Source organism: Hyperolius riggenbachi, chromosome 8 (assembly GCF_040937935.1).
Source record: "Hyperolius riggenbachi isolate aHypRig1 chromosome 8, aHypRig1.pri, whole genome shotgun sequence".
Classification (NCBI taxonomy): Eukaryota; Metazoa; Chordata; class Amphibia; order Anura; family Hyperoliidae; genus Hyperolius; species Hyperolius riggenbachi.
The window spans coordinates 262,476,871-262,548,959 of NC_090653.1; the positions used below are offsets into that span (position 1 = coordinate 262,476,871).

The 72,089-nt window shown below is 45.3% G+C and overlaps 2 protein-coding genes across 5 annotated transcripts in view; both read right to left on the reverse strand.

The window, feature by feature from the left end:
• Positions 1 to 23,796: 23,796 nt before the first annotated feature.
• Positions 23,797 to 46,784, reverse strand: LOC137527482 (POU domain, class 5, transcription factor 1-like). The gene is made up of 5 exons (XM_068247997.1): positions 46,221 to 46,784; positions 36,261 to 36,372; positions 32,020 to 32,153; positions 26,866 to 27,030; positions 23,797 to 24,327 (listed from the first exon to the last, which is right to left on the reverse strand). The coding sequence occupies exons 1-5, from the start codon at positions 46,782 to 46,784 to the stop codon at positions 23,797 to 23,799; spliced, it is 1,506 nt and encodes a 501-aa protein (XP_068104098.1).
• An 18,161-nt stretch (positions 46,785 to 64,945) lies between these two features.
• LOC137527813 (dual specificity testis-specific protein kinase 1-like) overlaps positions 64,946 to 72,089 on the reverse strand; it is a 105,091-nt gene continuing 97,947 nt past the window's right edge. For all 4 annotated transcript variants that reach the window (XM_068248751.1, XM_068248749.1, XM_068248752.1 and 1 more), the window contains exons 8-9: positions 70,517 to 70,603; positions 64,946 to 69,182 (exon numbers count right to left, since the gene is read on the reverse strand). In XM_068248751.1, coding sequence (XP_068104852.1) covers positions 69,081 to 69,182; positions 70,517 to 70,603 — 189 coding nt within the window. In that variant the 3' untranslated portion in view covers positions 64,946 to 69,080. The remainder of the gene's footprint in view (positions 69,183 to 70,516; positions 70,604 to 72,089) is intronic.

Below are 72,089 nucleotides of genomic sequence, written 5' to 3' on the forward strand. Positions count from 1 at the left end.
GAGAAAACTTACCTCCACACGTGAGAGAGTTATCTTACCTCTTCATTCCTTAAGTTACCTCTCCTGTAGTTAATTTACCTCCTCTCTAGTTAATTTACCTCCTCTGTAGTTAATTTACCTCCTCTGTAGTTATTTTCACATGCAGTTAATTAACAGCCTGTCTTTAACTCTGGAGTTATTTTAAGGATTGGGGAGTTAATTTAACCTCTTGATGACCAGCTAACGCCGATTGGCGTAAACTGGTCGTCTGCGGGTTACCATGGAAACTCTACGTGAACAGCCGGAGAGCCGCCGATCGCGGCTCGCCGGCAAAATGTAAACAGGCGGGGAAGAAATCCCCGCTGTTTACATCATACGGCGCTGCTGCGCAGCAGCGCCGTAAGGCAGATTGGCGATCCCCGGCCTCTGATTGGCCGGGGATCGCCGGCATATGATAGGCTGAAGCCTATCCAATGCGCAGGACGGAAATCCGTCCTGCGCAGCTCACAGGGGGAGGGAGAGGGTGGGAGAGGGACGGAGCGCCGAAAACGTTGCGGAGGGGGGCTTTGAAGAGCCCCCCCTGCAAAGCGCAGCAAGCCGGCGGCGATCAGACCCCCCAGCAGGACATCCCCCTAGTGGGGAAAAAAGGGGGGTAGTCTGATCGCCAAGGCTCACTCCTGATCAGTGCTGCGGGCTGGAGAGCCCACGTAGCACCGATCAGTGCAGAAAGCCCTGGTTGGCAAGTGGTTAAAGACAGAAGAGTTAACTTTAGGTTTGCCTGAGGTAAAATGTTTCCTGAATACTACATGCCTTATCACCATGGTAACAACTCTAGAAGAGTTATTAAAGACAGGAGATAAGTTTAGTGAATTGAGGCCAATGACAGTTGTCTGGCTGTCACACTGAGCTTTTGGCTTGTTTGAGACACACACCTGCAAGAGGAAGAAGCATGCAGCCAGTTGAGTCAGACCACAAAATTTGATCTGCATGCTCATTCTGGGCCAGTGACTAGTATTAGAGGCGGAGCATCAGCACAGGAGTAAGGTAACTGGCACTGTTTACTAAAGAATGAAGATGGCAGCCTCTGTAATCCTCTCACTCAAGGCTGAGCTGAGGCAGGGGCTCAAGAGGCACTGGCCTCTGACGCAGAGCCCTCAGGGTGTGCCTGTGCCCCACAAGTGCCCCTCTCACCCAGCCATATGCATATAACCTCACCCAGCCATATGCATATTATGCGGAGGGAGTTGGAATAGTTATTTGTTTCGGCATTGCCAGGATCCCTCTTTACCCTGTTGCACAGTTGCAGCATCTCTTGTCTATGACCCCCTCTAGTGGCGCCTCTCATTATGTTCAGCACTGTAAGTCAGAGAGGAGATGCTGCAGCAGTGCGACCGGGCAAAGAGGGATACTGGCGGTACTTAGATAGGTAACTATTTCAGCTCTCTCCGCATATTCTGCATACGGGGCAGAGGCTGCCTTATACTCTCACCTTGCAGCGCTGGGTCCCTGGTTTGAATCCCAGCCAGAGCACTATCTGCACGGAGTTTGAATGTTCTCCCCGTGTCTGTGTGGGTTTCCTGCGGGCACTCTGGTTTCTTCCCACATCCCAAAATCAGACCGATAAGTTAATTGGCTTTCTTCTAAATTGGCCCTGGTCTATGATACAATACATACATAGACATATGGCTATGGTAGCTATTAGCTCGTGAGCCCCTCTGAGAGAATACTGTAGGGCAGTGATGGCTAACCTTGGCACTCCAGCTGTGGTAGAACTACAAGTCCCATGAGGCATTGCAATAATCTGACAGCTCTAAGCATAACTCGGGGAGGCAGAGGCATGATGGGATTTGTAGTTTTGTCACAGCTGGAGTGCCAAGGTTAGCCATCACTGCTATAGGGGGTTAGGGGGGAAAAGAGTTGAACTTACCTGGGGCTTCTATAGGTCCCCCGCAGACGTCCTGTGCACACAGCCACTCACCGATGCTCGATCCCCGCCTCCGGTTCACTTCCGGAGTTTGCGACGTTAAAGTCGGAAAACCAACCACTGACTGCGCCTGCGCGGCTGCCTCCTCGCTCCCGCTGACTTCATTGGGAGCGTACTGCGCAGGCGCAGACCGTCCTAGGCCTGCAACGTACACTCCCGGTGACGTCAGCGAGGACGCGGCTGCGCAGGCACTGTGGTTATCCGACTTTAAAATTGCAAATTCCGGAAATGAATTGGAGGCAGGGACCGTAGCATCAGTGAGTGGCTGCACGGGCACAGGACGTCTTCGGGGGACCATTAGAAGCCCCGGGTAAATTCAGCTCTTTTTCCCCCGACCCCTCTACAGTGTCCCTTTAAGTGATAAGACAATAAACTCTGTAAAGTGCTGCGGAATACTAAATGGTAATAACACACTAATAATAACTTCCCTTTTGGTTGGTTCCTTTTACATAATAGTTGTGGTCTGTTCATAATTGATCAGAGGTTTCTCAGTCAGACTTGTGGGAGTCAAACGATCACTGTTAGACTTGATGAAACTGATTGAACTGGCCAGGAAGTTGGCTGTGTTTCGGGTTATTTTTGCGAGAACATTTGTGTCTCCTGTAAAAAATGTGGGGCAGCCAAACCATCCTGCCTAGCCACTTTGACCATTTTCCCATAATCCCCTCCTACAATGAAACCTGAGGCTGTTGCTTGACATATTCACTGTATCTTTTCAAGAGCAGGACAAGACTTCTCCACTATCTTGAGTGGCTTTGTTGTCATCTTTCCCACAATCCCTTTCACCTGTAAAGGTGGAGATGGTGGTATAACTTGACCACTTGATTTAATTTAGCCATGAGCCATGTCCTGAGGGGGAATCCCCTTGTTAACAAGCTTGGTCAATGTACCACCACATACTCTATTGTTTGTCAGCACTTTGAATAGGACTGACCCAGCTTGTTGATTAGTGGAGAATCAAAGGAAACATGTACTTAATTATTCAATTCTATACTAGTAGTAGAGTAGAATTTCCCCACCCCCATTATTTTCTTTCAATAAGCTGAACAGGGCTAGCCCAAAAGGCCCGTACACACTTGTAACTAAAGGTACATAATATCCAATATTGTCAGCTGTAAGCATGCTCACCCAATGCCTTGAGAGACAGCCCTTTGCTATATAGGTGGGTTGCTAGCTTTTAGAGGAGTAACAATGGAAACAGGAAATTTGGGCACCCGCTGGCGGTGGAAATTTGGGGGCTGCCAAAAGCTCCCATTGAATTATGGTTAATAAGGGGAAATTTTGGCACCCGCAGCACCCAATACATATTTGGAGTCGGGGGCCATCCACAATTTGCAGCCATATTTTTTGCTGCAGGCAGGCGGCTCAGAGTCCCAATATTAATCTGCCCAAATTTGCCCACCTTAATAATTATTCAATTGGAATCTATGGCGGCGTTAACGTTAAGGGTTTACCATATCCTAAATGAGTCAAGTTTTGTTAAAGAGAATCAGTAACTGAAAAAACCTCTGAGGAACCGAATCTATAGTACCCACCCACGCTGCCACCCTGGAGCACCCATAGCACCCAGGGTGACAGCGTGGGAGGTCACTATAGATTGGTATGTGCGGGGAGAAGTGTGGAAAGTCGTGCAGGAGGGATGACAGAGCGGCTCTAGCTATACTCTGTATAACTAGAGCTAAAAAGCATCTTTACTTTTTTTAGCTCCAAGGCTCCCCATTGGTCTAATAACAGATGGGTATCAGGAGGAACCCCATTAGTCTGTTAATAGACCAATGGGGCTCCTTTTTAGCTCTCCCTATACTCAGTATAGCTAGAGCGGAGGTGTGTGGCATCGGGTGCGTGTGTCAGCGGAGATCTTCAATCAAGGTCGCAACATGAGCGCATACTGTCGTGGGATCATTTCCGAGGATATGGCGTGGGAACATTTTTTTTTAAAGGTACAGGTAAGTATTTCTGGTTAATTAAGAATAATAAAATACTTGTAATGATCTGCTCTGCTGTCTGCACAGGCGGACAGCTTTTTGATTATTTGTTGGGTCTGAGTGCAGCAGGTCCCTGGAAAAGAGACCTGTCTCCACTCTGCAAGCTGCAGAGTTGCTGTTCTGGGGAGGAATTTGCATCCACTTGTCATGCTTAGCTGCTTCCTCTGATGGCTTGCAGTATAAAAACCATTTCCTCCCAGAATTCCTTGCTGGTCATGATGGTTTGTTCCTGCTAACTTACCTGGAGTCTCAGCCCTTTGCTTACTGTTTGCTAATATTGCTATCTTAGAGTAGTTCCTTGGGAGTGCCCTAGCATTCCTGTTAGCATAGTCAGGTTGTTTATTACCTGTATTGCTTTGTACTGTCTATCTGTTGCGATTGTCTTGTCGCCAGCGGTGGTCGACAAGAGATCGTTCTGTCTCTTGGGATCGCATTTGCCCTAGCGGTAGAGGCGGTGGTTCCTTCTGTACTCTGTCTGGGAGTGTAGCCAGAGCAGCGGTTGCTACTGGCTGCTCTATGTCTGTCTGTCTGTCTGTCTGGAACGAACGCTTGCTGTCGTCTCGGTGAAGTAACCGTTTAGCAAGCGTTCGCGTTCTGTATTGTTTTCGTGCTTCTGTGGTTAGTCAGGGTTGGTACGCTTTGTTGCTATTGCGCTTCTCGTGTGGCGACTGTGCCGTGTACACGCTTTGTCGCTATTGCGCTTAACGTGTGGTGACCGCGTGTAGTTAGTCCTGTCTGCTCCTGTGTGTTGGATTACTGTTTGTTATCAGTTCTGTCTTTATTCTGTTCCTTTGCTCTGTATTACTCAGTCTGGTGTCGCTATTAGCAATTGCCATTCTCGCGATTGCGTTCCCACTTGGTTTTCGTTGTTGTGTGTTCACCGCCGCCGGGTGGCGACTAGATTGGTGGACACATATACATTCTGTCTCTGTCTCTGTGCTCTCTCTCTCTCTCCAAGGGCTTTATTGCCCTATATTGCTTCACCTCGTACAATTCCCATCTGGAATCTGTGGCAGGGCATAGGGTTTATTCCTCTGCACTCCACAGCTCCATCTGCCGCTGGGAATTTCCCTCTACAGGTGCATAGCACGATAGCTGGGTTCTGTTATTTTATACGCTTGTGGAGGATTTCCGCAGTGTCAGCACGCATCTTGTGCGCTGACCGCGGAAATAATTCCCGAATCGTTACAATACTTTTTTTGTTGTGTTTTTATTTCATTTAACCCTTTGTGGAAATGGGTAAGGGGTACTTTGTACCCCTATACTTATTTTGGTACTTATCCGTTAGCCGGGCACATCCGGCAGGTGGCCCTAAACCGTGAGAAATGGAAACATTCCATTTCTAACATTGGCCGCAGCGCAGCAGCCACTTCGCACATTGACCGACCAGAACCCGAAGTGGCCGGCCAGAACGCGAAGTGGCCACACTTCGGGTTCTGGTCGTAACATATACACACGCAAGATGTTTTAGAGCACTTTATGCCTCCAGTTTAAGAATGCAATGTGATTTCTGCCTTTAAAGCCCCATTTCCACTAGCAATCGCTAGCGTTCGCGTTCCGCAAAAGTACAAAATTTCGCGTCAATTTCCCGATGTTTGCGATCACGATTTTGCTATGCTATGCACTGCATAGCAAAATCGCGGCAATAATCGCTCCACCGCGCGTTCACGATCAAGTAAAAAACAAATCGCAGTAGTGGAAATGACCTACCGCAATTCCTATGTTAAAAAAAACGTTGAAAATTTGAAAATCACTAGCGGTTTGCGATTCAGCAATCACACTATAGTGGAAAAGGGCCCTAGGGATTATAACCCTGCTGTGCGTCAAATCCATAATTTTCCCCGGGACTTTTGGCATGTATCCCACTCCGCCATGCCCCCTCCAGGTGTTAGACCCCTTGAAACACTCTGTTTGTAGTTTTGAAAGTTCGCCTGCCCATTGAAGTCTATTGCGGTTTGCGATGATTCGCCGGTTCGAACCAAGAAACGCGGGTTCACGACATCTCTAGTGGTGAAGCAGTAGTGGGTAGGGGTAGTCCCCAGGTCATTTGGGTGCCCGCTCACTGCCGCGCTGCACCATACCTGTAATGTTAATACGTCTATAGCGGTGCAGCAGAAATTTATACCTCGCTATATTGAGGGCACCTATACCTGGCTATACTAGGGGCACCTATACATGGCTATATTGAGGGCACCTATACCTGGCTATACTGGGGATGAGAACCTATACACATACCTCCCAACATTTAACTTTTAGAAAGCAGGACACTTAGGCCACATCCCTGGCCACACCCCCAACCCCCCCCCTAGACACGCCCACCAAAAAGTTTTTCAATATTTTTAATTAATTAATGATATTAATTACTCCCGAAAGGGGAGGCGCGTGAGGGTGCCAGTGGGTGGGCAGAGAGGGGAAAAAAACAATCGAGGCACCAGCCCGGGGATGCGTATGCGGCATGGATGGCTGCCGCCATTAAATTTCTCCCTCCCTCCTAATGTGCCCCCAGTGTCCCCCCCCTCCCCCGCCTGCAGAGTAAAAAATGCGCAGCGGAGCGGGCTGTAACTCTTACCATTGCCTCTCCGCACCGGGATCTCATCTTGTCTTCTCGGCTTCCTGCTTCCTGTGACGTCACAGGAAGCAGGAAGCCGAGAAGCCAAGATGAGATCCCGGTGCGGAGAGGCAATGGTAAGAGTTACAACCCGCTCCGCTGCGCATTTTTTACTCTGCGAGGGGAAGGGGACACTGGGGGCACATTAGGAGGGAGGGAGGGAGAAACTTATTGGCGGCGGCCATCCATGCCGCATACGCATCCCCGGGCTGGTGCCTCGATCGTTTTTTTACCCCTCTCTCCCCAGCGGCCGGAACTAAGGGGGGGGGGGGCAGCGCGGGACAGCGGGAGGGCCCCCCTTAATCGGGACCGTCCCGACGAAAACGGGACGGTTGGGGGCTATGTATACCTGGCTATATTGGAGGCACCTATACCTGGCTATCTGTACTGGGGGCACCAGGCAGTGAGTTCCGTGTGCCGAAACCACCTGTTTCGGCACCTACACCTGGGGTGGGAGGGGGGGGGGGGGCATCCAAATTTTCTCAGGGGGGGGGGGGGGCGAGAGATTTCTAGGTACCCCCCTGCCTGGAGTCATTGGTTTCATAAACTAAGGATTCTGAGTTGGAGTCGGATGATTTTTGTACCGACTCCACAGCCCTAGTGAAATGCTCAAAACCTTATGTGATGCTAATTAATTCTATTGTATTGTCGCATACGGTAAAAAAATGGGATTCTATAGTACGACCGTAAAGGTGCCCATATATCAGACGATGTATGGGCAGATCGACCAAGAGACAGATCTCTCTCTGTTTAAAGACAGTTAACCATTTGCACACTCACATGCACATCGCAGAAATTAAACAGAGGCGCCAACAGGATAAAATATGCTGAAAACTTTAAAATTGCTGAGGAGGCAGTGGTGGACTTACCTCCTCAAAGCAGACATGAAACTGTCAATTTTCAAAGGTTTAGATTTATTAATATACTCCAGAACACAGTTGCAACGCGTTTCAAGACAGAGGCGCTAGGCCGAGACATAGACACTTGTTGCTGTATGCTCTATCCCCTATTGCCTGATGAAGCGGGGCCACACCTACGAAACGCGTTGCAACTGTTTTCTGGAGTATATTAATAAATCTAAACCTTTGAAAATTGACAGTTTCATGTCTGCTTTGAGAAGGTAAGTCCACCACTGCCTCCTCAGCAATTTTAAAGTTTTTAGCATATTTTATCCTGTCTGCGCCTCTGTTCAATTCCTGCGATACCTGTGTCCACCCCTGGTGGAGGGGTGATATACCCCCTTCTTTACGATCTACAGAGAGCGACTTCTTATTCCTTAATGGGGGTACAGGTCTTAAAGAGAATCTGTACTCTAAAATTCTTACAATAAAAAGCATACCATTCTATTCATTATGTTCTCCTGGGCCCCTCTGTGCTGTTTCTGCCACTCCCTGCTGCAATCCTGGCTTGTAATTGCCATTTTTATCCAGTGTTTACAAACAAAAGACATAACAAGTGATAGGCTGAGAGTAGCTCAGTGTGCGAGTCATACAGAGTGTGCAGGGGGCCTGGAGAGGGTGTGTATAGCTTCTATCCAATCACAAGCAGCACAGCACATTCCAGCCTGACTGCCTCAGCCTGACAGAGGAGAGAAGATTAGATCATATAACAGAGATAACACAGCCACTGTGCAACTATGAAAGGCAGCAGTAATCCAGACCACATTAGAACAGCTATAGGAACTTATAGGATAGAAGAAATAAGGATGAAAATTTTGTTACAGAGTCTCTTTAATCTCCCCATCTGCATTTACAGTGGTTGCCTATTAGGTAACCCTGGTTTGTGCGTATCAATTTACTTACTTACGCTATCCATCAAATCCAATACAAACTACACTATATTGGGCTCTCTGTGTTTCTCCTTTTGTACTCACATGCGCATGTTCATACAGATGCATTTACAGAAATCTATCACCCAGGAACCACTGCTATCCCTACAGCTAAGTTAAAAGCCGGGGTCTTAGTTACAAAATAATGCATTCCCTTGCCTAGTCACCTACACTGCGCAGAAGTACCCAGGTGATCATCGGTATCCTGACTCTGGCCCTGTAAAGGTGGCCATACACTTATTGATTTGCAGCAGATTCGACCATCAGATAGATTTCCGTCAGATGCCTGTCAAGTCGAAACTGACAGGAATCTGTGTGTCACACACTAGGAACAAGTTTCCAATAGATTTCATACTGAAATCTATTGGAAATCGATCTAAATGCATTATTGGACCATTAGATCCAATGCAACTCTATGGGCCATCGATCTGCTGTGAGCAGCAGATCGACCGAGATTTTTCATCCTGTCAGATAGATCAAATCGTTCGAAATCGATCAAAATCGGCCGCAAATTGATCAATCGATAGATTTGATAGGATCGATTTCTGATCAATCTATTCCATAGACTCGATCGATGGCTGTAATCAACCAATGTATGGGCCCCTAAATGGGACTCCGAGCACCTCTCATGGGCATGCCTTTAAGACTCCGACCAGTACTGCAAAGAAATTAAAGATGCAATTATGTAGCTTGTGCTCTCCTCTTTCATTTGATGCCTGAATCGCTGTTCTACACCAAATAGTTTTCATTTGATTTCAATTTAAAAATCGTGGCTGCCATCTTGGCTATATTATAACTTCCGGGTCACCCCTGTCTTCTCTGTTAGAGAAGTGCATCACTGAATGAAGCAGGAAGAGGAAGTGACACGCATGGCCATTGCAAGAGGCTCCTCCAGAGGGGTCATAACACGACTTTGTTGGAAGTCGTCTGGCTTAAAGGCATGCCCATGAGAGGGGCTCGGAGTCCCTTTAATATGCATAGTGTAGACATGCAAACAAACATTGCTAAAGATTAGGAGCACATATCCTGACCTCCTCTCCTGGGACAGATAGTGCATCAAACTGATCCTAAAAAGGGAGATAAAAAAATATATCCATATCCACCACACACACCAGCATAAGCTGTGTGTATATGGACAAAGGTTAGTCAGGGGAAGGAGGGAGTGCACTGGATTAAACCCTGGCCACAAGGGTCAGTTACAAGAAAAAACATATATCCAGGCACATCACCTCAAGTTAGGACATTTAAATAAGCTATTAAGGAGATGCAAAAGTGGGTGTGGTCAGCAAAATGGCAAAGACAGCTAACCCTTTGCACACTCTCATGTTCATACAAATGCATTCACATGAATCAATCATCCAGGAACCACTGCTATCCCTACAGCTAAGTTAAAAGCCAGGGTCTTAGTTACAAAAGAATACATTCTCTTGTGTCGTCACCTACGATGCACAGAAGTTCCCAGGTATTCGTAGGTGTCCTAACTCTGGCCCTGTAACATGCATAGTGCAGACATGCAAACATTCATTGCATCAAACCTATCTAAAGATTAGGAGCACATATCCTGAGCATAACTAAGACCGCGAAGTTACTCTTATAGAGACTTTCAGCTCGTGTGTATCAGACTTCTGAAGATAAGCCATTTTGGGGGAAAGGGGGTGGAGTCAGTGGCGTTCCTAGGGCATTTGACACCCGGGGCTGGGTATTATAAGACACCCGCACCCCCCAAAAAAGGAGCGAGTGTGGCAAACTACGCGTGTCACAGCAGGTAATGGCAGGTATAGGTGCTCCCAGTATAGGTAATATAGTTGCCCCAGTATATGTAATAAAGTTGCCCCCAGTATAGATAGCTAGTATAGTTGCCCCCAGTATAGCTGCCCCAGTATAGGTAGTATAGTTGTCCGTAGTATAGTTGCCCCAGTATAGGTAGCTATTATAGTTGCCCCCAGTATAGGTAATATAGTTGCCCTAGTAAAGTTTCAACCCAGTGCAGCTAGTATAGTTGCCCCAGTATATAGTATAGTTGCCCCAGTGTAGCTAGTATAGTTGCCCCCAGTATAGCTTCCCCCAGTGTAGCTAGCGTAGTTGCCTCCAGTGTAGCCAGCGTAGTTGCCCCCAGTGTAGCCAGCGTAGTTGCCCCCAGTGTAGTTGCCCCCAGTGTAGTTGCCCCCAGTGTAGCCAGCACAGTTGCCCCCAGTGTAGTTGCCCCCAGGGTAGCCAGCATAGTTGCCCCCAGTGTAGTTGCCCCAGAAGGGGAAGAAGCACTAGAAGGAGAGGCAGTTGGGACAGCGGTGGGAAGGGAGGACCATAACCCCCCTCACCTGGGTCCCCTCCTTCTGCCTCTCTCCCCCTCCAGAATAGCGGCGGCAAGGAGGCTCAGCAGGCGCGGCGGGTGGGTGGAGGTTTACTTATCTTCTAACTTCCTCGTTCCAAGCGCTGGAGCAGCGTCCCCCTCATCACAGGTCTCCGCCATCAATGTCACCCACTCTGCCTCCACCCACCAGTAGTGTTGTCCGGATCATGAACGATTCGGATCTTTGATCCGAATCTATTTTGTGAGTCGAATCATCCGAATCATCAAAATGAGTGATTCGGATCACAAAAGGGGCGGGGCCAGGAGCGACACGCCCCCTCTCAGCGGGCAGCGGGGTCCTGGAAGCAGAGCAGAGATGGATCGCTCTGTTGGAGGGGACTCAGGGGAGCCAGCCTTGCAGGGAGACAGGTAGAGGGGACATGGGTGCCACTGCCAGATATGTGTAGAGCACACATACTGGCTATAACGTGCTGCTCATTACAGGCTGTCTGTTCCGTAGTTGTGCACAGGGAACACATTGGAAAATTTTGGCTCAGCACAGCTCAGTAACTTTGCAGGCACTGTGATTGCAGCGCAGTATGATCCTCACAGACTCTGCACTAAACAGCTGCACTTCACTTCTGGGAATGCTTTCTTTCACTGTGCGACGTTTCCATTCAAGGTATACAGATGAACATGTAGGTGAAATATATGTAAAGCATGATTGCAGCATTGTGGGTATTGTGTGCAAACATTTCTGCTCTCTGCTCGTCCCTCCTCCCTTCTCTGTCCACTCATTGCCCTCTGTCCATCTTCTCCCCTTCTCTGTGTGTCCAACCCCCTCCCCTTCTCCTGTCCTGCTAGTCATTTCACCCCCGAATGCTTCCCTTGTAAAATGATCCGAGATTCGGATCAAAGATCCGGATCTTTTCAATGATCCGATTCGAATCATCCGGATCATTGAAAAGATCCGAACTTCCCATCTCTACCCACCAGCCGCGCCTCCTTTCCTCCACTATTCTGGAGGGGAAGAGAGCAGAAGGAGGGGACCCAGGTGAGGGAGGGGGGTTATGGCCCCCCTCTCCGCCGCTGTCCCCACTGCCCCTCCTTCTAGTGCTTCTTCCCCTCCTTCCTGCTCTGCCACTGTAGGGGCCGGGGGGCTTGGCAACACCCCCTTGCCTGTCAATCACCCGGTGCACCACGCCCCCCTGCGCCCTATGATAGGAACGCCTCTGGGTGGTGTAGAGGGGGTTTAGGTCTTTCCTATTGGCACAGTCATGAGTGGTGGGTGGGGGAGAGTATAGTTTTGAACACTAAGGGAAATTAAACTATGTTTAGAGGCAGCAAAGTATGAAATGCTGGCAGAGGCTGGCAGACCGTGGACCCTCACACTGCAGATAATACCAAGCACCAATATTGCACTATCAACTTTTTACCACATGCCAAAAACACGATAGAACTGTAAACATACACTGCAAGAACAATAGGTTGTTTACATTTAGTGTGTTTTTCATTCAAACTGAAAGCAGGTTGTTTATTACTGGACACTGCTCACAAAAAGCGTTACATGGCTATGGAGAACGCAAGTGCTTATGCGCTGTGCAGGAACGTAACTAGAAAGCACTGGACCCTCCTATGAAAGTTTGTATGCCTCCCACCCCCACCAAAAAAAGAAATTGGAAAGGCAGGATCTAAAAAAAAAAAAACATACTCCTTACAGTATAGGTAGCAATGCAGAGGTGCACCCAGTATAGGTAGCAAGGCATAGGTGCCCCCAGTATAGGTAGCTTGATATAGTTGCCCCCAGTATAGGTAGACAGGTATAGGTGCCCTCAGTATAGGTAGCCAGGTATAAGTGCCCCCACTATAGGTAGCCAGCTATATTTGCCCCAGTATTGGTAGCCAGGTATAGGTGCCCCCAGCATAGGTAGCCAGGTATAGGTGCCCCCAGTATAGGTAGTCAGGTATAAGTCCCCCCAGTATAGGTAGCCAGCTATAGTTGCCCCCAGTATTAGTAGCCAGCTATAGTTGCCCCCAGTATTGGTAGCCAGGTATAGGTGCCCCCAGTATAGTTAGCCAGGTATACGTGCCCCCAGTATAGGTAGTAAGCTAAAGTTGCCCCCAGTATTGGTAGCCAAGTATACGTGCCCCCAGTATAGGTGCCCCCAGTATAGGAAGCCAGCTATAGTTGCCCCCAGTATTAGTAGCCAGGTATAGGTGCCCCCAGTATAGGTAGCCAGCTATAGTTGCCCCCAGTATTAGTAGCCAGCTATAGTTGCCCCCAGTATTGGTAGCCAGGTATAGGTGGCCCCAGTATAGGTAGCCAGGTATACGTGCCTCCAGTATAGGTAGTAAGCTAAAGTTGCCCCCAGTATTGGTAGCCAAGTATACGTGCCCCCAGTATAGGTGCCCCCAGTATAGGAAGCCAGCTATAGTTGCCCCCAGTATTAGTAGCCAGGTATAGGTGCCCCCAGTATAGGAAGCCAGCTATAGTTGCCCCCAGTATTGGTAGCCAGGTATAGTTGCCCTCAGCATAGGTAGCCAGGTATAGGTGCCCCCAGTATAGGTAGTCAGGTATAAGTCCCCCCAGTATAGGTAGCCAGCTATAGTTGCCCCCAGTATTAGTAGCCAGCTATAGTTGCCCCCAGTATTGGTAGCCAGGTATAGGTGCCCCCAGTATAGGTAGCCAGGTATACGTGCCCCCAGTATAGGTAGTAAGCTAAAGTTGCCCCCAGTATTGGTAGCCAAGTATACGTGCCCCCAGTATAGGTGCCCTCAGTATAGGAAGCCAGCTATAGTTGCCCCCAGTATTAGTAGCCAGGTATAGGTGCCCCCAGTATAGGAAGCCAGCTATAGTTGCCCGCAGTATTGGTAGCCAGCTATAGTTGCCCTCAGCATAGGTAGCCAGGTATAGGTGCCCCAGTATAGGTAGCTAAGTATAAGTGCCCCCAGCATAGGTAGCCAGATATAGGTGCCCCAGTATAGGTAGCCAGATATAGTTGCCCCCAGTATTAGTAGCCAGGTATAGGTGCCCCCAGTATAGGAAGCCAGCTATAGTTGCCCCCAGTATTAGTAGCCAGGTATAGGTGCCCCCAGTATAGGTAGCCAGCTATAGTTGCCCCCAGTATAGGTAGCCAGCTATAGTTGCCCCCAGTATAGGTAGCCAGGTATAGGTGCCCCCAGTATAGGTAGCCAGGTATACGTGCCCCCAGTATAGGTAATATAGTTGCCCTAGTAAAGTTTCAACCCAGTGCAGCTAGTATAGTTGCCCCAGTATATAGTATAGTTGCCCCAGTGTAGCTAGTATAGTTGCCCCCAGTATAGCTTCCCCCAGTGTAGCTAGCGTAGTTGCCTCCAGTGTAGCCAGCGTAGTTGCCCCCAGTGTAGCCAGCGTAGTTGCCCCCAGTGTAGTTGCCCCCAGTGTAGCCAGCACAGTTGCCCCCAGTGTAGTTGCCCCCAGGGTAGCCAGCATAGTTGCCCCCAGTGTAGTTGCCCCAGAAGGGGAAGAAGCACTAGAAGGAGAGGCAGTTGGGACAGCGGTGGGAAGGGAGGACCATAACCCCCCTCACCTGGGTCCCCTCCTTCTGCCTCTCTCCCCCTCCAGAATAGCGGCGGCAAGGAGGCTCAGCAGGCGCGGCGGGTGGGTGGAGGTTTACTTATCTTCTAACTTCCTCGTTCCAAGCGCTGGAGCAGCGTCCCCCTCATCACAGGTCTCCGCCATCAATGCCACCCACTCTGCCTCCACCCACCAGTAGTGTTGTCCGGATCATGAACGATTCGGATCTTTGATCCGAATCTATTTTGTGAGTCGAATCATCCGAATCATCAAAATGAGTGATTCGGATCGCAAAAGGGGCGGGGCCAGGAGCGACACGCCCCCCTCTCAGCGGGCAGCGGGGTCCTGGAAGCAGAGCAGAGATGGATCGCTCTGTTGGAGGGGACTCAGGGGAGCCAGCCTTGCAGGGAGACAGGTAGAGGGGACATGGGTGCCACTGCCAGATATGTGTAGAGCACACATACTGGCTATAACGTGCTGCTCATTACAGGCTGTCTGTTCCGTAGTTGTGCACAGGGAACACATTGGAAAATTTTGGCTCAGCACAGCTCAGTAACTTTGCAGGCACTGTGATTGCAGCGCAGTATGATCCTCACAGACTCTGCACTAAACAGCTGCACTTCACTTCTGGGAATGCTTTCTTTCACTGTGCGACGTTTCCATTCAAGGTATACAGATGAACATGTAGGTGAAATATATGTAAAGCATGATTGCAGCATTGTGGGTATTGTGTGCAAACATTTCTGCTCTCTGCTCGTCCCTCCTCCCTTCTCTGTCCACTCATTGCCCTCTGTCCATCTTCTCCCCTTCTCTGTGTGTCCAACCCCCTCCCCTTCTCCTGTCCTGCTAGTCATTTCACCCCCGAATGCTTCCCTTGTAAAATGATCCGAGATTCGGATCAAAGATCCGGATCTTTTCAATGATCCGATTCGAATCATCCGGATCATTGAAAAGATCCGAACTTCCCATCTCTACCCACCAGCCGCGCCTCCTTTCCTCCACTATTCTGGAGGGGAAGAGAGCAGAAGGAGGGGACCCAGGTGAGGGAGGGGGGTTATGGCCCCCCTCTCCGCCGCTGTCCCCACTGCCCCTCCTTCTAGTGCTTCTTCCCCTCCTTCCTGCTCTGCCACTGTAGGGGCCGGGGGGCTTGGCAACACCCCCTTGCCTGTCAATCACCCGGTGCACCACGCCCCCCTGCGCCCTATGATAGGAACGCCTCTGGGTGGTGTAGAGGGGGTTTAGGTCTTTCCTATTGGCACAGTCATGAGTGGTGGGTGGGGGAGAGTATAGTTTTGAACACTAAGGGAAATTAAACTATGTTTAGAGGCAGCAAAGTATGAAATGCTGGCAGAGGCTGGCAGACCGTGGACCCTCACACTGCAGATAATACCAAGCACCAATATTGCACTATCAACTTTTTACCACATGCCAAAAACACGATAGAACTGTAAACATACACTGCAAAAACAATAGGTTGTTTACATTTAGTGTGTTTTTCATTCAAACTGAAAGCAGGTTGTTTATTACTGGACACTGCTCACAAAAAGCGTTACATGGCTATGGAGAACGCAAGTGCTTATGCGCTGTGCAGGAACGTAACTAGAAAGCACTGGACCCTCCTATGAAAGTTTGTATGCCTCCCACCCCCACCAAAAAAAGAAATTGGAAAGGCAGGATCTAAAAAAAAAAAAAAAAAAAAAAAAAACATACTCCTTACAGTATAGGTAGCAATGCAGAGGTGCACCCAGTATAGGTAGCAAGGCATAGGTGCCCCCAGTATAGGTAGCTTGATATAGTTGCCCCCAGTATAGGTAGACAGGTATAGGTGCCCTCAGTATAGGTAGCCAGGTATAAGTGCCCCCACTATAGGTAGCCAGCTATATTTGCCCCAGTATTGGTAGCCAGGTATAGGTGCCCCCAGCATAGGTAGCCAGATATAGGTGCCCCCAGCATAGGTAGCCAGATATAGGTGCCCCCAGTATAGGTAGTCAGGTATAAGTCCCCCCAGTATAGGTAGCCAGCTATAGTTGCCCCCAGTATTAGTAGCCAGCTATAGTTGCCCCCAGTATTGGTAGCCAGGTATAGGTGCCCCCAGTATAGTTAGCCAGGTATACGTGTCCCCAGTATAGGTAGTAAGCTAAAGTTGCCCCCAGTATTGGTAGCCAAGTATACGTGCCCCCAGTATAGGTGCCCCCAGTATAGGAAGCCAGCTATAGTTGCCCCCAGTATTAGTAGCCAGGTATAGGTGCCCCCAGTATAGGTAGCCAGCTATAGTTGCCCCCAGTATTAGTAGCCAGCTATAGTTGCCCCCAGTATTGGTAGCCAGGTATAGGTGGCCAGGTATACGTGCCTCCAGTATAGATAGTAAGCTAAAGTTGCCCCCAGTATTGGTAGCCAAGTATACGTGCCCCCAGTATAGGTGCCCCCAGTATAGGAAGCCAGCTATAGTTGCCCCCAGTATTAGTAGCCAGGTATAGGTGCCCCCAGTATAGGAAGCCAGCTATAGTTGCCCCCAGTATTGGTAGCCAGGTATAGTTGCCCTCAGCATAGGTAGCCAGGTATAGGTGCCCCCAGTATAGGTAGTCAGGTATAAGTCCCCCCAGTATAGGTAGCCAGCTATAGTTGCCCCCAGTATTAGTAGCCAGCTATAGTTGCCCCCAGTATTGGTAGCCAGGTATAGGTGCCCCCAGTATAGGTAGCCAGGTATACGTGCCCCCAGTATAGGTAGTAAGCTAAAGTTGCCCCCAGTATTGGTAGCCAAGTATACGTGCCCCCAGTATAGGTGCCCTCAGTATAGGAAGCCAGCTATAGTTGCCCCCAGTATTAGTAGCCAGGTATAGGTGCCCCCAGTATAGGAAGCCAGCTATAGTTGCCCGCAGTATTGGTAGCCAGCTATAGTTGCCCTCAGCATAGGTAGCCAGGTATAGGTGCCCCAGTATAGGTAGCTAAGTATAAGTGCCCCCAGCATAGGTAGCCAGATATAGGTGCCCCAGTATAGGTAGCCAGATATAGTTGCCCCCAGTATTAGTAGCCAGGTATAGGTGCCCCCAGTATAGGAAGCCAGCTATAGTTGCCCCCAGTATTAGTAGCCAGGTATAGGTGCCCCCAGTATAGGTAGCCAGCTATAGTTGCCCCCAGTATAGGTAGCCAGCTATAGTTGCCCCCAGTATAGGTAGCCAGGTATAGGTGCCCCCAGTATAGGTAGCCAGGTATACGTGCCCCCAGTATAGGTAGCCAGGTATAGGTGCCCACAGTATTGGTAACCAGGTATAGGTACCCCCAGTATAGGTAGCCAGATATACTGTAGATGCCCGCTGTGATCGGGAAACCATACACAAAAAGGCGCACCTGGAACCGAACGTTTCAAGTGGAAACAGACCCTAAAGGAGTTTACCTGTCTGCATCATTTACTATTAGTAATGGACAAAAACAGGACAGTTCATTTGCAAAAAAAAAAAATCTTTAATATGAAGCCACACTGGACAGTCAGTAAGGAGATAGAAAAAAAAAACTTTAAAAAATTAAAAAAAACATTTTTGCTGTAGTACTATATGGGGACCATCAGCAGTACAAAAATTCAACACAAGGATAATCATCAGGGAGTAAATACAACAAAAAAACAATACAGAGACAATCAGCAAGATAAGGGTACAAAATATAAATGATCATTCCGGAAAAGGTACAATATAAAGATACAAGCAAAGTCTCTTGTCCGATGACTCCATTATAAAAAAAAACAAAATACAAATAGACACACATCTTTAGAGATGGCCCGATCGGTTCGCATGCGAACAGTTCCAGGCGAACATTCGGTGGTTCGCGTTCGACCAGCGAACGTGAACTTTTGCAGAAGTTCGATTCGCCCCCATAGTGCGCCATTAGGGTCAACTTTGACACTCTACATCGCAGCCAGCAGGCACATTGTAGCCAATTAGGCTACACTCTCTCCTGGAGCCACTCCCCCCTTATAAAAGGCAGGCAGCCCCGGGCTTAACACTCACTCGCGTACCTGCATTACTTAGTGAAGGGACAGCTGCTGGCAGACTCTCATAGGGAAAGATTAGTTAGGCTCTTGTAGGCTTGTTAGATTGCTCCTGGCTGATTGTTATTGCTACAACAGCACCCCTAAACAGCTCTTTTGAGAACTAATGTTCTCCTCATGTGGTTTTTTTTTTTTTGTGTTGCCCACTGACACTGGCATTATATAGCCCTGGCTGTTGCAGCTGGACCTTGGAAATAGTTATTACTGTGCCAGCCAGGCCCTGCCTAACTATCTATACTGGGACACCTACCTATGCCTACCTAACTACTGGGGCACCTACTTACCTATACTGGGACACCTACCTACCTACCTATACTAGGGCACCTACCTATGGCTACCTACCTATACTAGGACTTCTACCTATGCCTAGCTAACTACTGGGGCACCTACCTATGCATATCTACCTATACTGGGACACCTACCTATGCCTACCTACCTATACTGGGACTCCTACCTATGCCTAGCTAACTACTGGGGCACCTACCTATGCCTACCTACCTATACTGGGACTCCTACCTATGCCTACCTACCTATACTGGGACTCCTACCTATGCCTAGCTAACTACTGGGGCACCTACCTATGCCTATCTACCTATAATGGGACTCCTACCTGTGCCTACTTACCTTTACCGGGACTCCTACCTATGCCTAGCTAACTGCTGGGGCACCTACCTATGCCTACCTCCCTATACTGGGGCACCTACCTATGCCTACCTACCTATACTGGGGCACCTACCTATGCCTTCCTACATACAAAAAGATAATAAGGTTGTTGCTTCATTGTGGACAGACGAAATTTGATCAGATGGACAGTCACTGTTGTTCTATCATTGAGCTACCACAGCCCGGCGACCATATGGGCTTATAAAACCGCTATCGCCACGGTGCGCACCAGTCCAGCACGGCTGTCACTACGCAAACAGCTGTTTGCGGTGCATTACACAGTGAGTTTGGTGTGTCAGTGTGAAGCAGTACTCTAATTACACTCCCTGATTGATGTATACACATGCAAGATGTTTTAAAGAGAATCTGTACTCTAATATTCTTACAATAAAAAGCATACCATTCTATTCATTATTTTCTCCTGTGCCCCTCTGTGCTGTTTCTGCCACTCTCTGCTGCAATCCTGGCTTGTAATTAACAGTTTTAGGCAGTGTTTACAAACAAACTAACCAGCTTCTAATAGGCTCAGCTAAGCATAGAGTGTGAGTCATTCAGAGTATGCAGGGGGCCTGCAGAGGGTGTGTATCGCTTCTACCAATCACAAGCAGCCCTGCACATTCCACACAATCAAGCTTTAGCCCGACAAACAGGACAGAGGAAAGATACATTGATTTATTACAGAGACAGTGCAGTTAGGAAAGACTGCAGTAAGCCAGAGCAGATTAGAACAGGCATAGGAACTTATAGGATAGAAGAACTAAGGCTGAAAAATGTGTTACAGAGTCTCTTTAATGCACTTTAGTCCTGCAATTTAGCATTCAATGTGATTTAAAACACTGCTTTGCGTCAAATCCAGATTTTTCCCCGGGACTCTATCCCACTCATCCATGCCCCCCTCCAGGTGTTGGACCCCTTGAAACATACTTTCCATAACTTTTGTGGCCAGCATAAATGTTTCTAGTTTTCAAAGTTCGCCGCATCCTCATTGAAGTCTATTGCGGTTCGCGAAAGTTCGCGCAAACCAAACCTTTTGCGGAAGTTCGCGAACCCCGTTTGTGAACCTAAAATCGGAGGTTCGGGCCATCTCTAATCATCTTTTTTTTTTTAAAGTTACATTTTTTTTTTGTCCGCAGCCATCTCTTTTAATAGTATGTTACAGAAGATTCTGATAATTCTTCTTTGTATTTATAGCAACATTCCAATTTTGATGTCCAGGGGGAAAATACTGTATTTTTGGACTAAAGACTAATTTTTTCTCCCCAAAAGTGGGGAAAAAAAGTCACTGCATCTTATAGTCCAAATGCAGGGAGTTCCTGACTTGTGAACGCTGCCAATACGAACCTCCATCCCACCACAATGTCGGGGACTTCCTGTACTGTGCCTATTCAGAGGAGGACACAGGGACAAACGGAGGACAAGGGGACAAACGGAGGACACAAGGGGGGCACAAAGGGGCATAGAGGTGGACACAAGGGGGACAGAGGAGGATATGGGGGGTACAAAGGAGGACACAAGAGGTACAAGGGGGCATAGGAAGAGGTAAGCTTGCGGGGATGTTATCCCCATCACCCTCCCATTCCTAACTCTTCGCTTAAAGTGGGATTGTCAGCCACAAAATCAAATTCAATTTACCTACTGCCCTATATTTATTATGTAGTCTACATCCAGACCTTGCTTTGCAATCATTCCAATATAATCATAAATGTTTCTGCTGTAATAAATCTTATCTCATTCAGCCTGGCTCCTCGTAATGCAAAATTTCAAGAAAAATCATAACTAATTTTGTTTGTAATAGCAAAGTTCCCATACATGCTATTGTCACCAAAATTGCAATGTATATTAAGGAGAAGAGTGGGAACAAGTCAAAAAATTTTTTTCAAAAAGTCCTTGTAGTTTTTGAGAAAATCAGTTTTATAAATGCAAAGGAAACAAATGTTTTTCAAACTCCGAAAAATTACAATTAAACCATTTTTCTTTCACATTTTAAAATCAATAGCAAGTATGGGGGCTTTGTCCGATAGCAAGTACCTCTTAAGTCAGCACGAAGTTAGGAATGGGTTACACAGTCAGTTGAATGTCCAATTGTAATTATGTATGGCCGTAATTGTGAAAATTTACCCAAAATTTTGCGTAATCGTAATTAGGAGATTACAATAAGCACTAGTCGTATATCAGAGACTCACATACCCAGAATTACCATTTCCTCTGTAACAGTGTGGATCAATCGCTAATAACAAGAGATCAGCTGTTTTGACAATTTATATCATTAGCTTTGAATATATATATATTATTTTTTTTGATGAACATTTAATATATTACACGTTTTTATTTCATGCTATATTTAAAAGGTCTTCACAATGTACTGTATAACAACAGATAAAAAAGACACAAGGGTTAAAACCCTCCTGGCAGTCTATTAAAAACCGCCAGGGGGCAGCGCAGCCGTTTTTTTAAAATATTTTTTTTTAAATCATGCAGCAAGCCCAGGGCTCGCTACATGATAGCCGCTGTGCAGCGGCATCCTCCCACCCACTTCAATCGCCTCCGGCGATCTGCGATCAGGAAATCCCGTTCAAAGAACTGGAGGGTTTCCCCCGTCGCCATGGCGGCGGGCGGGATGACGTCATCGACATCGTGATGTCATTGGGAGTCCCGATCCACCCCTCAGCGCTGCCTGGCGCTGATAAGCCAGGCTGCACAAGGGGTCTGAGGGGGGGGGGCGCGCGGCGGGTAGCGGCAAATGGGCGCGGAGCGGCGGCGATCGGTATGCACACGCAGCTAGCAAAGTGCTAGCTCCGTGTAGCAAAAAAAAATTATGCAAATCGGCCCAGCAGGGCCTGAGAAATCTTTCTGCGCAGCTTAGCCCGAACTACGTTCGGGGTTACCGCCAGGAAAGTTAAAAAAAACAGGGACTTCAAAAGCCTTGGGAGAAAAACATTAAACACAACAGCCCGTATGCAATTTACTTTTTCTCCAGAGTTTTCTCCTAAGAGACAATGTTTCCTTTTCTATTTAAAATAACTTTTCATCACTTTGCAATTAAACAAAAATACCAAAAAGTAGGGGAAGAAGTACTATCAAGACTATTTTGAGCATTTTCTGGCTTGCTGGTGGCTTAAAGTGGATCCGAGATAAACTTTTACTCATTGCATAATTGTGTTCCTTTCATATAGTTTATAGGGCATTTCTCAAGCCAAATACTTTTTTGTTGTGTTTTAATACTCATAATTCCCTATAAACTAAACAAGCCTCACCCACAGCTCCTTTTGTGCCTTGGCACTGTAGCAAGGGCTTATGGGAGCTCAGTCTGGGCAGGAGGAGGTGGAGGTTACTAGCCATTGATTTCAGAGGCAGAGGGGAGGAGGGGACTGAATTTACACAGGCAAGCTGATAGCATCTCCAGCCCTCAGCCTGTGACAATGTGACAAACAGAACATGGCTGCCCTCATTATATCACAGGAATCAATTATTATAAACTTTTGAAGCTGTTAGCAGCTAGATATGCTGTCTAAACTTTAGATAAGATATATAGACAAGTTACTTGTTATAGTTAGATTTTCATCTCGGATCCGCTTTAAAGGGCGTTTTATTGATAAGTTTAAAAATATCACCTGGTAGAAAACTCAGGAGAAAAAGTTAATTGCATATGCGCCAAAAAGTTTGTTGCACAGCAGACCGAAGGGGAGGAGCTCTTAAGGTGGCCATACATGGTACAGTTTTTCATTTCTTTTTCGATAATTTAGTTCGATTATTCCTTTAGATCGAATATAAAGATTTTTTCCAGCATGTCCGATTAGATTTTTCTCAAAAAAAAAAAAACGGGATAAAAATTTGCCTTTTTCAAACATAAGGTACTTGTGATGCTATGTAAAGCAGAATAAATCTAAAAATAATCGCTCCATTATGGAGGACAAAAATAAATCATGAAATATAAATGGAACCTTAATTTTGATTCCCGATAGGCCTTCCATTAGGCGTAGTTTGTGGGCACACAACCCCTCGATATTCTTTTGTCAATATTCTTTTTACATTAATTTTCACAAAATTAATGTTAAATTTGTTTTTCGAGTGAAAATGCCATCGAAAAGTAGTTTTATTACTTTTCTCATTTGTCACGCTTCTCGTGAATTTTTTAGCGTTTTTGGGGTAATTTTGTTTTTTGTAATAAAAATATCTTTTTTTTTCCCCACTTTTTTTTTTTTTTTTGCAATTTCACAGTAAAATATTGATTTTTCGCATTTTTGGTTAAATTTTTTTGCAGTAAAAATATATTTTTCTCCTGCGTTTTTGCGGTAAAATATCGATCTTTTGCGTTTTTGCAAAAAACGTAAACACACCAACTATTTTTGCTAACATTTTTTCAAATTTAAAAAAAACAGCATTTTTCGACGCGAAAATGACTGCTGAAAATTTGCACGCAACACTGCTCGATGCCCAAGGGCATTTCCATGAGGCACAGTTTGCTGGTCGGCGCAGCTGTGAGCAAGCGCCCACTCATCACCGGGGACACACCCACCTTGTTCTCACCCCTCTGTGTTGTACGCACTTTGTTTTCCTTCTGCCGTCGACGACGACTTAAAGGTTTTGCGATACAATTTGTAATACTGTAGTGCCGCCTCCATTACATCTGCTTGGAGTTCTACTTCTGATTCAGTTTGTGGCTAAGCACACAGCTGAAGGATTTGCCTGACACTGTCTGTGCATCGATGGACTGCTCTGCTCACCTACCCGGTCCAGTTCTGTCAGTCCACCTATAATAATACCTACCCGGTCCAGTTCTGTCAGTACCTACCTATAATAATAATAATAATAATCGCTCCCTTATGAAGGGAAAAAAAATCTTAAAACAATAAATGGAACCTTATTCTTGATCCCCAATGGGCCTTCCATGAGGCACAGTTTGTGGGTACACAACACCTCGATGTACAAAGGCGTTTCCATGAGGCACAGTGTGCGAGTACAAACCACCTTGATGTACAACAGGTTGCGGATACACACCACTTTGATATACAACGGCACCTCCATGGTACACAGCTTGTGAGTACACATCATCACCTTGGTGTACAAAGGAGCTTCCATGGGGTAGCGCTTGTGGGTACACATCCTCACCCTGATGAACGATGGGGCTTCCATGAGGCAGAGCTTGAGAGTACGCATCATCACCTTGATTTACAATTGGGCTGCTGCCCCTCTGAGTATGTCGATGAGGGAAGTTAGCAGGAACTGCTGCCGCTGTTGGTTGCGAGTATGCTTGAGCCGGCATCTCCTGAGGCACTGGAAAGGCCATGTGAGGATAATCAGGACTTTGAGCTTCACAAGCCCCACCACTGAATCTTCTTCGGAACTCTTTCTTGTCTTTTTGCCTCCGGTTACAAAACCATACCCTGACGACCTGTAGAAGAGAGAGCAAAGAAACCATGAAGACTGAGCGAGAAGACCTGCCACCAGTAGTTCCAAAATTCACAGTCTAACTCAGACACAGAGTAAAAAGGAAACCCACAAGACGGAGGCTTTCAATGTTTTTTAAAGCGTTTTGTACATACTCCTACATGAAAATCTCAAGACTAATCAAAGCCATTACTAAAGCCTAGCACAGCGGTATGTTAGTTTTGCGTCAGCATCCCGCTGGTCGTCTCAAAGAACATGAGTATTCGGAATGTAAAAAAAAAAACCTTGAGCGCTATGATTTTTTGTAAAGCGCTTTTCTAAGCGCTTTTGCTGAGCAATTTGTTTTTTCCACTTCCTGACGCAAGTCAGGAAGTGAACTCTTTGACCCGGAAATGAATAAATACAATGTATTTATTCATGAAAGCGCTGGGGAAATAGCTATACAAAGCGCTTTTTTCAAGCGATTTCCCTATACCTTTCATTGAGGCAAATCGCCCCAAAAATGGTACAGGCAGCGCTTTGGTGAGCGGATAGAACCGCTCATATGTGAACACTCTCATTGGGAATCATTGCACAAGCGCTTTTAGGGCTCTTTTCCACTATGAAATGCGATCGCGATTGCGATCGCGATTCCGATCGCGATCGCAATCGCGTTTCAATTTCCACCATGCGATTGCGATTGAGCTACTATACTCATTATAGTAAAGCTCAATCGCATACAAAACGCGGCAGGACGACGATCGCGTTTTGACTAAAATCGCATCGCAATCGGATCGCACTAATGGAAATTGCCGCTGCAGTTTCCATTAGTTTAATGTACCTTGCGATTTGCGATCAGAAGCAAATCGCAAATCGCAGGGTAGTGGAAAAAGGCCCTTAGGGCGATTTTGAAAATGAACGAGCCCTTACAGGTGTCATGCACTAAAAAATGTAGGGGTGAATGGAACCAAAAAAGTGATAGGCTAGTGAAAGATATTAATATAGTGATGGTCATGTCTAGGAGAACTCATGGAGAAGCATGTGATCAGTTTGGTCAGGTGATGGATTTGCAAAGCCCTGATTTGCTAGTCATGTGCTAAAGCAGGATGTGATCACAGCAAATCAGAGCTTTGTAAATCTCTTAGTTGATCTAACAAATCACATGCTTCTCCATAAGTTCTCTAGACATGACCAGCACGAAAACAAGCAAGTTATTAAAGTGTCCCTGAGATGAACGGATGAAAAACATTTCTACCTGGGGCTTCCTCCGGCCCCATTAAGGCTGCGGGTTCCCTTGCTGTCTCTCAGGGCCGCTCCAGTTGTCCGCTAGCCATCCCGGTACTTCTGCCAGTGGCGCTCCATTGTGCATGCAATCTTAACTTCCTTGGGGCTTCTACCATCCCCGCAGATTTCCTTTGCATTAAAGTCGCAAAACCCGGAAAGTGAGCCTCGGCGGGGACCGGAGGATCGTTGAGGACCGGCGCCGGCACAGGACATATGTGGGGGACTGGTAGAAGCCCTAGGTAAGTTAAACTTGTTTATGGGGGGGGGGGCTTACAGTTCTCCTAAAAGGGCTCTGTTTTTGATATAAGAGACCTGGGTTCAAATCTCGACTCTTCCTATTCAGTATGCACAGAGGCGTATCTAGAGTGGTACAGGCATGGAACGTGCCATGGGCGCCATGCCTGCCCCATGCCTGTCCATCACTCAGACCTCAGATCAGATTAATTCTGTTATATAGGGAACAGGGGGTACTTCGTTTATGTATGTAGGGCACACTTGGCTTAGTGTAAGAAAAGAGAACAGAGAGGAGATAAGAAGAGATATTTCCAAAAAAGAAACTTCAGCAATATCCCAAGCCAAGATACCGCTGAAGTTCATAGGCAAATATAATACATGTAAGTGAGAAAGGATGCTATTTTTAGAGGGAAAGAAGGCTTTGACCGGGGGGGGGGGGGGGGGGAAGGGGAGGGGGCGCTATTTCATTGGTTGCCATAGGCTCTTCATTACCTAGCAGGGCCGGGCCGAGGCAGAGGCTGGAGAGGCTCCAGCCTCAGGCGCAGTGTAGGAGGGGGCGCAGAATTCATTCAGCTGTTATTCCAATTGAGTTTGAAGCAGAAATAAATAAGAAAAGAGGATACATGACAGTGACTGCAAGCCAGATAACTAGAGATTAAGGTGTTGGGGAGGTTGGGGCCTTGGGGCACCTATTAGTCTAATAGCAATCAGTGTGTGACGGCTGGGGTGGGAGGGCGCACTTTGGTGTCTCAGCCTTGGGTGCTGAAGGACCTTGTCCCGCCTCTGTTACCTAGATATGCCCCTGGTATGCCAGCACCTATTCAGTAAGGAGTTCTTGAACGAGGCTACCTAACACCGCTACTGCCTACAGTGTGCGCTCTAGTGGCTGAGTCCGACAGGAGAACAGCGCTATACAAATGCTGGAATTACTATTATTTTTAAATAAAGGACCCCAATAGAGAAGGAATGTCTTGGGTGGGTCATTGCAGTGAAGGGGACAGAAGGCACACACTGACAAACTGAGGTCGTGAAATCTGATGCCTACCTCCACTGATAGGTGCAGTTCTTTTGAAAGCATCTTGAGCTCATTTGTGTCTGGCTTTGGTTTTACAATATAATGCTGTTCCATCAAATCTTTTGTAGTTTCCTCTATATTGGTTCTCCTCCTCCTCCTGCGAGATTGGGCCAAGGCTTGCTCCTGGTTATTCCGCTACATAGAGAGAGAGGGGAGATAGTTAGCATTTGCACAAGACATTGAGCGCAAAGGACAATTTAGGTAGCAAGAACTAATGCTGGGTACACACGTTACGTTTTTCTGGGACAATTTTCCCACCCGATCGTTTTTTCCGCTCGATTCTGCACTCGATTCTCTTATCTTCCGCTCGTTTTTCTTATATTTTTCCATTCACTTCTATGAGAAATTGAGCGCAGAATCGATCGGGAGTAATATCGGACATGAGGGTTTTGATCATTCGGATCCATCTATCGCATGGAAAATCCAGCATAAAGGTAGCCATACATCTAGCAATGATAGGCAGATTCGACCAAGGGACAAATCTCTCTCTAATCGAATCTGACTAGAGAGAGATGTCAGCTGCCCATACACCACAGACAGATTCCCCATTAGTTTTAAGCGGAAATTGATTCAGAATTGGCATTGAGCGCCGCAACCGCCACCTTGCGGGCCCCCCCCCCCCCTCCCAATTTGTAATGAGATCAGTGCCCACGGGGGGCGCATGTATGGAGCAAGGAGTGCGCCCGAGGCCGGCAGCGGACAGGTAATGTATATAGCACTGGGCACCGGGGAATCTCATTACACATAAGGGGGGGGGGGGGGGGGGACAGTACAGGGGGTTTCATCACGCTCGCCGCTCGTCCCAAAACGGCTCGGCGTTACCGCCATGCACACCATCGAGCAAGTCGGCCCTACATGATGCAGCATGACCGTCTGATTATTACGATCATTTCGACCGCAAATTGGCCGCATTGTCGATCGGTCATGTACTTGGCGGCACCGATTTTCATCCGGTTCAGATTATAATAATCGAATTGGATGGACGATCGGCCGCCAAGTCACCTGATGTATGGCTACCTTAAGCCTGGCAAAAAACATCACTATGATATACGGTGCGTACACACATCCTATTTTGATTTTTGGCTAATATAACGGGCCAATTTTACCAAGTCATGTGAGGGCCAACAGATTTGGAATACGATGAACAGATTGCATAGGTAAGCTCTTGTACTGCATGTAAGAGGTAAAATTGGCCAATGATTGGTCAGTCACAATTGGTTGTGTGTACCAGGCTTTTGGGTGAGTACACTCATCCAATCTTACCACTTCCACGAAACATGAAAGCAAAAGATCAGTACACACTTTCAATTATAATTGTCCAGTCACTGACCAGCAGATATTGAATACTGAGGTTGGGTACACACAAGAGAAAAGGCTTTGGAAAATGAAAGATCTAAGATAATCTGCAGATATTCTTTGTAAAAAAAAAAAAAAAAGTTCACAAAAGACCTCCAGAGATGGAAAAGAAAGATATTTGTCTTTCAGTCTTTCAGATCCATCTTGGTGGATTGTTGCTGATTGTTCATTAAACAAGGTGTGTATGAGATCTGCAGATATTTCTTAACTTAAAGGACACCTGAGGTGACATGTGACACGAGGAGATAGACATAACTGTGCTGTGTTACTTTTTTCCTTTCTCTGCCTGAGGCCTGGTGCACACCAAAACCCGCTAGCAGATCCGCAAAATGCTAGCAGATTTTGAAACGCTTTTTCTTCTTTTTCTGTAGCGTTTCAGCTAGCATTTTGCGGTTTTGTGAAGCGTTTTTGGTGTAGTAGATTTCATATATTGTTACAGTAAAGTTGTTACTGAACAGCTTCTGTAACAAAAATGCCTGCAAAACCGCTCTGAACTGCCGTTTTTCAGAGCGGTTTGCGTTTTTTCTATACTTAACATTGGAGGCAGAAACGCCTCCGCAATCCAAAAAAGGCCTCACCCCGGGAGTATGCGTTTCAGCAAAACGCCTCCCGCTCTGGTGCGAACCATCCCATTGAGATACATTGACCAAGCGTATCCGCAGCCACAAGCGGCTGCAAAAACGCCAAAAAACCCGCTCGGTGTGCCCCAGCCCTGAAGAAGTTAAAAATCAGGTACACAAATCACAGTTTCTATCTGGGTCCGGACCGGGTCGGACTAGGGCATAACCCTCACTGACAAGGAATTACAGGCATAAAACACTTTCCTGGTAATAAATGGCCTCTGAGAGCAGAAGAGAGATAAAAAAGGGTCAGTATTCATAGATTTTAGCTCTGGCATACTTTATTATTATTATTATTTAGTATTTATATAGTGCCGACATATTACGCAGCGCTGTACAGTATATATATATATATATATATATATATATATAAAACTTGTCACTAACTGTCCCTCAAAGGAGCTCACAATCTAATCCCTACCATTGCCGTATGTCTATATTATGTAGTGTAAGTACTGTAGTCTAGGGCCAATTTTTTTAGGGAAAGCCAATTAACTTATCCGTATGTTTTTGGAATGTGGGATGAAACCGGAGTGCCCGGAGGAAACCCACGCAGACACGGAGAGAACATACAAACTCTTTGCAGATAGTGCCCTGGCTGGGATTCGAACCAGGGACCCAGCGCTGCAAGGCGAGAGAGCTAACCACTACGCCACCGTGCTGCCCATACTTCAATGAATGTGTCATTGAGAAGAGGCAGTGAAACAGTAAAAACTTTAAAATTAGATTTAAATATAAAATAAAACTGGGATAACTATAAAAAAAAGTCATTTTTAGGTGAAGGAGGATAGATACAATTGTTTATCTCATCATTTTTTTTTCACCTCCAATGTCCTTTAACAACACTTTGGAGCATGTAATAAAAATAATATGGTGTGTCTGCTTGGAGGAGATAAGTCTATTTTTTATACTTTTAGCCCCTCTATCTGCTTGTACGTTACCTGAATCCACCCTTGGTGGGGGCCTGTTACCCCTTTTTTCTTCTGATCTACTGAGAGCGACTTCTTAATCCTGAGTGGGGACAGGTTTAATCTCCCCACCTGCCTTCACAGGTACATACTACACTATTTTGGGCTCTCGGGGTCCAATCTTTATGAAAGCATTTTGCAGGAACTGATCTTTTGCAGGAACTGATCTTTTGCATGTGTACAGCTTCTTAAAGGTGCGTACACACTTCTGAGTTTATGCCCGATTGTCGTTCAAACCGGACGTTTGAACGACTTGTCATTCAAACAAAAAGTCGTTCAGACTCCTTATACATTCAGACGACAAAACTTTTGAAAAGCTAATTTAAATGTCGTTTGTCTGGTAAATGGACTGGATAGAACAATGGACCAGATCAAAAGACTAATCAAATGACTTGCTTTTTGAATGGCTATTAGTGTCACAGTAACAGACGTCCAAACAACAAGTCGTTTGTACACATGTACGGCCCTAACTGCTGTTTGAACGACAATTAGTCCACAGATCCGCCGAGCAGATCACTCAAAATTGCTGCTATCAGTCTAACGATCGTTTGTACACACGCCAAACTGACGTTCAAACGACCGGTTTGAACGACATATCGTTCTGAAATATCAGACGTGTGTATGTACCTTTAGAAAGATCAGTCTTTCAAACCTCCCTGACAAACCTATGCTACAGATGAATTCCTCAGTTTCCAAAGATTTTTATCTGATGGGTGTACTCAGCTTAATAGAATAGACTGTGTAGGTATGGCCATCATACTACATGGAAGGGGGTAAAATTGGCCTTAGATCTTTCATTTTCCAAAGACTTCTCATGTGTGTACTTAGCTTTATCAAACATGGAAGATGTAATAGTTGCCAGTCATTGATCAATCAAAATTGGATGTGTTTACGCACCCTGAGGCTGGTTTCACACTGTACATTGGCGTCATCGCTTCGGAACGTCGCGCCCGTCGCAGCGCATCGCACCGCCAAAAACAGGCCTTTAAGGGAACACCACGTTAGTACACCTTGCTCCCTCCCGGTCTGGCATTCAGCCAAGCAGGAAGTGACGCGCGCTTGCAGTCCCTTCCTGCTTTGGGTATGCGGAACTGCAAGGAAGCGTATTGTAAAAATATACTTCCGCACATGTACACCGTGAGACTAACTTTTTACAAAAACCTGTGTCGCCATTGACTAAGATGACTTACGGGTCGACACAGATCGCCGCACGGTAACGTAGTTCTGCCCTAACGTTATTTCAGGCACTTCCGGCGCAGTGTAACGCAATGTGAGAAGTATGAACTTTCCCGTAGACTTTCATTAGGCTGCGGTAGCAGTATGGCAATTTGGCACAACGCACTGAGCCAGTGTGAAAGGGTCCTGAAAGTGCGTCTAAACTGCGAGCGATATGGATGTTTCCTTTTAAACAATACCAGTTGCTTGACTGTCCTGCTGATCTCTTTGGCTGCAGTAGTGGCTGAATCACACACCTGAAACAAGCATGCAGCTAATCCAGTCTGACTTCAGTCAGAGCCAGGGCCGGGCCGAGGCATAGGCTGGAGAGGCTCCAGCCTCAGGGCGCAGTGTAGGAGGGGGCGCACAATTCATTCAGCTGTCACTCCTAATTGTGTTTGAAGCAGAAAGAAATAAGAAAAGAGGATACATAGCAGTGACTACAAGCCAGATAACTAGATATTAAGGTGTTGGGGAGGTTGTGGGCCCTGTGGCGCTTCTTAGTCTAATAGCAATCAGTGTGTGACAGCTGGGGTGGAAGGGATGGAGGGGTGCACTTTGGTGTCTCAGCCTTGGGTGCTGGAGGACCTTGTCCCGCCTCTGGTCAGAGCACCTAATCTGCATGCTTGTTGAGGGGCTGTGGCTGAAAGTATTAGAGACACAGGATCAGCAGGAGAGTCAGGCAACTAGTATTTTAAAAGGAAAAATCCATCTCCTTCTCAGTTTAAGTTCACTTTAAACCTGGTACACACTTTCAATTATGATTGGGCAATCACTGACCAATTTTACTACCTTCCTCTCTGTTTTCCTTCTGTCCTGTGCCAGAGTTCAGGTCCACTTTAAAAATGATTGCTTCACTGGATTGTGTAGCATAGTGCCTTTTAATATTAAAAAAACAAACTTTTTTTTTCACTGTAGTCCTAATTCAAAGACAACAGGCACTGCTCACCATTCTTCATACTCACCTCGGAGACCTTGTCTACGTTGTTGTCTACATCTGTAAGCCACTGTGTAAGTATGGGCATCAGATCGCGCATGTTTTTAGAGCTCAGCTGCATGGACTCAAATCTACAGATTGTCGTTTGGGAAAAGACGTGTTCTGTTGGGAGAAACAGGAAACCTGAGCCAACCAGCACTACACTGAACTGCACCAAATCCACTTTTCAGCATGCATTTAGGGAACCAAAAATCATTTGTACAAAAAGCTTCATTTCGGAAGAAATAAATACATTTACAGCGCTTTCTATCTGCGCTTAAAGGAAAAGTCCAGGATGAATAAAAAGCAAAAATCTACTTACCTGGGGCTTCCTCCAGCCCCTGGCAGCCGTCCTGTGCCCTCGTCGCAGCTCCGTTGGCTGACGGTCCCCTCCAATGCAGATGCCGACCTTACCAGGTCGGCATCTACTGCGCTTTTCAGTGTGTGGCTCCTGGAGTCGCACTGACGTCATCTGGACTGTACTGTGCAGCCCCAGAACTACTGCGCCTGCGCAGTACAGTCCAGATAACGTCAGCGCGATTACGTGAGCTGATGCGCATGAGGCATTTTGCACTGGAGGGGACCCCGGGCCACCGGCAGGGAGCAGAGCTGCGCGAGGGCACAGGACAGCTGCCAGGGGCTGGAGGAAGCCCGAGGTAGGTCGATTTTTTGATTTTCTTATCTCCTCTTCGTTTTCTTGCATTGTCCTGCCCGCCGGTATTGAGCGCAGAATCGATCCGGCGGGTGATTGGACACGCCGGAAATTATCAATCGAGCCATCAGCGGCTCGATTACACGGATTAAACGTACAGTGTATGCCCAGCATAATGCCTAGTACACACCATACAATTTTCTGAAAGATTTTCTATAATTAGATTATTTTCTGTAAAGTACTGGTAGACACTGGTCATTATCTCTGGTGCATTGTCTTCTGGTTATCTCCTGCTGAGTAGAACAATGCCTAAAGCTGGCCATACACTGGTCCGATTTGCGCCCGTTTCGACAGCAGATTCGATCACTGGGATCGAATCTGCTGCCAATCGTTCACGCTACACGCCGAATTTCGATCCATTTCGTCCGATCCCGTCGATCGTGCCGTGTGGAAAATAACCGTCGATCACCCGCGGGTAAAGAGCGCATCGCTAGCGGCGTTCGAGTGCCCGACAACCGACGCAATAGAGCCCGCATACATTACCTGCTCCGCCGGTGTGACTCCAGTCTCCCGGTCACCGCTGCTCTGTCTGCGCTCTGGTCTCCAGGTCCGGCATGCCTCACTTCTTCTAGCCCGGCAGGAAGTTTAAACAGTAGAGCGCCCTCAACTGTTTAAACTTCCTGCCGGGCTAGAAGAAGTGAGGCATGCCGGACCTGGAGACCAGAGCGCAGACAAAGCAGCGGTGACCGGGAGACTGCAGTCGCGCCGGCGGAGCAGGTAATGTATGCGGGCGGGCGGGGGCAGCAGCAGCAGTACCACCACAACAGATTGTGAACGGTTTCAGGCTGAAATCGGTTCACAATCTGTTTGCTGTAAAGGTAGCCGTACGATCCCTCTCTGATCAGATTCGATCAGAGAGGGATCTATCTGTTGGTCGAATCTGATGGCAAATCGACCAGTGTATGGCCACCTTAATCGTTAGGCAGATAGATGGTTAGATAGATAATTTCCAACATGTTGGAAACTATCTGGCAGGTAATTGTATGGTGTGTACTAGGCACTATACTTTCAGCCATAGACCCTGAACAAGCATGCAGCAGATCAGGTGTTTGACAATTTTGACAGATATGACAAGATTAGCTGCATGCTTGTTTCTGGTGTGACTCAGCCAAATAGACCAGCAGGGCTGCCAGGCAACTGGTACGCTTAAAAGGAAAGAAATATGGCTGCCTCCATATACCTTTCACTACAGTTCTCCTTTAAAATAAAGTCTCGAACCAACCAATAACAACCTTCCAATCAGCAATCTTTCCATGACAGAGCAGGGAATTCCTATGCGCTTCATGTGATTGTGAAGTCAGGTTCAATTCACTTAAAATCGCAGAAAAGGGACATACAGCTATCAAGGTTGAGTACTTTTTCCGCTTCTGGGCAAATGTTGTAATGGCTCCTCTTCCAATGTATAGCAGCCTTGCCTTTTCCAGGTTTTGTTTCATTAGCAGTCATCCTTTACCATTTGCAACAACCCCTTCTCCATGTCCATCTACCTGCCCCCCCCCCCCCCCCTTTGGGCCTAGGCACCCAAGACCCGGGCCCTTGTGGCCTCTCCAGAAACCTGGCCCTGACAGCTATTGGAACTTCCACCCTTTGCTGTGCATTCTCAGCTTGAAGAACTCAGCGCAGAGCTGCTCTTGGCTGAAGAATCAGAGAGGAGAAGGAGAGTATTTTGCATGGGAGGGGGTTCCAGTAGTTAGTGAATTTGTTAGGTGGGGTGATGTATAACTCATGGGAAGGGTGGGTACATTATACATGGTCTGGAAGCATGCATAATGTCCCCTGTGTGATTTCTCCAACAACCCTACCCCCCCCCCCCCCCCCCCGACAATTTTCTCTGCTTCTTTAACTGTTCTCACATAACATGCTGCAGCTCAACACAATAGCACACTGGCTGGCTGTGAGTCTGTGACAAACTGTTCACCCTCAGCTACTCCATTTCTCCTCAGTCAGGACAGCAGTGCCACCTCCTCCCTTCTGCTGTGCAAGTCAAATGAGACACTGCTGCTCTCCTGCCTCCTCCCTCCTCACTCATTGTCAGACTCCTCACACAGCACAAAAGCTGCTTTTACCCAGTAAAGAACTCTTCACATCGCTCTCCTCTCGCTGCTCCTCCTACTCTGACTGCATGCTGTTAGTGTAAACACACATTACAAACATGCTGCCGCTGTAATCTCTGCGACTGATGCAAATGTTTCACCTTGCTTCATGAGAGAACCGGCCTGCACACCCATCACATCACACCTCAACAACAAAATCTAGAGTCATGTGACCCTGCAGCAGAGTGTGGCGACAGGGTTGTATGCATAGCATCGCCCCTCCTGCACACCGCTCGGCCAGTGACGTTCTCCCTGCTGGACAGGAAGCACATCACTGAGATTCCTGGCTTCCCCGTCGTATGAGCGCTGTTCCACACATGCACTCTGGGCCAAAGTCCCCCATAGACTTCCATGCATTCTGTCACAGCAGAAATCTGACAGTAACTCGCTGTTCACTTGCAGCTTGTCGGTGGCGATCCGGAAACTTCTGGTGCAATGCGGTATAAGTGTACTGGACCCCATAGACTTTTATTCCTGTTGCATTACCCTGCGTGCAGGAAGGATAACACTACGCTAAGACCGTCTCCTAGTCAGGGACGGATTTAGGCCAAGGCCACCTAGGCCATGGCCTAGGGCACCACAGGAGCAAGGGCACTAAAGCAGCAGATTAACTGGTGCAGAATTGCAGAATGCTGCAATGCAGGGAGATCAGGTGAGCGCTGACCGCGGTACTCTGCTGCTAGCCACCTGTGCAGCAGCCACCTTGCTCTCTGTGCATGTTTGCATTGTGGCCGGCGGCTATGGACTTGGGCAGAAAGAGGAAGCCTCTGCACTGGAGACGAGCTGATGGCTGCTGCAGTTGAAGGTGAGCTGGTTACCAATACTGAAATGAGAGGGAGGAGGAATTAAGGGAGTTATCTGGCTACCTATACTGTAGGGAAAAGGGGATGGGTTGGCTACCTATCCGGGGGGGGGGGGGGGGAGGTCATCAGGCTACCTATACTGGGGGGGGGGGGGGGGGGGAAGGTCATCAGGCTACCTATAGTAGAGGGAAGGGGGGAGGAGACATATGGCTACTTATACAGGAGGAAGAGGGGAGGGGTCATCTCGCTTCCTATACTGAAGGGGGCGGCTGGTGACAGTGGTCTTGGGCGGTAAAGAGTACAAATCCGGCCCTGCTCCTAGTGTAAAGGTGCGTACACACGCACTACCGCCGGCAACGACGGGTCCTCCGGACCCTCCTGCTGGGCGGACTTTCAGCCGACAGTAGCACGTGTGTGTACGCGCTGTCAACGGACTGATAAGGCTGTTTCTGAACAATCCGCTCAGCAGATCGTTCAGAAACAGCCTTATCAGTCCGCCGACAGTGCGTACACACGCACTGATGGACCCATCGTTGGTGGCCGTAGTGCGTGTGTACGCACCTTTAAAGGGGACTCGGGAATCTATTATGAAGTTTAAAGAATAGCAAAGAAGTCAACTTACTGTATAAAATTCCTAAAGAACAACCAGCGTCGTGTTGCGTCAGACCTAGTGAGACCCTCTTCTGCTTGATCTGCTTTGCAAAATCCTCCAATTCTTTTGAACTTATTTCGTTCTGAGAGGGAAACAAAAAGAAAAAAAACACACACACACGACAAAAACAGATAAGTAAGGCAGGTGTGTACAGGAGCAGGAACCAATGTTTTGCATGTTAAAGTAACCCTTTAGTGAGAGGGATATGAAGGCTGCCATATTTACATGCCAACAGTGATGAGCGAAAATGCCGATATTCTTTTTGCATTGATTTTAGCAAAAAATAATGTAAAGATCGATTTTTGAGCAAAAATGCCATTGAAAATCACTCTGTTTTTGATTTTTCGCTAATTTTTGCACTAAAATAAACGAAATTCATGCTTTTCACTAATTTTTACTGTATTTTCACTGAATTTTTATTGTAAAATTCCAGATTTTCTTGTGTTTTTGTGAATTTTCGCATTGGAAAGAAAAATTTGTTTCCTTTGACCCTATTGCAAAAATACAATGCATTTGCGATAGGAAAATTACTTTGGTGAAAATTCGCAAACAACACGGAATGTTAATAGCCAGGCTGTCCTGCTGATCCTATATCCCTAAAACTGCCCATTCACCCTTTACATTTTTGGCCCAATTAGACATCCATTTGCAAATCTTTAAATTTGATTAGACTTTTTGTAATCAATATTCTGATCAAAATGAAAGGCTAAAAGACTGATCCACAATGTTGAGGTTTAGTCAATCGTAAAACAGTTCATCATGATATCGATCGTAAGATCAATCATAAAACAAAATCGAATGGTAACTGAATAGTGTATGGCTAGCTTAAAGCGGATACGATTCCAAGAGCTAAGAAGTAACTTGTCTATATATCTTATCTAAAGTTTAGATAGTTTACATAGCAAATCTAGCTGCAAACAGCTTCAACAGTTTATGATTATTTATTCCTGTGATACAATGACAGCAGCCATGTTTTGTTTGTCACATTACACACAGGCAAGCTGATAGCATCTCCAACCCTCCAAATTCAGTCCCCTCTCCTCCTCCCTCCTCTGAAATCTATGGCTAGTAACCTCCTCTTCCTCCAGCCCAGACTGAGCTCCCATAAGCCCTTGCTACAGTGCCAAGGCACAAAAGGAGCTGTGGGTGAGGCTTGTTTAGTTTATAGGGAATTAGAGTATTAAAACAAAAAAGTATTTGGCTTGAGGAATGCCCTATAAACTATATGAAAGGAACACAATTATGCAATTAGTAAAAGTTTATCTCTAATCCACTTTAAGACTAGTTTCACACTGAGGCGTTGCACATTGCGTATAATGTACACATAATGCAGCTACAAATAATGTTTGTGGTGGCTTGTGATGTAACGCAGGCAAATAAGCAGCTGACCAATGTACACCATCATTGCCAAAAACCGTTCACAACAACATGTGCGTTTCTAGTTGCGCACTGCATAGTCAGCATTGTAACATCGCAATCCCCTGCATTGTGCGTTTCTAGTTGCGCACTGCATGGTCAGCATTGTAACATCGCAATCCCCTGCATTGCAGCACAAGTGATGAGGTGTGAGCTATTTATAGATTTTATATTGCACTGCGTTACAGACAGCGCGCAAAACAGTGTCCAATACAATGCAAGGTGGGTCAGTGTAAAAAAGCCCTGATGCTCTCAGCCACATGATTCCAACCTAGGCATATTAGCTGCATGCTTGTTTTCAGTGTCAGACACTGCTGCGCAGCCACAAGGATCGGCAAGGCAGCCAGGCAACTGGCATTCTTTAAAAGGAAATAAATTTGGCAGCCTCCACATCACTCTCAGCGTCTTTACCATAGCAGGGGGTCACTGAAAGGCTAATGATTCCGCTTTGCACGAAAATGTTATTTAAATTGTATGCGTATTGGAATTGAGTCAGTCTGATCCCTCTCCTGGTGATTTTTATCTATGCTGCACAAAATTATGAAAGGTATCAATTACAAATGATTTTTCTATTGAATGATATTGGAGCTATGTAAATAAATGAATGGGTAATAATGATAACGTGATCCAATGGCACCTTTTACAGTTCTGCTTTCAATCCTGAATGGACAATACACTTACAGCCTCACTGATTGCTTGAATAGTACTAATGTTAAACAGAACTTTCCTGGGGTCTCCCATTCTTATTTTCAGTTTTAGGACTAAATTTATAGGACTGAATTCTAAACAGCAGCCATGTCAGTGTGATATATAATCTTATTTATTCAGCTGCAAAACTAAATAAATAATAGCCTTTAAAGTTTTCTGCCCTGTCTTGTTATCGGCAGTGCTTTTTCAACCAAAAAAAATTGTTTTTGGGAGCTAGTCTACTTTAGGGGACCCACCGTAAATCCCCATAGAGAATTGGAGCTGTGCTGAAAACGGAACAAATTTTCCGCTTTCAGCTCTTTTAAACTCCCACAAGTTATACATGTATGGAAAGCTCAGAATCTGCTCTAACGAATGATGCCACTTTCGGTGAGAAGAAACTGAAAGTCACCGTGAACGAGGCGCCGAAAGGCCGCAATCGCGGCTCCGTCAGCCATCTTACATCTGTGCTGGCTCATATTGTTCTCCCTCCTCATTGGAGGGATTGTTAGCTGGGGGCGTGCCAGAGGGAAAAAAAAAAAAAACGTCAGGTAGCTAGTTCTGCGTTTGTCTTGTCCGGGGAGAAGGGAGAGCAGTTTCTGACACGCCCCCAGCTAACAATCCCTCCAATGAGAAGGGAGAAAAATGAGCAGCACAGAAGTAAGATGGCCGACAGAGCCGCGATCGCGGCCGTTCCGGCGCTTCCTACATGGCGAGTTGCACCTTTTGCTCACCGAAAGTAGCATCATCCGTTAGAGCAGATTCTAACCTTTCCAAAGATCTATAGCTTGTGGGGATTTAAAAGAGCTGAAAGCGGAAAATTTGTTCCGTTTTCAGCACAGCTCCAATTCTCTATGGGGATTTACGGTGGGTCCCCTAAAGTAGACTAGCTCCTGTTTTTGTTTCTGTTTACTTTTCAGGAGATATTAGAGATGTATTCCACTGCCCCATGTGCTTCGATAAATGTAGTGGTTTACTAATCCTTGCCATGGACGAGGAAAAAAATTAAAAAGGGACCTTTTTCTCGATTCACATTACTGGGGCCTATAGGCACAGTAGGCCTGGCCCATTAAACTCCGCCTCTCACTAGATGATATTGTTGTGCTCCAGTGTGCTGGCAAGAAGAGTAAGTGTTATGTTGAAATAAAGACAAAAGGTTAACAGTCCACTAGATCCCAAAAAATATTCCGCTTCACCAGATGCGGTAACAAAGTGAAAAATTCTTTATTCTTCAATCCAACATATTAGCACACAGATAAAAGCTCACGCGTATCTGAGCGAGAATGGCTCCTTAAAGGGGAACTGAAGAGAGAGGTATATGGAGGCTGTCATGTTTGTTTCCTTTTAATCAATACCAGTTGCCTGGCAGCCCTGCTGGTCTATTTCTCTGCAGTAGTATCTGATTAAAACCAGAAACTAGCATGCAGCTAGTCTTGTCAGATCAGACTTATAAGTCTGAACCACTGAAACACCTGATCTGCTGCATGCTTGTTCAGGGGCTATGGCTAATAGTATTAGAGGCAGAGGATCAGCAGGGCTGCCAGGCAACTGGTATTGTCTAAAAGGAAATAAACATGACAGCCTCCATATACCTCTCTCTTCAGTTCCCCATTAAGCAAGCTATGATTAACCCCCCTGGCGGTATGAAAAATTCCGCCAGGGGGCAGCGCAGCCGTTTTTTTTATTATTATTTTTTTTAAATCATGTAGCGAGCCCAGGGCTCGCTACATGATAGCCGCTGCTCAGCGGCATCCCCCCGCCCGATTCGATCGCCTTCGGCGATCTCCGATCAGGAAATCCCGTTCAAAGAACGGGATTTCCTGGAGGGCTTCCCCCGTTGCCATGGGCGAGGGCGGGATGATGTCAGCGACGTCGGGATGTCATTGGGAGTCCCGAACCACCCCTCTGCGCTGCCTGGCACTGATTGGCCAGGCAGCGCGCGCCGCATCAGATAGCGGCGATCGGGCGGGGGCCGGCGGCGATCAGAGTGCTGGCACAGCTAGCAAAGTGCTAGCTGCGTCCAGCAAAAAAAAAAATTATTAAATTATGAAAATCGGCCCAGCAGGGCCTGAGCGGCACCCTCCGGCGGCTTACCCCGTGTCCAGCACGGGGTTACCGCTAAGGAGGTTAAGGAGCCATTCTCGCTCCGATACTTGTGAGCTTTTATCTGTGTGCTAATATGTTGGATTGAAGAATAAAGAATTTTTCACTTTGTTACCGCATCTGGTGAAGCGGAATATTTTTTGGATCTGGTGGACTGTGGCATTTGATTTTCTTGCTCCCAGCTGTGGTGAGTGTGCAGCAGCCTTTTCTACCCTTTGCTCAAAAGGTTAACAGTGCCATAGAAAAGCCATTACATGTGGCTTGTATGTTCTCCTTTGTAACAACTGCAGCCAGCTAACCTCTCCAATGTAACCCCCCCCCCCCCCCCCCCCCCCCTAAAGGCAAATGTCATATTGCCTCCCATATCACAAGCAATGACATAATGATCATCATTAAAGACCCCCCCACACATATCAAGTGTGGTGGCGGTGTGGGTGTTCCAGTAATAGATGAATATATAAAAGAGAGTTCTTACCTCAATAAAACTTCAGGAATGGGATAGTTAAAAACTAGTTTATTGCACAATAAGACAACACGTTTCGTAAGACCAGATGCACACTTCCTCAGGTCAAAGTGTGCAAAAAATGACAACCAATAAATCTCAGGACGCCTCTATCATACATAACAACTGTGACCATTACCTCTCCTCCCCATATCATAGTTGCTTCTGGGGTTGTATTAGTGCTCTCTATATAAGCAGATACCCGCAGGTACCAACATCTGGTTTACAGTGTAATGTCCCCAAGACCATCTAGGGAAGCAGCCAACTAGACCATCAACTGGCACGTTTTCCAAGTAGAGGACAACTAAGGACAGGGCCGGTTCAAGTAACAATTGGGCCCTAGGGCAAAATTAGCCTGGAAGCCCCCTAACAGACACCCCCCGACCAAAAAGCGTCATTAGAGGCCCTTTGTTGCAGCCAAACTTCCCTCCTGGGCCCCTGAGCTGGCTGACCCTCCCCCTCCCCTAGCTGACCCTCCCCCAATCACCTCTCAACTTAACAGACTCTGCAGAGTCCCTGGGGAGCAACAGTTAAGATGGGGAGGGACAACTTGCGGGCCCCTAGGGCAATTGCCCATTTTTTCCTATGGTAGCTCTGGCCCTGACTAAGTAGTGGGGTAGATGAGACTTTGCCATTCTTTTAACCAGCAGATGGGGACAATGGCGTGGGTGGGATTAATCCCATTAAAAGTTTACTCCACCCATATTGCATGAAGGAGGAGACTAAACTAAGCACTCATATTCAAACTTTCCTTGATTGAGTACAGGACAAGGTCCATGGAGCTTTATCAGCAGGACATCAGACACTCTCCAGAAGTGCTGTAGGTCTTTTTATAAAGAGATTGCCTTGGTGGCTCCACCCAAGGTGCATTTAGGCTCCGCCTCTTCCTTGTATTGTGAAGGCACGTGAAAAACACAACACTGTCAGGATATTAGGAAAGTTTTCATAATTCCAGAACAGTAATTACTCCAGACCAAGCAGACGTCAGATCAGGAGACCCCTGTCCTCTGCAGCAGAGAATGTATAGGGGGAAGAGAAGTCAAGGTAGCCATACATTCATTAAGTTCTGATCAATCGATAGGACAATCGATTTTTGTTTGACAAAAAATATTATGTGGATCAAAGCCCCCACACCCTGGTATTGATATTGGATAGATTTCAGCCAAATTATTGATTGGATATGCGTTTCATCATTAAAATTTGCAATGAGATCAATGTCAAAGCACACGGTCAGAAGTGGTAAAATCGGTATACAGTCGATTGAAATTTTCCATTGTGCTCAGTTGACAGAATTTTGTTTTTCAGCCCAATTTGAATCACTTTTCATTGATCGAATAGCCAATAATGTTATTGATTCGCCCTCGATTTGATTTAAGAATTGAATTTAAAGGTCGACCAAACATAAAAATCGATAAGTGTTTGGCAAGCTTACAGCAAACCTGTAACATGTCATAAAAAAGTTACATACCTAAGTAGATGGTTCAAAGGCTTCATGATCCATCCATGAGCCCACTGTTGCTGTTCAGGGTCCCTCTGAGCATGTCTGACAAGAGGTTGTGTTGTGCCTGTGCAATAAGCTGCTTGTCCATAAGTGGCTTTGTGCTACTGCAGCCAAACTTGCACTCCTATACGGAGGGGAGTCCAGGCATCAACAAGAAGAGGATCCCTGCCAGAAGTAGTGGGGTTGTGGAGGACATAGGAATCCTCTGTCCAGAGGCTTCCCTCTACTTAAGTATATTTAACTTTTTTGGACTTGTTACAAGTTTGCTTTAAAGCCCACCTGACCCAAGACAAAGCTACCTAGATAAGCACATAGATATGTTCATGATGGATCTATGTATCTCTTGCATTGTCCATTCCTTCTGATTCCCGTAATCACGCCATGAAAAATGTGACTTTTGGCTAAAGTCAATTTTTCAGACAGGAAGAGGCGGGCTTGCTGCGATGTTCCTTCCCATTTCCTCCAGGAAGAGGCAAGGGGAGAGTACATCCCGGTAATCCTGCCCCTTCCTGTATGAAAATGTGACTTTAGCCAAAAGTCATATTTTTCAGGGAGTGATTACGGGACCAGGAGGAACATGGAGAGCAGAGACAACACACAGAGGTATGCGGATCCAGCATGAACTTCCCACTGTGCTTACTTTTGAAAGCTTTTCCTAGGGTCAGGTGTGCTTTAAAGGACCACTATCGCAAAAATCTGTAAACCCTTAATAAAATACATGTCTTAGTTTTACAGCTAAGTTAACTAACTTTAGTTGTATTAGTTGTACAAGTGTCCCAAGTAAAATGCACTATAAATAATTATTTTTTCCCTATGTTCCTGTCACTTACATCAGGCAGTAGAAATGTGACAGATTCGACAGGTTTTGGACTAGTCAATTTCCTCATGGGGGATTTTCAGAAGTTCCTTTACTTTTGAAAGTACTCCTTGGGTGGCAGTGGCATGCTTCAACTGCCAGAACACTGTGTACACAAGGACACTGGATTTCCAGCACCATTGTACAGGTCCTTTCCAGGGAATGCTTTTGAAAATAAACTCCCCCGTGAAGATATGGACTAGTCCAAAACATGTCAGATAGAATAGGTAGTAAAAAGCTGACAGATCTGACAGTAGTGATGGTCAAGTAGATGCAAATAACTTCGAGTTGATGTAAATTTTTATACAAAACTATGCAGCTTGAAAATGAACCAATCAAATCCTGCTGAGGTAAAATTTGATTGGTTCATTTTCAAGCTGCATAAATTGCATACATTTGCATGAACTCGAAGTTATTTGCATCTACTTGACCATCACCAACTGACAGCGACGTAGGAAAAAAATAACTTTATAATGCATTTTACTCTGAGAAAAATATACAACTAATACGCATGTAATTTGATTTTAACAAATTTCCATGATAGTTGTCCTCTAAGTTGGCCCATGATGGAAATTGATTTCAGTGTCCTGCATTGTTTTCATGACGAGATCCAATTCAGACAATGACACCCGTTCTGTTCTTTTTGTCTCATTTTGAGGTTTGGTTCTAAAGATTTTGTCCAAAATATTTTTTGATCAGATAAATATTAAAATAGATATTAACCACTTACCTGATAAAAGTACTTGATATTTTCGTGCTCTTACTGTGCTACCAACGTGTTACATTAATGAGACCTATATATGTATAAGTCCAACAATAACGGTTACTTCTTTGCATAAATTAAATTATTAAAAAAATTAAATTACAGAATTTGGTTGAGAGACACTCATTCAGCCAATAAATGAAAATATTTTGAAGAGGTTTTGTTTTTGTGCCCCATCTGCTGGTTTACACTGGCAACTGTTTTTGAAAATTATCCAAAAGTTGATATTTACCCAGATCAGCAAAATGGTTAATCACTGCCGATCTGGAGATAGAGTAGTAGTGATCAGTATAGTACCTTGACCCATGTGATTAGATTTCGGTAGAAGTCTATAGGGTATCAAACAAAGTGGTTCCACGCTAGCCGATTATTGCAGTACCAATCTAATCCCACCAAACCCCCGTCTGAAGTCTACTGCCTTAACTGCTCACCTGCTCAAACCGATAAGACTGTCCAGAACCAATCAGATGTTTCAGCTATGTGGAAGTCAACAGGTCAACAGCAGATTCATAGTGGCTGACCCCTATATGGCCACTTAAAGCACCTGTTGTGCTGTAGTGCAGTAACTTCATAGCAAAACACAGGCTAGGGATCAGTCATCAAGTCTGTAGACTTTGCTTTTTATAATGTTAAACTTAGCGCAAGTGACTCTACTACTCACAAAACATTACTGTAAACAAAAACAAAAACAAAAAAATCACAAAAACACACACATACAACACACAATCATAGCAGACTCTCAGGGCCCTTTTCCACTAGCGCTGAATCGCAAAAGCGCAAATCACTAGCGATTTTAAAGTCGCTAGGGCTTGCTAAACAACATATGAATCGCGGTAGGTTATTTCCACTACCGCGATTCGATTTTTACACAAACGTGATTGCGCTGGAGCGATTATTGCCACGATTTTGCAATGCCCCGCAGCGCATAGCAAAATCGCAAACTGTCGCCGGGAAAAAAAAGGATTTTGCTGAATCGCAATCGCTAGCGTTTAGCGCTAACGATTGCAAGTGGAAAAGGGCTACACAGCTGAATCGCAAATAGCTAGTGATTTTTAAATCGCTAGGGTTGTTACTTTATCATAGAAATCATGACAAGTATTTTCCACTATAGTGATTCGATTTGCAAATCGCAAATGAGTGAGTGATACTGCAATGCGAATGAAAAATTGCGATTGCAATCGCATAACAGAATTAATGAAAAACCACAATCGCTGGCGTTTGTGATTTGTGATTGCTAGTGGAAAAGTGCCCTCATTGTGGTCTATGCCTGTACAGGGCCTTTGTACTAATAAATGCTAAATGGGAGTATCAGCCTGTTGCAATCACTCGATCATCTCCAGCTTTGTACAAAGGAACAAGCCTACAGCTCTCTGCAGCCACGTGCAGGAGGATCAAAATCTAAAGTAAGACCAAGGATTTAAATATTTGCAATCATTATTACAATTCATATTAAGAGCTAAAATTGATCAAAATATTGATCCTCAACATTAGTCTTTAGTCGGTCATAAAATTGCCAGAAAAAAACATGATTGATTAGTGTATGGCCATAAATCTCCATGAGAACAATTCTCTGAAACCAGACCTACGACCAATCTAACCAGTGGAGAGTATCGCTAAATCAACTAATTTTCTTTTCACGTAATATTGTGAATGTTTATCTTATAGATCACTGGAGATAGGAACCTCCGGGATAAACTATTTGTAGTCAAATAACCACTGCTAGGGATTTTTTGTGTCTTAGGAGAGGTGGATAAAGAATGATCAATAAGGGGAAATGTTCCAAACAAATATTACAAGCGATCATCATAATACGATTTGTTTTGTTTTTGAACTTGAACTGTGATAAAAAAAGGTTCAAAAACATTTGTTTGGTAGGATTGGATTAGGTAGTAGGACAGTGGAAACTTTTTCTAGAATTGATTCCTCTGCAAGGCTGGAGTGAGCATTTTAATCAGTCACACAGGTACAATTACAAATTATGTACAAAATGGATTTCCCAAATTAGCTGTACACTATGATCTCAACATTAATACTCAACTGCTCCCCCTTGCCTGAGCCAGAAAAAAACTTCACAGAGTGGTAGATTCACAACATGGACTTACCTGCTCTTTTTCTTGTTGTCCTGCTTGCTCAGTTGAGGCTACAGCCGATGGCAACGTCACAGTCGTGTTTTTTGGCGGAGTTCCCCCTCTGGATTTTACGGAGGTGCTACTACGAGTACGATTTCTTTTTCTGGGCGCCTTTTTAACTTTTGTCACTTTTGCTGCGTTTTGGGGTCCTTGGATCCCTGCAGGTGTTGGATAGGTGCTAGAGCAGCTGGGGACTGCAGGATTCATTTCGGGATAGTTCACGGCAATACCCGAGTTCCCTGGCCAGTAGTTGGTTGGCCATGCTTGGCCAGGGACTGGTTCTGGAACCGCATTACATTCTTCAGCTTCTTGTTTAACTTTAAAGTGGTCTGGAACAGGGAATTTCATCTCCATTAGCTGAGAGGGCATATATTGGTTGCCATTAAACATCTGTATAAGTGAGTGGGTGTTAGTAAAATTTGTATTTGGCAGGGGGGAACCTGCATAAGGAATGAAGAAGGAATGGTTTTGCTCTACAGTATTTTGATTCCAGTTGAAAAATTGAGGGTTGCACTGTCCAGGCTCTGGAACGTCCATGTTGGCGGCTTGCAAATAAAATGTTTGAGGATTGGTGTGGTGGGATCTCCCAAAAGCATCATAGACAGGAAAATGGGCATAGGTGGGATTGTAGGGAAAGCCGGAAGTTTCCAGATTTAAATTTCCCTCCATATTTTTAATTTGTCCAGGAATGAACAAATCGAAGGTCAAGTTCTCGTTCAGACCCTTAGGTCTTTTAAGCTCAAATAGGAGCAAAGAAACGGAAAGTCCTCTGTTCAAAGCAACAAGGTAAAAGTAAATCTTCAGATTGGTGTAGATTCTTCTGAAATTGGGAGTATAAAGTTGTCTTCTGCTTCTCATGCAAATGCTTCTGCCAGCTGCTTATCCTAATCAGAACTTAAACAATGTACACTGGGAGGAGGAAGGGGGATTAGGCCAACCCTTATCCCAAGCATATGTTAATTGATCTTATCAACCATTGGCTCTCCTCAAACAAATAAGCAACCCGCCCCACCCCTGCTATTTCACCAGCCTAAATTAACTTTGTTTTGGCTTAAATTCCCTAAAAATCAATCTGATGAGAATGCAAATATAATAAATAAAATACAAGTGTTTAATATAACAAACAATATAAAATCCACTCTTAGAAATGAAAACATGGACATATCGGTAGAAGTGAGCATGGACTCTTGCATTGGACACACACACACAATGGCTTCCACAGATTAGTTGTGCAATCATCTCCACATTAAATTCACAGCAGGCCTTTTCTTTTTAAATTTTCACAGGGAGAATTTTGACCTTTTTACCCCACATCAGTGCTTCTAATTTCCCAGCCATTTATGTACCATAAAACAATCAATGTTACGGGTGGTTTTAAGGCACGCGGCCATGTCTCATGACAAGCATGTGCCTACAGCGGATCTTTTGAGGTGTTGTCTATTTTACAATTGACCTTGACTTCATCAGGAAGGAAGTCAAGATTCAACTACTGGACAGAATAACTGCAGTTTTAGATGCAACTGACATTGCCTCAATTTCCTTAAAGCATGTTGCCAACCTTAAAACCTAGACAAGATGAATCTCAGTCTTGAAGGCCTCTAGGCTGGATTTCTGAAGGATCTTTTAGGTTGGAGATAGCTGAAAAAAGGGGTCTACCTACATACCATGTTTCCTCCTTTGATGGGCCACCCACTGCATTCACTGCACTGGTTGTCATGTGATTTTGGTCTGTTGGATGGCAATCAGGCATGTGTACATGTGGCAAACTAGACGAGTGACAGATAACAACCAGGTTGCCTGATCCATCCGGCGGATAAACACACACTACTGTTGGCCACAAGTGTACGACGTCATTTGAACTACATACTTGTTTTCATTTCGACCATGTCATGCAGACATTCGTTTCGCTTGCCCATGCAGTATGTGAAAGTTGGTCGGTGCGCTGAAAATACAGGTCATGTAAACGGTTTATCGTGGTGTTGGTGATGCACTTTGTTGGACGTGGGTACGTAGCTTAAAGGGAACCTTGACTGAGAGGGATATGGATGTTTCTTTTTAAATAATACCAGTTAAGGCCCATACACACGTCGGATTTGCGCGAACGACGGGTCGTTTGAACGTTCCGTCGTTCGCACGTTTCCGCATGAAATCCGGCGTGTGTACAGACTATCGTTCGGGAGATAAGACTGGTTACCAGCGATCCGCCCGGCGGATCGTTGGTAACCAGTCTTATCTCCCGAACGATAGTCTGTACACACGCCGGATTTCATGCGGAAACGTGCGAACGACGGAACGTTCAAATGACCCGTCGTTCGCGCAAATCCGCCGTGTGTATGGGCCTTTACTTGTCAGTCCTGTTGATCTCTTTGGCTGCAGTAGTGAATGAATCACACACCTGAAACAAGCATGCAGCTAATCCAGTCTGACTTCAGTCAGAGAACCTGATCTGCATGCTTGTTGAGGGGCTGTGGCTAAAGGTATTAGAGACACAGGATCAGCAGGAAAGACAGGCAACTGGTATTATTTGACAAGGAAAAATCCATCTCCTCAGTTTAGGTTCCTTTTAACATGTTTGGGTTTCTTCAGGCCTACTTCAAAGTAATAAAAAAAAATGAAACATTTGGAAATTTTGGGATCAGCTGTTAGAATTTGTTTAGAGGTTTCTATAGAGGTATTTAAAATAAACAAACAAAAATCTTTTTAACCAACCCTAACCAGGTCCACCAGAATTTTCCATAGTAGCCCTGAGGGAACCCTAAATCGTTACAAGGTTAAGTTAGAATTCTGGTGGTTCTGGTGACAGTTGGTTTAAAAGTTGGAACATTTGAAAAAGCCTGTTAGAAGAATTAGTTTAGAAAATACTAAAGAGGTATTTAAAACATTTCTAAAAACAATTCTAACCAGGACCACCAACATTTTTTGTATTATAATTACAAATGTTACAGGGTCAAGTAAAATTCTGGAGTTGATTACACTTGGTGTAATAATGTTCTAAAGGATTATTTATTAAAAAAAAAAAAATCTGAACCAACTTTGTTTTTCCAGAACTTAACTAAATGTCTTCTGAAGTCTTTTTCCTTCAAGGCCACTACAAAAAGATCTGGCTGGCTTTTGTTTTGCAGAACTTGACTTGGCTCCCTGCTGTTGTGGCTGCTTGTTGGACTGCTTTCTGTCCTGTGAGGTGGAGCACACCCATGCAAGCCTATTGTCCTTAATTCAATTACTGGGAATGAGATGAAATTAACATAATTTTACTTCTGCCAGCCACAGTTGATACTGAAGTCCTTGAGACTGTTTGCATCTCTTTAAAATGACAAAGGAATTCCATCAGTGGGGGTTTCTCTCCATCTGCTGAAGGTGCTCACTAGATACAAATAGAAAAATACCTTGAGGGTGACTCTCTATAGAGGTGAGAAGAGCTCATGGTAGCTCTTTTTAGGACCCAGATCACTCAGTCCTTGCTTTCTTCACTTTAGCTTTGATGTGTAGAGCAATATACCTGAATGTACTCTTCAGCTGTCTAGTTTTCATATTAATATTCATACATAGCTTTTAGGGACACACCCTATTTTTGGCCAAAGATCACCTTTGGAACCAAAACTTCACAACTCTTTCTTCCTCTGTGGTCTCTCCTTTAGGCTGGTTTCACAGTGGGACGTTACAGGCGCACGTTAGAGCAGCCTGTAACGCAGCCCACCGCACAGTAATGAAAAATCAATGGGGCTGTTCACAGTGCGGACGTTGCGTTACATTGTAACGCTGCGTCACAAGGCAACGTACTGCATGCAGTACTTTGGACGCGGCTGAGCCGCGTTAGACTGCTTGCACATGCTCACTAATGTTGGGGAGGAGCGGAGAGCGGCCAGGCACATGGCTAATTAATATGCACTGCACGTTATGACGTGCAGTGTTTACTTCCTGGAGCAGCCGCTCTGTGCGGCGATTGGCCGGCAGGACCACGTGATGCCGCATGCGCACAAGAGTGCGCATCACGGCATCACTGACGCCAGAGTGAGCTGCACAACGCGGCTCACTCTGACGTCCAGATCCAGCACCACCAGGTGTTGAGTTAGGGGGACGTTATGCGACCTTAACGCCCCCTCTAACGCAACGTCCTGGTGTGAAATTAGCCTTAGGGTTGTAGAAGGGACAATAAAAGTGTTTATAAAGTGGTAAACATTACAAAAAGAAAAACTATAGAAAGCACCGTTAGGTATTTATCTTTAGAATTTTTTGTTTATCAAATCAAAAATAAACTGTAAACATCTTTATGACCATATCATCAGTTTCCTCATAAAATAACTCACAAGCCAATCACCTAACATGCAAATCCACATGACATAAGTTCAATGAGCTATCTCATGGTAAGCCTTTAGGCCTCTTTCACAGTGCGACGTTAAAGTCGCATGTTAGAAAATGTTTTAACGTGGACTAACGCACAGCAATAGTAAGTCTGTGCAACATTCACAGTGTACACGTTGCGTTATGTGTAACAATATTTAGAAAGTGCTGCATGCTGTGCGTTTAGCAATAAATCTGCTGCGTTGTGCAAGTTGCACAAGCTCAGTAATTTTTTTTAATGTAATGCATACGCCATTTTCGTTCCATCACTGTGCGACGAAAACGGCGCACCAAACGCAGGACTAAAGAATGTACTATAACATCCAAGTTATAGTCTTTCAATGCGTTGCATTAGAGGCACGTTATGCGACCTTAACGTCGCATCAAACACACCGTCCCACTGTGAAAGAGGCCTAAAAGTACAATAAAAAAAGGGAAAAAAAGGAATAAAAATGAAAAGGAAAAAAAAGAAAAGGAAAAAAAAAATCCACCAAACCCCCCAAAAATTCAATCAAAATTAATAAACAAAACATATTTGGCTTTTGAGCTATGTTTTTAGGAAAGTGACGACTTGGTCATTTATTTTTTTATTTTTATCTTTTTTGGACAAGGGTTCCCTCCATATAAAAGTGTAGTACAGCAATTGATTACTTTTGACCCTCTAAGCGCCTCCTAATTTGTATTTGCTCTTTAGAGCCCTTATACACCAAATGCTTCCAGCAATGTTAAATCGCATTGAAACTGACCCACTAACACAATGCAACTTTTTTGCCATAGCGATGTGACTTTTCTCTGTTTGCGGCCCACACCTACTGCATTTTAATGCGACTAGATGGTGTGTTGAGTCCCAAGGCACAGCTGCCGTGCGTTGTGTCAACATGCAGCATGAGGCACTTAGCTTAACAAATGGCAACGCAAGTTTGCCTGAAAATAATGCGACTTTTAAAGGGGAACTGAAGTAAGAGGTATACGGAGGCTGCCTTATTTATTTCCTTTCAATCAATACCAGTTACCTGGCAGCCCTGCTGGTCTATTTCTCTGCAGTAGTATCTGAATAACACCAGAAACAAGCATGCAGCTAGTCTTGTCAGATCTGACTTTAAAGTCTGAAACACCTGATCTGCTGCATGCTTGTTCAGGGGCTATGGCTAATAGTATTAGAGGCAGAGGATCAGCAGGGCTGCCAGGCAACTGGTATTGCTTAAAAGGAAATAAACATGGCAGCCTCCATATAACTCTCTTCAGTTGTCCTTTAAAAGGTGCAAACTTCACAAAAAGGCACATGCACACAATTATTAAAGGACAACTGAAGAGAGAGGTATATGGAGGCTGCCATGTTTATTTCCTTTTAAGCAATACAAGTTGCCTGGCAGCCCTGCTGATCCTCTGCCTCTAATACTATTAGCCATAGCCCCTGAACAAGCATGTAGCAGATCAGTATTATGATAGAGAACAAAGGCGCCAAAAGGATAAAAACAATATTTAAAAGTTTTAAAATTATTGCTTAGGAGGCAGTGGTGGACTCACCTCCCACAAGCAGACACAACAACTGTGTATTCACAAAAGGGAAATTCATTGGTATATCAGTCTGACTGAGGCGCCAGGTGCTATCTGGACATACTGCTGTTGTGTGCTCCTTCCTGTAATTGCCTGATGAAGCGGGTTTGACCTGCGAAACGCGTTGCGATCCTATTTGGAGTATACCAATAAATTTCCCTTTTGTGAATACACAGTTGTTGTGTCTGCTTGTGGGAGGTGAGTCCACCACTGCCTCCTAAGCAATAATTTTAAAACTTTTAAATATTGTTTTTATCCTTTTGGCGCCTCTGTTCTCTATCATAATACTGATTGTATCCACCTTTGGTGGAGGGGGATACCCCTTCTTGTTTTCAAGCCTACAGAGAGCGACTTCTTAATCCTGAGTGGGAACAGGCTAATCTCCTCACCTGCCTATACAGTGGTTACCTGGAGGTAACCCTGGTTTGTGAGTATACAATTCATACTCTTTCTAATAATCCAATTATCTTGACATACTACACCATATCGGGCTCTCGGTTCTTCTCTTTTTCATATGTAGCAGATCAGGTGTTTCAGACTTTAAAGTCAGATCTGACAAGACTAGCTGCATGCTTGTTTCTGGTGTTATTCAGATACTACTGCAGAGAAATAGACCAGCAGGGCTGCCAGGCAACTGGTATTGATTAAAAGGAAATAAATATGGCAGCCTCCGTATACCTCTTACTTCAGTTCCCCTTTAAGGGGCACGTGCGCATATATAGAGGGGAAATTGTCTCCCAAAGAGTATCAGCTGTGCATTGCACCTCTTGCAACTTTTTAGGACTTTGTTGCAGTGCAACTTTTTTTTTTACAGCTACTGTAACAAGCCGCATTTGGTGTACTAAGTACTAAACATTGTATTGCTTCTCTTTAGATGTTGTAAATAATGATACCAGTATGGTTGGAAAAATTAAAAAATGTGTCCATCTTCAAAAAAAAAAAAAAAAGTACTTCAATGAGTATAGTAGTCAATTTGCAGACATCCATAGTGGTTGATGGGTGGTTGGCCAGGGATTCAATTATACAGGTTTGCAATAGCCAGTATAACACGAAGATAACGTTTAAAGTGGACCTGAACCCTTGCACAGGACAGAAGGAAAACAGAGAGAAATGCACCCCGTATGTATTTAGAGAGTTTAGCCTGTCTAATTCCCCCTCATCAGTGTCCAATCACAAATGTAATTTGATCTCTCCCCTGTGTCACCTGACTGCCACCACGGATAAGCTCATTTGAAAGCACAGGATGTAAACAATATGTCTGCTTCCACGAAAGCAGGAAGTAGAAACAGTACAGATTAATTATATATTCGTCAAAGTGATCCATAAATCCAGCTTGTGGCCTTGATATAGGAGAACCTGATGTAGGTGTCAGTGGTAATATGCATCACTTTCATGAATACATCTTAGATCTACTGTATATTCTGGCGTATACAAATACTTTTTAAACCTTGAAAATCTTCTGAAAAGTCAGGGGTCGTCTTATACGCCGGGTGTCATTGATACCGGGTGATACGCCCTATCCTGTTACCGCCTCTCAGATCTTCCTGCTGAGGACTGTAGTGAAGCGGCGCAGGCGCACATGTGCGAGATCTGAGAGGCAGAGAAGTAAGGAGGTAAATAGGATGCAAGGGTGGGGCCAGAAGAGTGAAAGAGGCGTGTTTTATGGGAACAGCGCAATCTATTCTTCCATACCGCTCTGAGAAACAGGGAGACAGGGAGAGCTGACCAATCCAACCAGTCAATCGCCTATATACTGTTCTATACTGGGTACCCCATACAGTACAGCAACAGTATATGATATTTTTTAATTTTTATTTGGTGTGCGTTGGAAGAGGGGTAGTCTTATACGGCGAGTATATCCCAAACCCTATATTTTAACTGGAAGAGTTGGGGGATCGTCTTATACGCCGGAATATACGGTACGTCTTCATGGTGTGCAGGCTGCTTCCAGCCTGTCCAAATTCAAATATAGTAGAATCTCGTTATAGTAAACTCTGATATAATAAACCTCTGGCTACACAGTAAACTCCCAGTAGTAAGTTCCCAGGTTCTGACTAGCAACAGAGGAAGAATCGCACACCACTCCTGAGGAACAGGACCGAATTTGCAATCAGAAAAATCAAGAGGGTCCAGCACACTCAAATATGACCAAATCCTTGTTTATTCAAAAATCATGACATAGATCCATTCCAGAACCAATGAATCGTTTTGAAGTCCCGAGGTGTCCCCTTTGTCAAGGTAACAGCACAGAACGGCAACCTTACCATTCTGTGCCTTGACAAAAGGGACCACTCGGGACCCCAAAACGATTTGTTGGTTATGGAATAAGTCTGTGTCATGATTTTTGAATAAACAAGGATTGGGTCACATTTGATTGTGCGGACCCTCTGCCTGCAACTTTGCAGTATGTACTGCTTAGCAACCCCTGCATCTAGGCACACATTACCACATAACACCAACTGCAACTTGTCAACCAGTACTGCTTAGAACCCGCCGCAACAAGACACCCAATACTACTCATTACCCACTGCTACAGATCACTACCAGCCTGGCACTGGAATCTACCAATCCCCACCTACCTTCCATTGGAATCTGTCACTAGTAGACAGCCACTGAAATCTACTAACCACAACCTGCCTGCCACAGTTACTGCAATCTACTGACCACAACCTGCCTGCCACAGTCACTGCAATCTACTGACCACAACCTGCCTGCCGTAGTTACTGCAATCTACTGACCACAACCTGCCTGCCACAATCACTGCAATCACGGCTGTAGGAGCCGGTCAGACGCTGGATCACCTCGAGGATTGTTTTATATGCGCATTTTAACTGGATGTTTGTAAGTGCACTTGCTCTTTTTAATATATTTTATTAAATGGAATTACGCTATGGTACACCTGTTTGAGCCCTAGATCATTTCTTTGCTGACACAAGAGAAAGTCATCACAACAAGCTAGAGCTGCTGGTCTGTGAAGGGTCGGCCATATTATCTGGTGAGAGGCTTGAGTGCATAGCTGGTGGAGGCACTATAGGGTGACCCGTGAGTGGAGTGGGAGCACTGGTGGTGCTGGAAAGTGTATGCTCTGTAAACGGTATCACACTATTGCTGTGTCTCTCTTTCATATGACATGTATAAACACATCTGAGGAGTCCTATATCAGTGGAGGAGTTCGTGTGCTGGCATGGTCCAAAAACGTGATTGCTAATCGTTAGTGGTTGGCCTATTGTTCCGGTGAGAATATATCATTACTGCTATGAACTGTATATGAAGAATTATTGCTTGGACTATTAACTGGATACCTGTGGATCACACCTATTGAGGGTGTTGTGGACTTTTTAAATGTGGAATCTTGTGTATTAATATGTGGGTTGTTGAGCGCTGTTTCCACTGCAATCTACTGACCACAACCTGCCTGCCACAGTCACTGCAATCTACTGACCACAACCTGCCTGCCGCAGTTACTGCAATCTACTGACCACAACCTGCCTGCCACAGTCACCGCAATCTACTGACCACAACCTGCCTGCCGCAGTCACCGCAATCTACTGACCACAACCTGCCTGCCACAGTCACTGCAATCTACTGACCACAACCTGCCTGCCGCAGTTACTGCAATCTACTGACCACAACCTGCCTGCCACAGTCACCGCAATCTACTGACCACAACCTGCCTGCCGCAGTCACCGCAATCTACTGACCACAACCTGCCTGCCACAGTCACTGCAATCTACTGACCACAACCTGCCTGCCGCAGTTACTGCAATCTACTGACCACAACCTGCCTGCCACAGTTACTGCAATCTACTGACCACAACCTGCCTGCCACAGTTACTGCAATCTACTGACCACAACCTGCCTGCCGCAGTTACTGCAATCTACTGACCACAACCTGCCTGTTAGTTACTACAATCTACTGATGACAACCTGCCTGCCGCAGTTACTGCAATCTACTGACCACAACCTGCCTGCCACAGTCACTGCAATCTAGTAACCACAACCTGCCTGCCAGTCACTGCAATCTACTGACCACAACCTGCCTGCCGCAGTTACTGCAATCTACTGACCACAACCTGCCTGCCACAGTCACCGCAATCTACTGACCACAACCTGCCTGCCGCAGTCACCGCAATCTACTGACCACAACCTGCCTGCCACAGTCACTGCAATCTACTGACCACAACCTGCCTGCCGCAGTTACTGCAATCTACTGACCACAACCTGCCTGCCACAGTTACTGCAATCTACTGACCACAACCTGCCTGCCACAGTTACTGCAATCTACTGACCACAACCTGCCTGCCGCAGTTACTGCAATCTACTGACCACAACCTGCCTGTTACAGTCACTACAATCTACTGATGACAACCTGCCTGCCGCAGTTACTGCAATCTACTGACCACAACCTGCCTGCCGCAGTTACTGCAATCTACTGATGACAACCTGCCTGTTACAGTCACTACAATGTACTGATGACAACCTGCCTGCCACAGTCACTGCAATCTACTGACCACAACCTGCCTGCCACAGTGACTACAATCTACTGACCATAACCTGCCTGCCACAGTCACTGCAATCTACTGACCACAACCTGCCTGCCACAGTCACTGCAATCTACTGACCACAACCTGCCTGCCACAGTCACTACAATCTACTGACCACAACCTGCCTGCCGCAGTCACTGCAATCTACTGACACAACCTGCCTGCCACAGTCACTGCAATCTACTGACCACAACCTGCCTGCCACAGTCACTGCAATCTACTGACCACAACCTGCCTGCCGCAGTCACTGCAATCTACTGACCATAACCTGCCTGTTACAGTCACTACAATCTACTGATGACAACCTGCCTGCCACAGTCACTGCAATCTACTGACCACAACCTGCCTGCCACAGTCACTGCAATCTACTGACCACAACCTGCCTGCCACAGTCACTGCAATCTACTGATGACAACCTGCCTGTTACAGTCACTCTACAATCTACTGAAGACAACCTAGGTTAATGTACTTTAAAAGCATACCTGAACTCAGAATTTCCTCTCTGCTCTAAAAGATAAGCAACAGCATAACAACCTTTAAATAAAAACATTTTTTGTTACAGCTGATAATTATCCTGCAATAAATCTACAGTGTGTCTACTTCCTGCTTTCATGGAAGCAAACATTAACAACCTGTGCTTTCAAAATAGCTTCTCTGTCATGCCAGTCAGCCGACACACAGGGGTCAAATTACAACTGGTGATTTGACACAGATGAGGGGGAATTATACCGGCTAAACACTCTAAATACATACAGGGTGCATTTCTGTTTGTTTCCCTTCAGTTCTGTGCAAGAGGTCAGGTCCACTTTAACCACTTACGTACCAGAGACCGCTGGTACAGAAGTGGCGGAATCCCAACGTATGACGACGAATCGCCGCACATACCCGCCGCAATCGGAGTCACCACCGCACGTCGGGAACCTGGGCCACCCACTCTGCCGTCTCTATGACAGCAGAGTTCCTGCGAGCCGGTCGGGAGCCGCTTTCATTGGTTCCTGACCCTGTCTTTCAATGTAAGCCAATGGGAGTTCCTTACATTGAAAGACAGGGCCAGGAGCCAATGAAATATAGTCTCTTTACCCGCTCACAGGGCTCTGCCGTGATAGAGACAGGCAGAGACAGTGAGCTGCGACAGGACACAGCGGGGATTCAGCAGCGAGATCGACGTACACAGAGAATGCGTGCATCGGCTACTGATTGAAATCTACGCCCTGCCAGCCAGGTAACCACCAAAACAGGGAGTAGAGTTCATTCACCGCGGTCCTTAAAGCGGATTAAAACCCTGACATAATATTCAAAAAACATGTTTACCTACTTTTTATATGCCACACGGTTAGCATATTTGCATTTGTGCATAAGTTATTATTCATTTAGAAGTTATAGGTTCCCAAAAGTACAGTTTTTTGCTTTGTGAGCTGACTGTGCATTTTATTAATAACTGGTTTTATTCATTGCTGTTTTGCAGCCAGACAAGCTTTCAGTGTCTCTCTCTGTCTCCAGCAGCTTCTCCACAGTCAGAGAACGTGTCACATTCCTCACTTGATACATTTAAGTTAACATTATCTAAAAATGTGGTTGTGTCTACATTTCACTGCACTGAACTTTCAAGCTGTGTGTGTAACCCTTGGAATGCTGGTCTAGTAAAAAAAAAATGCTGGTTGCATATAAGATGCTGTAAATAATGTTTTAGATCAATTATGAAATGCTGGGTTATATTCCGTTTGTATTTAAAACAAGTCCAGGATTTTGCCACACTCACGTCCTAATATATACAGTGGTTACACCCACCCACAATTAGAGTTTGCACTGTATTAACAGCATATTGTGTATGTACAATACAAAAACATTTGTAAAGCGCTTTTCTTCCATAGGACTCAAAGCGCATGTACAGTTGTGTTCAAAATTATTCAACCCCCACTGAAATTGAATGTTTTGGCCAGTTTGACATGGATTTTGATCATTTCAGTCATCTTGTTTACAATTAAATCGAAGAGGCACTTGTAAGTCAGACAAATATAACATTTATAATGAAATAATCACAAATGTCTTTTCTGTGCTCACATCATTATCAGTTTTATTCAACCCCCAAGTGACATTCATTCTTAGTACTTAGTACAACATATTAGTACAACTAATTTTGTTTCATCAGTAAACAGAACACTACCAAAGTTTTGTGGTAATGTTCTGTGGACTGATGAAACAAAATTAGAACTGTTTGGGCCCATGGATCAACGCTATGTTTGGAGGAGGAAGAACAAGGCTTATGAAGAAAAGAACACCTTACCTACTGTGAAGCATGGCGGGGGGTCAATCATGCTTTGGGGCTGTTTTGCTTCTGCGGGTACAGGGAAGCTTCAGCGTGTGCAAGGTACCATGAATTCTCTTCAGTACCAGGAGATATTGGATGAAAAAGTGATGCAGTTCGTCACAAACCTGAGGCTTGGGACCTTTCAACAGGACAATGATCCCAAGCATACCTCCAATTCCACTAGAGCATGGTTGCAAATTAACCTCCCTGGCGTTCAATTTTCCCAGGATTTCTGTGCAAAAAGTGATAAAATGTATTAAAACTTTTTTTTTCCTGTAACTTGCCAAAATGTGTCAAGCAAGGGTCTAGTATACAGTGCAGGAGAGTATTGATGTGTATGCACGTTTATACTGTTCACAGCATGTTTTTATGGACGGACATACCGTATATACTCGCATACAAGCCGAATTTTTGACCCCCAAAATGGGGGTCAAAAGTTGGGGGGTCGGCTTGTATGCGAGTCTTCCCTGGTGGTCTAGTGGTGGGTGGGTGGGTGGTGGGTGGTCCGCGCCCCGCTCCCCCCTCCCCGCTCCCCCCCGGCCGCCGCTGCTAATACCTGTTTAGGCAGCGGCCGCTTCCTAATCCGCGTTCCTCTTCTTAAGTGTCTTCTCAGAGTATCACAGCAGCGCGCCCGGCGCTGCTGCTGTGACGATGCAGGGGGCAGGAAAGAGCGGTTCCCTTGGCAACGGCGATACAGATCGCCGCTATAGGGAGCCGCGCTCTTTCCTGCACTCTACATCGTCACAGCAGCAGCGCCGGGCGCGCTGCTGTGATACTCTGAGAAGAAACTTAAGAAGAGGAACGCGGATTAGGAAGCGGCCGCTTCCTAAACAGGTAATAGCAGCAGCGGGGGGCGGGGGGGCGGAGCACTACCTACCTATGCTGGGCACTAAACTGGGCACTATACTGGCTAAACTGGGCACTATACTGGCTAAACTGGGCACTATACTAGCTAAACTGGGCACTATACTAGCTAAACTGGGCACTATACTGGCTAAACTGGGCACTATACTGGCTAAACTGGGCACTATACTAGCTAAACTGGGCACTATACTGGCTAAACTGGGCACTTTACTAGCTAAACTGGGCACTATACTGGCTAAACTGGGCACTTTACTAGCTAAACTGGGCACTATACTAGCTAAACTGGGCACTATACTAGCTAAACTGGGCACTATACTAGCTAAACTGGGCACTATACTGGCTAAACTGGGCACTATACTGGCTAAACTGGGCACTATACTAGCTAAACTGGGCACTATACTGGCTAAACTGGGCACTTTACTAGCTAAACTGGGCACTATACTGGCTAAACTGGGCACTTTACTAGCTAAACTGGGCACTATACTAGCTAAACTGGGCACTATACTAGCTAAACTGGGCACTATACTGGCTAAACCGGGCACTATACTGGCTAAACTGGGCACTATACTAGCTAAACTGGGCACTATACTGGCTAAACTTGGCACTATACTAACTAAACTGGGCACTATACTGGCTAAACTTGGCACTATACTAACTAAACTGGGCACTTTACTAGCCATACTGGGGCACTATACTAGCTAAACTGGGCACTATACTAGCTAAACTGAGGCACTACCTACCCATACTGGGCGCTATACTGGCTATACTGGGCACTATACTGGCAATACTGGGCACTTTACTAGCTATACTGGACACTACCTACCTATACTGGGCACTATACTAGCTATACTGGGACACACTGGGGGGCTGCACCAATCCAGCATTTCCTACCCCCGGCTTATATGGGGGTCAATCATTTTTCCCTGTTTTTTCAGGGAAAAGTTGGGGGGTCGGCTTATATGCGGGTCGGCTTATATGCGAGTATATACGGTATCTGTCCATACCGCTAGGGAGGTTGAAATATTTTGGAGTGGCCATCACAGTCACCAGAGTTAAATCCGATTGAGAATCTCTGGTGAGACTTAGAGGAACTCCAGTGAAAACAATGTAATAAAAAAGTGCATCATTTTTACAATAATTATGTATAAATGATTTAGTCAGTGTTTGCTCATTGTAAAATCTTTCCTCTCCCCTAGTTACATTCTGACATGTATCACATGGTGACATTTTTTACTCTGGGCAGGTTATGTAGCTGCTGCTAGCGGTTTTGGCCGTTATGCTGAGCATACACGGCACGTTTTATGCGCCTGATCGAGCCAGCGGCTCGATGCCGGCGCATCCCCGCTCGTCCGCGCGGATCGATTGCCGATCGTCCCCGCCGGCGCTTCCTTATCCCCGCTCGATTCCCTGCCATTGTCCGCCGGCGGAGACCTAGCGGGCGAGGGTCGAGCGGCATGATCGGGCCAGCTGAATATTATCAGCTGGCCGGATCAGCTGGTTGATACACGGTACAGAAACGTACCGTGTATCCCCAGCATTAGAGACAGCTGAAAGCAGCTATTTCCTGTCTGTGAACGTTACATTGTGGCAGTTTGCCAGGAGCACCGCGGTCCTCAGAGCTTCTTGTGGGAGGGGTTTCACCACAATATCAGTTATACAGAGCCCCCTGATGGTCTGTTTGTGAAAAGCAATATATTTCTCATGTTAAAGGGGGTATCAGCTACTGATTGGGATAAAGTTAAATTGTTGGTTGGAGTTCCTCTTTAAAGAAAGCAGTTGTAGCGCGCAAACCTAAGAATGTGACTGAACTGGAGGCTTTTGCCCATGAAGAATGGGCTAAGATACCCGTAGATCGCTGCAAGACACTTGTGTCAAGCTATGCTTCACGCTTAAAAGCTCTTATAACTGGAAAAGGATGTTGTACTAAGTACTAAGAATGAATGTCACTTGGGGGTTGAATAAAACTGATAATGATGTGAGCACAGAAAAGACATTTGTGGTCATTTCATTATAAATGTTATATTTGTCTGACTTACAAGTGCCTCTTTCATTTATTTGTAAACAAGATGACTGAAATGATCAAAATCAATGTCAAACTGGCCAAAACACCCAATTTCAGTGGGGGTTGAATAATTTTGAACACAACTGTATATGTGGGGGGTGGGGAGGAGGTGGTGCTGAAATAAGCGCATTGCCTAGGGCACAGGTGTCGAACTCCAGGCCTGGAGGGCCAGATCCAGGCCAGTGCTTAGTATGGACTGAGAAAGAGGAATGTGTTCTACCTGATGGACCCCACCTTTCCTGATTCAGACCCATCAATTCATTTGAGCTGTATCAAATGTGTGAGGACCCCGGCCCTCGTAGGACCAGTTTGCCATCCCTGGCCTAGGGTGACAAATAGACCAGAAACGACCTGGTTGAAGCTAATCTTGTGCTCATTTTAATCAAATGAATGCATCTAAAGGCTAGTACACACTAGCAATTTTGATTGGCCAATGATTGGTCAATTTTACCACCTCCATGTAGTATGAGGGCCAAACAGATTTTCAATTCTATGCAGATTATATAGGTAAATGGTCATACTACATGGAGGTGGTAAAATTGACCAATGATTGGCCTATCAAAATTGCTAGTGTGTACTAGGCTTTAGAATGGGACCAATAAAATAATCAGCTACTGCATATTTTTGCATAAAATTAACATGACATTTACATCAACACAAAAACGATGGCTTGTTCCTAATAGATTTGCTATCCACCCTGGAGAGAGCAGGTTAGGCTATGTTTCCACTGTAGCTTGACATTTTCGCCTGCAAAAAAATCTTATAAGATTTTTCTGATTGGTGAAAATTCGCATGTAAATTGTTACGCTTTTTTTATGCCTAATCTGCCTAGTAACAGCTTAGTCATGACTGCTTACAACTGTCTGTAACCATGGATCTAATGTGAATTTTCGCCCAAATAACGCGAAAATTTGCATTGCCTATACTAAGCATTGTACGCGAATCATACGCCATGTTCCGAAAAAATGATGCAGGACCTCAGATTTTTCCACGCGTATGAAAAATCGCTTTGAGTGGAAACAGCCCCATTCACTAACAGTTGCAAAATCAATGCAAATTTTCTGAGAGAAAAATCTGACAAAACGCACAAGTGGAAACAAGGCCTTACCATCTTGATAAGGGATTGAAAAACTGACAACAAAGAAAATGCAAAACTCACTACTACAAATAAATAAAAAAGAAGAAGTATTTATTACAGAGAAACAAATACAGACGTTTCTTACAATTACTATACATCTGGCCCTTCCCCCTCTCACTGCAGTGCAACAATATAACATTGGAGTTCAACTCCACCCACAGCGAAATTCCATTTTGCTGCCATTCATGGGGTTTCCTTGCAGGTGTTTGTGCATCCATCTTGTGCCTCTAGGGGGCACTATCTCACAGCTGGATTTGAACCTGAAGTGAGGTATATAGAGGCTGCAATATTTATTTCCTTTTAGGCAATACCAGTTGCCTGACTGTCCTGGTGATCCTTTCCCTCTAATACTTCTAGCCATAGCCCCTGAACAAGTATGCAGCAGATCAGGTGTTTGACATTATTGTCAGCTCTGACAAGATTAGCTGCATGCTTGTTTCTGGTGTGATTCAGACACTACTGCAGCCAAATAGATCAGCAGGGCTGCCAGGAAACTGGTATTGTTTAAAAGAAAATAAATATGGCAGCCTACATATACTTCTCGCTTCAGGTTCCCTTTAATATATCTTGACCGTACAGCAGCCATTCACAATACAGGTTTCATAGGTCAGCGGGGAGCGGTTATTCAACTCTCCCTGCGTCCAGCTTACCGGCGGTGTACATATATACGTGCGCATCTGGAACACCGGTGTGATATCTTTACCATTATCTAATCAATGAGGCGCTAATTCTCAAAGGGTGTGGCATATAGCATGCAGTATATCACAGAACCAATCGAAACCTGCAGCTACGGACTTGGATTGGCCGTTTCAAGCTTCATGCTAAATGCGCCAGTCCAAGTTCCAGTCCAACCACACAGATTTCATATCCACCACACATAGTATAAAAGGCATAAGACTCTGAATAGAAATCACAGTAATATGCAGGAAGAACCCATTGGTCACTGAGGGCAACGCCCCCTTTCAACCGGAACATCTCTCCTAAAGGACCCTTCAAATGTTCAATAAAAATGACATCAGTGCAAGCAGAATTGATCAAACATCACAAGTAAAAATGAAGACACTTAAAGGGTAAGTTCATGAGAAAAAAAATGTATGTCAATTTCAGGTGGGGACTCCTGGCATCAACAACTTTTTTCAAAATCTTGGGTATCTACCTGCCATACTTCCTGTTACACACCCAGTGGTCTGCGAAGGGGAAGGGACTAGACGCATGCGTAAACTTGTCAGGACAGGATGTGAGTGGGCAGGGTCAGACTGCACTTATCTAGCATGTGGGTCTCAGAGGAGAGTACAGTCTCTCTGTGACAGAGAAAGTACAGGCTGAAGTAGTAGTTAATGGAAAATGCTGTGGATCAATGCAAAAATACCGACACTCTGATATGAAATAAACTTAAAGAGGAACTGTAACATCAAAATGTCCCCTGGGGGGTACTCACCTCGGGTGGGGGAAGCCTCAGGATCCTAACGAGGCTTCCCACGCCGTCCTGCGTCCCTCGGGGGTCTCGCTGTAGCCCTCCGTACAGCGGTGACGTCAATATTTACCTTCCGGGCTCCTGCGCAGGCGCTCTGGTGGCTGTCGGCTCCGAAGTAGGCGGAAATACCCGATCACTGTCGGGTCTGCTCTACTGCACAGGCGCAAGTCTCCGGCGCCTGCGCAGTAGAGCGGACCCGATGGAGATCGGGTATTTCCGTCTAGTTCCGAGCCGAAAGCAGCCACAGCGCCTCCGCTGGAGCCAGGGAAGGTAAATATTGAAGTCACAGTCGGGCCTGTTGCCGGCTGTTCGGAGGGCTACAGCGAGACCCCGTGGGACAGAGGACGGCATGGGAAGCCTCATTAGGATCCTGAGGCTTCCCCCACCCGAGGTGAGTACCCCCAGGGGACATTTTGATGTTACAGAGTCTCTTTAATTACTATGATAAGGGAGTAACCTCAATTTAGAACAGCTTTAACAACCGGGCATGTACAGCATTAAACCCGCCTTCCTTCATCAACTAAAATATCCAATGTGAATGGACTGACCTTTTAAAGTGGACCTGAACTCAGAACTTCCTCTCTGCTTTAAAAGATAAGCAACAGCATTATAACCTTTAAAGAAAAAAACATTTGCTACAAATTATACAAATCCTGCTGTGTGTCTACTTTCTACTTAAATGGAAGCAGACAAAGGGTTAACATCCTGTGTTTACAAATGAGCTGCTCTGCCGAGGCAGTTGAGAGATCAAATTACACTTGTGATTAGACACAGATGAGGGGGAGTTAGGCTAAATTCTCTAAATACATACAGGGTGGATTTATCTAGTCTTTCCTTCTTTCCTGTGCAATAGTTCAGGTCTACTTTAAAAGGCATATGTAGTGTATTTTCAGCACACCTATTTTATGTATCGGTTTATTGTGCTCAGCAATTTTTTTCCCCATATAAATTAGAACACGTTTTTCTTTTTAAATTAAGAATTGAATATTACAAATAAATGTTTCAGTTTTTGATACTTTACCAGCTCCTCTGTCTTTTGTGAACTGTTCTGTTGCAGTAAACAAGTCTCTACCAGTTTAAAAGCCAAGACTCCAGACCTGGTGACTGGTAAGTGTAAATCATCAGTTCTCCTACAGGGAATACTCTAGGCAGGACATAATCAAGTGACCACTTTCTATTTCTCTCTGATTGGTTGGTCCCAATCAAGGTAGACACACCTCATTTCTATTTCCTGCTTTATCCTACATAGGAAACAGGACAGATGCATGATCACATGACCATGTGCAAATTAACTAGATGAAAAATCGATCATGTGCTTCTCTGTGAAGTCTCTTGCAGGAGCGTAACCGTTAACTAAACTCTACTGTTCTTGAGGTTGCAATGTTATCTTTACTGCACCATAGGAAAATTAAATCTTAAAGGTGCGTACACACGCAGTACCACAATGAACGACGGGTCCGCCGGTCCCTGCCGCTGGGCTGACGTTCAGCCGACAGTAGTGCGTGTACGTGCTGCCGGCGGACTGCTAAGGCTGTTTCTGAACAATCCGCTGAGTAGCTCATTCAGAAACAGCCTTATCAGTCTGCCTGACAGGCTGTACACACGCACTACTGTCGCTGGAATGCCCGCCCAGCGGGAGGATCTAACGGATCCATCGTTCATTGCGGTAGTGCGTGTGTACGCACCTTAAAGAAATCCTGTAATGAAAAATACCCCTCTGGGGGATACTTGCCTCATGAGGGGGAAGCCTCTGGATCCCAACGAGACTTACCCCGTCCTCCAGTGTCCCCCCGTTAGCCTGCCTGGGTCAGAGATGTAAATATTTACCTCTCCGCGATCCTGTGCAGGCGTACGAGCGGCTTTTCGTTCGGGTAAGACGGAAATAGCTGAACCCGATCGATCCACTCTACTGCGCAGGTGCGAGTCCTTTTGCGTCTGTGCATACTATCGGGTTTGGCGGTTTCCGACTAGCCCGAAGGAAGAGCCGCTACTGCGCCAGATCCTGGTGAGGTAAATATATCAAGCCTCGTCAGGCTTGGCGGGGGAGGATTCCGGGACACTGCGGGGGAGCCAGCGCTGGACTGCCTGCAGCTACAGGGGAGGGGGAAGCCTCATTGGGACCCAGAGGCTTCCCCCTCCCGAGGTGAGTACCCCCCAGGGGAGTTTTTTTTTTTTTTTAAAACAGGTTCTCTTAAAAGGTAGCCATACATCTAGCTATGATGGGCAGATTCGACCAAGAGACAAATCTCTCTCTAATCGAATCTGATTCTACTTTACCTGTGCACTACACTTTACCTGTGCGTTGGCTCCATTCTCCATCCATACATGCGCCCCCACAGGGTTACCGGAGTAACAAGGGCACATATAAAGTCACACGTGCCCAGGAGGTGGGGCACGTGTACGGACAGAGGATGGAAGCCGCATCCAGCGGCGGACATGGACAGGAAATGTATACTGCACGGAGAACGGGGTAGCATTTGTCATTGGAGGGACAGTGCTGGGGGTTTTGTCACATTTGTCACTTGCCGTTACCACCGTGCACCTGATCGACCCGACATTTTGCAGTATGTCCAATTGACATGCTCATTGGTCACATCGTCAATCAGGCATGCACTTGGCAGAACCGATTTCCATCATATAATTATTGAATCAGATGGTCGATTGGCCCCCAAGTCGATAGAGGTTTGGCCGCCTTTAGTAACCATACACTATCACATGGGCTTTACGTTTGGAAAATGTTTGATATCGTTTTCTTGACTACAGCCATGTACCACTCTGTATCCGGTCGAATACCAGCAGACACCTGATTGATTTCTGATCTGATCACTGCTGTCGCCACTAGCTTTGTGTTGTTCATTTCTGTAGGGTATGGGGGGGGGGGGGATGGTCTAACAACCCCCACGTACACAACCCCGCTACTGTCAGCCTAAAAAAAAAAATAAAGGCCTTTCCCGATCAATGATCGATCACTTTTTCCAGTCGAATATTGATTGAGATAGTCATAGTTCTTGATAGATTTTAGTTAATGTATCTACTTAAAGGAGAACTGTAGTGAGAGGGATATGGAGGCTGCCATATTTATTTCCTTTTAAGCAATACCAGTTGCCTGGCAGCCCTGCTGGTCTATTTGCCTAAAGAAGTGTCTGAATCACACCAGAAACAAGCATGCAGCAAATTTTGTCATATCTGTCTAATTTGTCAGAAATACCTGATCTGCTGCATGCTTGTTCAGGGCCTTTGGCTGAAAGTATTAGAGGCAGAGGATTAGCTGTATAGCCAGGCAACTGGTATTGCTTAAAAGGAAATAAAGAGGACAGCCTCCATATACCTCTCACTACAGTTCTCCTTTAATTTTTCTTGTGCTTAGAATGCTCAACAGCCAAACCAGCAGGTGGAGCTCTAAAGAAATCGTATTTCATTTGATATTTAATGTTAAATGTTTAAAAAAAAACTCAGTTTAGTTCTAAACCCATTAAATAATAAAAAAAAATGTAGAATATCACTACACAGTATGGTTATTCTGCAGTGTTGCAAGACCACAATTTCTACAGTTCCAAATGTCCAAGTGGTATGGCCCGCCTTCAGGAGCATGTGTGGGTGTACAGGTTCAGTTGTGCTTTAAAGCGGAGATGCAATTGGCCATTGAGGTTTGCACAGAAACCAGACTGTGAATGCTCCGAAACTATGGCCATACACAGAAGGAATAAGCTTAATCCCCAATGTCTTGAGAAGAATGGAATATTCCAATATGGAGGCAGAGTGTCATTGTTCCCTTGAAGTGGAACTGAGCCAATAGGAGAATTTGTTCTGTAGGCAGATTTCATAGAGAAGCAGATGATCAATGTAGTAGGAAATGGATCTATAAGTCTGATTGGCTGGCCACAATTTGCCTAGATAGGAAGAAAAAGTGAGACGTGATCATGTCCAGCCACTCAGGGAGTATTTACCAACCCTAACTTGAAGATAAGGTACATTTTTAGCTGAGATTTGCTGCAGTTACAGGGCTGTGAATGCTCTAAAACAAGGACCACATAAAAAAGGAGAAGTCTCCACCCCCCCAAAACCACCAACTTTTGAAGAATAGAATATTCTTGGAGGCCAGTTGCTGCTTTTCCCTGAAAATTAATGTGTGCGTGTAGCTATGGAAGTCACTATACTCAAAAAACGACCACACCAAGGTCCTCCATCCAACTCTTGAGGAACAGAATATTTCATCATGGAGGCGGAGAGCCACTGTTCCCTTGAAGATGAAATGTGTTTGTAGTTTGGCTTTTAGGAAGGTCACCGGGCTATAAACGCTCCAAGATGAGAACCATGCAGAAAGAAGTCTTAATTCCCCCCTCCACTTTTGAAGAACAAAATATTCCAACACTGATTTCCGGAGAAAGGAACCAGGTCATGAAGCAGACGACATTTCAATGTTCAAAAAAGTGAAATAAATAGAAATGTCTTCATTATTTATAGTGCTTGTCCAGATTTGTCCAAGAAATCTTCAGTTCGTTCTGTACAGTTATTTACAGGAAGGTGAAGTCACAAATGGACCCTTCAGTAGGCATTCTGAGTGTCTGTTGGGGTCTCCAATGTTTCAGCTATGTCTTCAAGCTCATCCAAAACTTCGCTGAAGGACGGCCTCTTAAAGGCTTCAATCTGCATAGAAAAATTAGAGATGGTCACTGGGACTATTCAGAAAAGCATTGGGAAAATTCAACCACCCATAAGAAGTAGATTTAATCCTTTATCAACCTACCATTAGTAAACAAAAATGTAATGCTTTGCGTTGTGTTACCTAGGCACTAGAATGGTCTCCTTTGGGATTATTCCATGAGAGAACAAATGTTGTGAAAATGAGGGGTCCACCTAGACTGTTCATATTAGAAACTCTTTCCATTAGTTCACTCAACTCTTATCTGTTGGACACATGTTTTCCACCCTACTCTGACTAAAATTCCTGCATGGACACCTTGTGAATGCCAACCAAGGTCTTCAGAATCTGATGTAGCTTGTGAGGTTTTTTTTTTTCTTTTTTTCTCTGAGCACTGCACAGTCTGACCTTGGGGTGAAGTTGTCAGGCTGTCCACCCATGTGGAGACTAGCAACTGTCTTGGATAGTTTCCACTAGTTAATACTTTTTTTGCATTGTAATATCATGGACTTTACATTATTTGGAAAGGGCCTTGTAATGTTTCCCAAATTGATGGGCAACAACATTTAAGATAACTGCTGATGTTTTTCCTCATTGGCATTCTGTTAACAGACCAGCAGACTACCAAAACTTCAGCTTTTATATGGGTGGTCACATTTGCAAGGCGGTGTACCTCAATATTCACACAAGGCTTCTGATTATTTACTATGTCCACATGTAGGTAGGTAAGAAAGCTTTCACAGGAAATAAAAAAAATGTAGAGCTCCAGAGCAGTAATCAGGTGTCGGGGCCTAGAGATGTTCTGAATGTAGGAGTTGCTGAAGTGGAGAGAGATATTCTCTATGTGGGAAGTGTGGAAACGGCAAGACCTAAAGATGCTCTGGATGTGCAAAGTGTGCAAGTGATGGCACCTAGAGATGTGAAAGTGGAAGATGTGCACATGCCAGACTCTAGAGATGTTTTAGATGTGGGAAGTGTGGAAGTGGCAGGTCATAGAGATGTTCTGGATGTGGAAAGTGTGGATGTGTTGGGACTTTGAGATGGTATGGATGTGGGAAATGTGCAGGTGGAGGGACATAGAGATGTTCTGGATGTGGGAAGCGGTGGGACATAGAGATGTTCTGGATGTGGGAAGGTTTGAAGTGGCAGGTAATAGAGATGTTCTGAATGTGAGAAGTGATAGAATCTAGAGATGTTCTGAACATGGGTAATGAAAAGTACAGAGTCTCAGGTGACACCAAGACCTCAGCCTGTCGAAAGGATACATCAAGTGAAGGGAATGTTTGATTTGGACATACTATTTCTGCTAGACCAGAATATAACATTTTTTTATCCTTACCCGGCAGCAGCTGGCTGCTAAGTCTAGAACCCTCTTGGGGCAATCCTTCACCAGTGCTTGAAAGGCCTCCACATCCAAACCATAGTCCTAAAAATATAAAATATTGAGGTTAAAATTGTTATGGGCCATAAAAATTACTGTGTGGGTAGTATTCAAAAATGAAGGTCATTCAATACTAGTGTTGGTGAGGGTATTTCGTTTATTGAATTTGAACACCCGAATATTCCCGACCACCACTGTTCAGCACCCTAACAAGCATACAGGGTCAGGAGGAGTTCACAGAGTTCCTTGAGTTTCACGAGACTCCAATGCTTCCTCCTACCTAACAGGAAGTATGCTGGAAAGAGGAAGCATCCAAGTCACTTGAAGCGTGACACACAGGGCAGTCCTCCTGACCCTGTCCAATTGTTAGGGTGCAAAACAGTGGCAATCAGGAGTATTCAGGTGTTCGCCTGCCGTGTCCTCTCATAGCTGCCAGCATTTTAACCACTATGGTGCTGACTTAGAAGTATTTCAGGTTACTTCTGGGTCAGTGCCATAGTGGTAAAAATTCTGGCAGGCATGAGAGGATACGGTGGGGAAACAAGCGAGTTGACAGGGCAGAAAAGACAGCGAAGGGAACCCAGAGTAGGCGAGTTATGCTGTGGATTTGTTTTTTTTAACAGGTACGAAGCTTGGGGAGAGAAGATGAACTAGATCTAGTCAGAACTGTAAGGAATTGTTAGAAGAGGAACTGACAGCAAGGTACGTATGTAATATTCATTGGCAGGTACATTATGTGATTATTTTAAATAATTATACTCATTTCAGGTTCACTTTAAGTCTAAAGGACACAGAAACCAGAACATGGACCATTTGCTGAGGTTATCCAAACTTCACAAAAAGTGCCAATGATGACTCAGACAGTGAAGAAAAAAAAACAAATATTCAGGTATTCTCAATGCGTATGCATGGTTGGGTGTGCTGTCATCAGCTATTATACAGCTAAATATTGCTCTACACATCTTTGGACTGGTTCAGAACAGCTACATGCAAATCAACCTTTTCTCCGGAGTTATCTTCTAGGAGAGAAGTTTCATATTCTCTTCAAAATAACTTAAGCATTTTACAGTTGAAAAAGACTAAAAGTTGGTGAAAAAGTACTATCAAAATAAGTGAGTATTTTCTTGCTTGCCAGGTTTAAAAGGCATTTTATGACATGGTGTGAAAATATCAACAAGCAGAAAAAGTGAATTGCATATGGGCCATGGTGTCTATGTTGATTGAAGAAATTATGTCCAAATCACATTTTATTATTCCTTATAGATGGCATCTGACATGGGCCAAATCTATTAGAAGGAGCTGCTTTGGCCTCTGAAGAAGGCTTTTATAGGCCATGAAACGTACGTTAGGCGTGGTTTTGATATTCTATTGTAGAATAACTTTGAATTGATGCACAAAAGGTGTCATTTTAAAAGGCATTTTGATGTATGGACCTGCATGAAACAAACATTTCAAATGAATGGCTAAAAAGCCCTTCTTTTTGTCCTTGTGGCCCTTTGTCGAGCTCAACAACACAGTGATCAAAGGGAAG

What these genes read in the sequence shown, in the direction of transcription:
- LOC137527482 (XM_068247997.1), bottom strand. Translation starts at nt 46,784, where the DNA reads ATGGACGTTCCAGAGCCTGGACAGTGCAACCCTCAATTTTTCAACTGG. An exon ending in ACGTAGACAAGGTCTCCGAG is followed by an intron (nt 27,031 to 32,019) that starts GTGAGTATGAAG and finishes CTCTCTATGTAG; the next exon opens with CGGAATAACCAGGAGCAAGC. An exon ending in AACTGCACCTATCAGTGGAG is followed by an intron (nt 24,328 to 26,865) that starts GTAGGCATCAGA and finishes TCTCTTCTACAG; the next exon opens with GTCGTCAGGGTATGGTTTTG.